Source organism: Centroberyx affinis, unplaced genomic scaffold (genome assembly GCF_046629955.1).
Source record: "Centroberyx affinis isolate AG114_WGS23_722 - 3 ecotype Tasmania unplaced genomic scaffold, CSIRO-AGI_Caff_v1 ptg000755l_1, whole genome shotgun sequence".
Classification (NCBI taxonomy): Eukaryota; Metazoa; Chordata; class Actinopteri; order Beryciformes; family Berycidae; genus Centroberyx; species Centroberyx affinis.
The window spans coordinates 430537-502625 of NW_027279367.1; the positions used below are offsets into that span (position 1 = coordinate 430537).

At 43.2% G+C, this 72089-nt stretch overlaps 2 protein-coding genes across 2 annotated transcripts; one reads left to right on the plus strand and one right to left on the minus strand.

Annotated features, from left to right (window-relative positions):
- Nucleotides 1-3806: 3806 nt before the first annotated feature.
- On the plus strand, nt 3807-25891 carry hgfb (hepatocyte growth factor b). The gene is made up of 18 exons (XM_071519978.1): nt 3807-3935; nt 5650-5809; nt 6084-6196; nt 6821-6935; nt 11578-11726; nt 13363-13483; nt 14634-14752; nt 16515-16680; nt 16813-16946; nt 18022-18115; nt 19548-19678; nt 20316-20345; nt 21050-21155; nt 22284-22358; nt 22633-22782; nt 22941-23047; nt 23475-23617; nt 24164-25891. The coding sequence occupies exons 1-18, from the start codon at nt 3887-3889 to the stop codon at nt 24341-24343; spliced, it is 2142 nt and encodes a 713-aa protein (XP_071376079.1). The 5' UTR covers nt 3807-3886; the 3' UTR covers nt 24344-25891.
- A 32417-nt stretch (nt 25892-58308) lies between these two features.
- On the minus strand, nt 58309-60318 carry lrrc4.2 (leucine rich repeat containing 4.2). Its single transcript, XM_071519991.1, has one exon. It carries the CDS (start codon nt 60316-60318, stop codon nt 58309-58311), a length of 2010 nt encoding a protein of 669 aa, XP_071376092.1.
- Nucleotides 60319-72089: the final 11771 nt, after the last annotated feature.

Below are 72089 nucleotides of genomic sequence, written 5' to 3' on the forward strand. Positions count from 1 at the left end.
AACAATTAAAAACACGTCAAAGAGCCATGCCGTTGCTCTGGGCAACATATTTCATCATCGTGATGCACCGGGCCAGCCGACTTATTCCTCAAACAACTTAATAAGCCAGCTATAAACACGTCTGCGATCTCAGGAAAGTAGTTCCGTAGCACCGAAAATAGTCCCCAGCGTAATGAAGAATTTGTTCCCATTTGAGTATGATTTGGTAATAACTACAACAGCCTGACTTTTAATGGTAACAGTTAGCGATTTTTAAAATTGAAACTATGTCTTTGTGAGCTGTATTTCAAAGTTTTTAGCTTACAGTTGGAGCCAATAACTTTCGGGTTGACGGCTAAAAACGGTACGTGGGATGTCAGAAATTAACGGGAGTAGAGCAAACGCATTGTTGATTTTGTTATTTTCATAGGATTTGTTGACAGTAAGCAATGCATTAAAAAACACCAGCCTCATCCTTTAAATAGTCGGTGTGTGTAAGTCTTAAAGAATTAAAGGTGAATTACACTTCTCAACATAATTCTTCTATGTTAATATTTGTGTATGAAAAGAATCTCTCAAAGCTCGATAGTGGAAACTAAAATGTAAAACCTTCAGCTGCTACATTACGATCTAACAAGAAACTGACTGTAGACCTGTAATGTCTTCCAGTAACTTTTACATCCAAAAGCTTTATTTGATAACGGTGCCATCAGTGTTGCAACAAACCACATTTCCGTATCCCATGAAATCCATGTGGAGGGTGGATTTTCCCAACTTTGTCCATTGATTTTAAATGGTTCATGGCATCACAGATTAAGTGATGAAAGAAACTCTGCTCTCCACTTTCTGTATCCAGTACAGTAAGTTTCAGTTAGACAGTAATTGACAGTGACAGTAAGCAATGTTCCCTATAAGAAGCTGAACTATCCTACAGCAAATCAATAGCATAGTGGTTGATATCAGTTATGGTCCTCTGGTCCTCTTTAAAGCTATTTTTGGGGAATGTTTTGGTGGCTTAATCTGCTAATGTGCATGTTAATGAATGGATAAAATTCCAGTTTTGCATCTCTCTCTGCCCACGTACTCTCTAGCCTTTTTTCATTGTCACAATCTGAAACTGTAATAAAAATGTCTGAGCGAAGCAGACTGTGCTTTTGACGTTGACGCTATTTGAATTTGTGAACAACTGTCATTCACAGTGACACCAGCACCAGATACATAAAGGAAAACTATTCTTTTTTTTTTTTTTTTTTTCACAAGTGTTGGCAGACAAGCCATGTTTTAAAAGCCTTTGTGGGGACTGGCTGGGTCTGCATGTAGTTTATTTGTGTTACCCCCTAACTGTCAGCAGATCTTAATTACGAGCAGCGACTACACTCGCACGCACTGACAACAGGAAGTGTGTGTTTGTTTAAAGGAGGATCTCTTGACACAGTATCTGTGTTTACAGCATCTAGACCTACCACTGTCATCACTAACCCCAACAAACACACACACACACACACACACACACACACACACATATACACACACAGACTCACAACCTAAATGTTTTTCTTTCCTCATTACAATCAAATACCTGCGCCACCTCTCCTCTGCACTCCCGTACTCTCCAATCTTAGCCCTTTTCCAATTTCCTTATCTCTCCCTCTCACCCAAACCATCACATCATTCCCTCTTCCCTCCATCCATATCGCTCCCTTCTTTCCTTTTTCCATTCCACTCCATCTCTTGAACATATGGTCATGTGGTTGAAATGCGGTGGAGGAGAGAGGGTGGGACGATTAGGGGTCACTATGAGGTCCAACTAATTTGCTGCAGATGAAAACTTGCCTGTATGGACACACACATACATACACACACATGCACAGAAATGTTTATATAACATAACATAACATAACATAACATATGACTCACAAATGACATGTAAAATGCACACTTCTTAACAAATCTGCTTAGAAAATTAATTAATACTATGCACTGCCCCCTCCACACACTTGCACGCACACACACACCACACACACACACTAGCCTCCACTGTACTGCAACCACTCCTGGGTCTGTATTGTACCGCCACACTCTCACCAGTCTCTCTCACACTGCTCTTCTCCCAGTTGACACTTTCTCAATATCAGCTCCTCAGTATTTCTTCATTTTCCATATCATCTCCATCATCTCCCACTGAACTTCCTCCCCTCCATTGCCAGCTGCATGAAGATATAAGTTTCTGGCATTAACCAGCCACAGATGTAAGAAGAAGTCCTGAATGGTGACGGCACTCATAAGAGCGAACAGTGGGCTACCGAGTCTCTCTACTTTCCATCTCATATCAGAACGCTGGCTCTCAGATGCAGTGAAAACACCCACTGGATTCTTGCTAGGAGAGTCAGTAATGAGATTGCGGTGATGAGTTTTTTTTTTTTTGTTTTTTTTGTCGCAACCTAAAACTGGTGAGTGTTATCCAGTCATCTGCTGCTCGTTATGTATGAGCATGTGTGTGTGTGTGTGTGTGTGTGTGTGTGTGTGATGTGAGCATATGCGTGTGCATGTGTCTGAGTGTATGTGTGAGAGAGAGAGAGGAAGTTTGTATGCCTGTGAGAGACAGTGTGTGTGTGTGTCGTGAGTACATGTGAAAGAAGAGAGAGACATAGAGAGAGAAAAAGACAGAGAGACTTGCACGCTGCTGTAGTGAAAGTATCTGACTCATGGCTGGTTGTTTATTATTGCGAATGACTCTGTGGTTCTCAGGAAGCCACAGGAGTATTACTCACTGAAAAAAAAAAGAGAAGACAGAGCTGGAGTCTGTCTCCTTTGACATATACAGTATATCTATACATCTATCTCTCTATTTTGGTGTGTGCATATGTGTGTGAGAGATTTAAACATAGTGGGAATGGTACAGTCACTGTCAATCTACACAGCGGTTATCTGCTGTGATTTCTGTGTAGCCCATCACAGCCTTAGTGGAGGAGCGGAGCGTGGACTAGATAAGTTGAGAAAGAAAATGCTGAGGCCAGCTTTGACTAACAAGTGTCACTTCTCCTATCACATGCTGTCATCGCTGGAAATAGAGATGACACTCAGGAGATGGATTGGGATGTCTTACCCCCCCCACCCCCCTCCCCCCTCTCCTCCACCCCCTGTAACTTCACCTCTTATCTGACACTAGGGGAAGAAGAAAAGTAGCATAACAAACCCCCCCCCACACACACACATACACACACACACACACCCCATCTCTCTGACCTCCCCACCGGGTTTCCCCTTGCTGACAAGTGCCTGCCAATATCTGTTTCATTTCTGACCCTGGTGCGCTGCCAAGTTATGCTGGTTGGTGATCTTAAAAAAAATGAAAGAGGATTGAGTGGGACGCTGCTGAGAGAGACAGGGAGAGAAAGACAGAGAGAGAGAGGGAGAGAGAGAACCTGACTAAAAAATACTATTAGGCTATAGTCATGTAATTTTCCTACAGGGACTTATGTGTCTGTGTCTGTAGTATTCTATAGTGAATCTATAGTAACCTTATTGCACTTTATGGTTATCTATTTATTTCTTTTTTTTTATCTTCTATGGTACCACAATAACATTCCTATAATATTCCTATAGGGACTTATAGTTTTGCTGTGATATTTATGAGAGAGAGAGAGAGAGAGTGAGAGAGAGACAGAGAGAGAGAGAGAGAGAGAGAAAGGGGGAGGGAGAGAGGGACAGAAAGGGCGAGAGAGAGAGAAGTAGAGAGGGAGAGAGAGAGAGAGAGAGAGAGAGCGAGAGAGAGGCGAGAAAGTACTTAGAGAGGAGACGCATCATCTGTGCAGTGGTGGAAGCAACATCTCCGGGTTGCAGCCCGACAGCAGAACAAGCAGCATCTCAGTTGTTTCTGAAACTGTTGTTCTCCGACACAGCGGCGATGTGGATTTACAAGATCATTGTCGGACTTTTCGTCATTTCTTGTTCCGGTGAGTTTGTGGGAAACAGTTTACAACTATTTGTTTTGCTCCCTATCGACATTTAGGCTACCGGGCTGGTGGTGTCCCATCGCGTTGGTTTGCGCTCCGTTGACAAAACAGACCATCATCCCATGAGTTACTGTAATAGTGGCCTCATCTTACTTTGTGGAGATCATGTGGTATCACTATAATGTTTTTACAATATCCATATAGGATTTTACAGTGTTTACAGTTTATTGTTATATTTGTATGTCCTTCTAGGACATGATTAATAGGCTATACTTCTTTTTAAAGCTCGTTATAAGAAGACATGTCCTTTAGTGGTTTCTTTCATTTATTCAGTACTACTGGGTGATTTTTTCACATTATAAATTAAAAAAAAAAAAAAAAAAAAATCTTTATGATAAGATCATTGCTGCCGATCCAGCGGGAGGTTTTTCATCTCAACTCTTGCTGTAGTAGATTGTTGCAACATCTCTGCGCGAGAACGCATCACACCGCATAGGGACGCATTAACGTAATGTTTGACTGGAGGATCACATGAGATAAATTCGATGATAAAGTGAATAGATATAGCCCATTGTCCTCTAAATGGGACGTATTAAAAATCTAATTAGCGATTGAGTCATCCTGTAATCATAATAGAGGGCGATTTCGCGCCTCGTTGCTCCTCGGCACTCAGGCAGGGAAACTGCCGAGCCGGTGAACTGAAGTTGAGGAGCGCGCAGTGAACATGAACCTTCTGACCCTCAGTTTGCTTACCGCATCTCCAAACCACCAAATGCTGCATCTGAAACAGTTTCACATTCTCCGGTGTTTTCATGATCACTGCTCATCCTACAGCTTACGAGGCAAACCTTCCAACAGAAACATCAGGCTACCATTTTAGATCCCTTTGGTGAAGTTTTGCTGTGTTGATTTTTCTCCTACAGTCAGACCGGACTGTACGGGCAGAGAGTTTCTGCTCAAATGGGTAGGAGGAGAAGGAGGAGGAGAGAGCTCTCTCTCTCTGAATGTCTAACAGGCTCTCTGATTTTGCAGAGATGCAGAGAGAACCTGCCAACAACAGAGGCAATATACAGACACAGCACTGGGGCCCAGCGTGTGTGCGTGCCTGTGTGTGTGTGTGTGTGTGTGTGTGTGTGTGTGTGTGTGGTCAGTCTTGGTCTCATTGGGCAAGTTGCTAAGGGGACAGTGATAAATGACTGCGCATCCCATTAGGTCCTGTAGATTAATAGCAGTTAAAGCAGGCTAATTCACACATTGTAATGCTGTTGCCCAGCCCTTCCTCAGTCTAGCTGGGCTCATTAGCAGACTAGCTAGAATGTGCCTCCAATACCACAGAGACATAACACACTCATGCCTGTCAGTGTGTGTGTGTGTGTGTGTGTGTGCATGCATGTTTTTTTTTTGGTGTGTATATATGTGTAGATTAATATGCACATGTGCTAAACAGGTCCTTCGGTGTATTAGAGATGATTGGATGATACACGTGTTTATCACGGTAGCCACTAGCCTCATTACAGCAGGCCTCATGTTGAGTAGATGGTTAAAGAGAAGTTTGACCCCAGCAACAGTCCTGTTGCTCGGTCCTTGAGAAATACACTGAAAGCATGCATCACTAATTGTAAATAACTCTGTATAAGAGTGTCAACTAAATGCCTAAAATGTAGAATGTAAATGTTGCTGAACGGTGATGAACATGTATGTAATTGTGTATCAGAGAGCAGAAGAAATGCGCTCCAGGACTACCAGAGGACTGATGGCATACGATTGGTCGTCCGCTCTCCTGACCCCTCCCACCTGACCAAAAGCAGGAAGTTGAGCATGGCCAAGTGTGCCAAAGCCTGCAGCCGCAGCAAGCGGCTCCCCTTCCCCTGCAGGTATGTCTGACCTTACAGCATTAACCTTTCAGCTCTTGAAGAATATGGATGTCACCCTTTAATAATGTTCTTGACAGGTATTTACCCTTCTGTCAGGCGTCTTAACTGCTTTTTACATAGTTATGTAACACATGACCATAAGCTGTGTTGATTGTCCTGGGTTAACTTTGACAAATGGTTTTGCTTGAAGACGTTTAGGAAAACTAGCCATCATGCACTTCACTCTTCTCCTGGCTCTCTCTCTGCCTCTTTTTCTCTCCCTCTCTTTCTCCAGAGCGTTCCTCTATGATCATAAAAACAGGAAATGCCAGTGGCTGTCCTTCGACAGGAACTCACCAGGAGCCCAGAGCCAGCAGGACTTCAACTACCAACTCTATCAGAAGAAAGGTGCCCTGTGCCGTTCTGCCCTTTCTTTCCATCAGCAGATACTGAAGTGGTGTTTCCCTTATCACCTCATCTTTCCGTCAGAATAACTTTTCTTGCTCTGTCTCACTTAATTAGATCAGAGCTACAGTTTCATACTCTTTAGTAGAACAGGAGCTGCCTCAGAATATATGGAGAACTTAATGATTGTAATGTGCTAAATAATGATTTTCAGAGCCATTGTGCTTCATAATGATGGCACCTCTTAAAAAGAAGACGAGGAGGGGCAAGGGGTGATGTGGTGTTTATCGTGTTGTAGTAGCCTACATTATGGTCATTAACTTGGTGTTTGTGTAAACAATGGAAACTCACCCCCCCCTCCCCTTGACTCCACCAGCCCACAATAGTGAACATGCAAGCTGTGGAGACTATTTTTACTGGTTCCAAATGTTTTGCAGAAGATTAGGAAAACAGATTTGGATTTTGGCTTTGTCACGTCCTTGTTAAGCTAAGTATTATAACCGAACATCTCCTTCTGTCTGCTTTCTTCATCATCTCTACTGGCTCTGTATACACAACACTGTGCTCACATTGTTGGCTCATGTCACCAACTCTCTCTCTCTCTCTCTCTCTCTCTTTCTCTTCCAGACTACGTGAGGGAGTGCATTGTGGGTACAGGTCAGAGCTACAGGGGGCGGAGGTCGGTGACAGTGAGTGGAATCCTGTGCCAAGCCTGGGCCTCTCCTATTCCTCACGAACACAAGTAAGACTCTGATGTGGTTTTTCTTTTCACTACTACTGTGTGGAAAAATACTCTGAATTTTGACAATCTGAAAGTCGTTTATGAATTGACTCATGTCCGTTCTCAGAAACAGGAACTAATAATGTTAGAGCTGTCAGGTTCACCGATGGTTCTTTCTTACCGTAAGCATGGGGCAATGTGTTAGTGATGCAATTAGCTGGAAGCTAGAGGCTAGTGTGTGTGTATGTGTGTGTGTGTGTGTGTGTGTGTGTATGTGTTTGTGATATATTAGAGGTTGATTAGGGTCTTGGGAGTAGTCATTCATCAGAACTGATACGCTCTGACCTCATTGTAACGCTACAGAGTCACAGATCATTTCCTGCTGTGGCCTTACTGTTTATCTTTGTGTGTGTGTGTGTGTGTGTGAGCGCGTTTTAGGGGGATTAGGATCATATCTAATATGCAGCCTTTGGTTAAACTCTAGGTGTGTCGAATAGGGAGCCTTTTAGGACTGTTTCGGGTGTTGATTCACTATAATGTTCGCCTTGGGGTGTCGGTCAGAACACACAGGACACTTGGATATAGTTAGCTCTTCTTTACTTGAATTGTTCTCTTAGCACAACAGCACAGTATTGCAACCAATTGGGTTTACAGGTGTGGAGAATGGTGTGGTCTACAATAAGAACAGACACAAGAGATATTAAGAACAAAGCAACCAAATATGAATGACTCAAATTGCTAGGCTATACTCTAGGCCTACATAATGATAACATCACTGCCAATACTACACATATAAACAAGGCTGATACTCAAGTTCCACAAGTTCCAAATTCTCATAATTAACCAACAAATGAAATAGCTGCTTAATCTAATGTAAACTATGTAAACAGACTTCCAACATATTGCCATGATTACTAAAATTTCAACAATGTATAATGCCAACATCATTAGGAGATAGGAACAGTGAAATAGAGTTGTTAGCATAGTCTAACCACATTTAGCTTTAAGTTAGCATAGTCCACTTGTAGGAAGCTAACACTATCTGCTAAATAACCAACATCATAAAAGGTACAATTCCACCTCCGACAGTAATAGAATTACTTACAGTTCGTCAGAGACGCACACAACTCTCACACACCACTCGGACGCGGCAAGATTCGGTCCGGAGCAGCGAGATATGACCACGTCTCTCTGCTTTCTTGTCTCTTAATAACTGCGCAGCTCCATGCAGAAGCACCCAGCTGCAGCCTGCAGAACGGGGCGGGGCTACAGATAGGGGCGGGGCTACAGATCGGGGCGGGGTACAGGTTGGCCGCTAAACCAATGAAATCGTCCGCTAAAACAATGAAGTCGACCGCTAAACCAATGAAATCATCAATGAGCGGGATTACAGGTTCGATCTGTAGCTAACGTTAGCAGCTAGCGATCTGCAGCTAACGTTAGCAGCTAGCGATCTGTAGCCTAGCTAACATTAGCAGCTAGGGAGCCAGTAATGATAGCATTGATGTTAACTATGCTTGTCGGTTGTGCATTGTGATGATTTGGATAGTGAGTACTGTAGTGAGTGAAAAGTAATGTCCTCTCTCTCTCTCTGAAAAAAAATTGAAAAGGTAATAAATATATTTCACCATAAAAACATTTTATTTTAATTGCTGGTGTTATTGACTTTTCTTACATGCAACAGGGTGTTTGCGAATATATGTACGGTACGAAACTAAATTGAATAACTACTGCTATGTAAACAAACCACTACTTCCCTCGTTTCCAACCATAGTGGATTCTCAGTTTAGATTACAGGCGATCTGTAGTCCCACCCTGTTTTGACCTCTAAACCAATGAAATCATCAATGGGCGGGATTACAGGTTCGATCTGTAGCCCCGCCCCGTTCCGCAGCGAGTATACTTAGCTCCATGTGCTCAACAAAGCAGGTGCGCAGTTTCACCACTAGGGGGCACCTACATACCAGCCAACAGCCTTTCCAACAAGGCGCATCCCCCAGATAACACACATTTTTCAATATGTAGTCATACGCAAAGCCTTTTTGGTAAAATATATGCTTCCAACAGAAAACAGAGCCAGTTAAGTGGAGTTATAAAACCTAAAATCTGTAGGATAATGAAAGTGGAATGACCACTGATCGTAGTCTGTGCCTGCTAAGCTTAATGTCCAGCCTTTAGTCTTATATTCAGTCTTAAAATATTGTTTTTTCTTACATCAAGTGAAAAATTGTTCCACTTGTTTCCAAAGCAGTTTCACTTTTTAGAGGAATTTTCTACAAGTGTCAGTGTCAGTGTTGAAATAAGGCAGAATGGTCAGATCACTGTATTAGTATCAAGTAAATGTCAACAAGGTGATTCCAAGGAGTTGATTTGCCAAAAAAAGGCGAATCCAAGGCACTCTTCGTATGATTAAAAAGCTTTAATCAAAGGCTAGTTCATGGTCGAACAAATAAAATCAAGCCAACATGTTTCGGCCACACACGGCCTTCGTCAGGGCATAGCAATGAAAGCAGTTCACCTCACATACCATATATAACATAGGTTGACATTAGTCTAATGACAGTCAGCTGGTGAGGTAGTAAGACAATTACTGGTACCAGGTAAGGCCATCAATATTGACCTATCACCACCAGAGGTCAGTGTATACATCTATCTATTAACAAACATACATGTCATGTCAACACATACATACACAATATATAAATCAGATAAGTCTATAGAAAAGAAACCATGTCAATAGAGTCATTCAGACCAGGAAACACCATAGCCTAGAGCTTATGGATCCAGAGGATCTCTTTTTGGTTGAGTGTTCTCTGTCTATCCCATCTTCTAGAGGTTAAAGGGACATGATCTATACCAATAGCTGTAAAAAAAGACAGAGTGGCCATTGTGAAGGACCTTAAAATGTTTAGCAATAGCATAATCACAATTACCAGTTTTGACAGCATATTTATGTTCAGCCAATCGGTCCTGTAGACGTCGTTTAGTGCGTCCCACATAAAAAGCATCACAAAAGAACAGGAAAGTAAGTAGATAACATATGTAGTCTTACAGTTAAAAAAATGCCTAGTGGTATATAACTGTTGTGTTATTGGGTGAGTAAACCCTTTTGATTTGACTACTATGTCACATTGTTTACAATGGCCACACTTACAGGTACCACTGGGCACTCTAGGTAGCCATGTAACTTGTTCCTTGACAGATAGGTGACTGTGCACCAGTCTGTCACCGAGGGTAGGAGGAGGAAAAGAAAATACTGGGGGGTCTAGAAAAACCTCACGTAATCCATCACACTGGATGAGACCCCAATTCCTTTTGATGATGTTACTTATAGTGTAAGCCTCGGTACTATAACGGGTAGAGAAAAAAACTCAATCACTTTTTACAGTCATGGGTTTCCTCCTTAAAAGGGAATGACGTTCAAGAGAGCTAGCCTTAGAGAGAGCTGTATCTAGAACACTGGGAGAATACCTGAAACGACTATACATCTCACCACTCTTTTCCTTAAAGTCACTATCATTATCGCAAATTCTGCGCAGCCTTTGGAATTGTCCAAAGGGAATGTTCTTAATCAATGTATCCGGATGAAAACTCTTAGCTTGGAGTATGGTATTTTTATGTATCCTTAGAAGTTGATTTGCTTTGGAAACAAATACGATTATTTTTCCCCATTGGCAGATTTTTTTCACTTGATTAAAGAAAAAATAATACACATGTACACACAGAGGCACAGCTCACCCTACACCTTTACACTCTTTGTCTCTCATGCCAGAGATGACTTTGAAAGGCTTTGCAGTGAGTCGTCGCTGTAGCGCAATAATCAAAGAGGGCAGCTTACGTTTGTACCCTCCAGTGAACCTGCTTTATCAGACGGCTGTGAATGTCTCTGTAGGTCAGGTAATTAAAGCCAGGCGGTTGGTATGTTTTATCAGTCGGCTCACAGGCATGGGAAACTTGGAGACAAAATTACAAGATACACACACATACCCATACACCCATGCACACACACAATAACAAATTGCATCTTTATCAGTGAAAGCTTTCTCCTTTTTTGTGATTGCCGAGCAAAGGCCTTCTCATTTCTAATTTACTTGTCATTACCCATTTGACTGAAAGGCTACTTCTGAACTTTGTCTTTTCATCTTCATTTGGAAAAACACAACTTGACTGGAAGACTACACTCGTATTTCTGTCCCAGTCAGGACCGTGTCCGTCATCACAACTAGTGACCACAACCATATGTTTGCCTGATGTAGGAAAGATATGAGTCACACAGAGATTTATCACTGTGTTTACACTACATGCAGAGCCGGCCTCATGGAAAACTAATGATGCTCGTACATATTGATCCTTTTGAAAATAGAGAATAGTTCTCTCTCCGTCAAAAACTCTTTATCTTCCAAGGTTCAATCCTTTGGAGTCTCCATAGTGACTGTGGTTAATTTTCGCTGACCGAGGCAGGTTACAGCCACCAGAGGTTGGCAGCAGCTCTTTCAAACATGAGTACAGGATTATGGATTCTGTCAATGATAAAAGAGCCAACAGAAACTGTGGCCTTGGGCATTTTTGAAAGAGTGGTTGCTACGCATGCTAGCTAGAATATTTGGTAGCCAGGCTTTGTACATGTGTCTGTTTGCATAACTGTGGCTCTGCCTCCTGACAGATTCATGTCTAAGAGGTACAGGAAGAAGGACCTTCGGGAAAACTACTGTCGGAACCCTGACAACTCCACCGCTGGACCGTGGTGCTTCACCACTGACCCCCGCCCACACCTCAGACACCAGGAGTGTGGCATACCACAGTGCTCACAGGGTAGGCTGCTGACACACACACACACAAAACATACATTTGTCACATGCACAGACACACAAAATGTACATATGTGAGCGGACATTCATCTTGAAATAATGCCCATTCCACATTGCAAATTGCCTCACCAATTGAGGCTTGATAGTCTGGAATGAGCTGCAGCAAATTAGGCAATCACACAGTACCTTGCACTAAGCGATGTTGGCTCTAGCTGTGCAGCGCTGTGTGCGTGCGTATGTGTGTGCACACAGGTTTTCTCTTTTCGCCGAGGCCAGCTGCAGCCGTTTCCAGGTGTGAGGTTCAGTTTATGTTGTCCTCTCTCATTCCATCATGCTCCAGCTCTGTAAATGGTTTGAACCCAAAGAGGCTGGTGTTAGGGCATTTGGAGTGATTAATCCCCCTGTCCTCTCCTATAGATAAAATGTTAGCTGTTTTACATAGCTATCCCAGTGGCACAGATACACAGTGCCTATTGGTTGGAGTTATAGGCCTATATACATACAACGTTTATATTTATCCTGTCAGGATGAGAGAAAAGCACTTTCCCACCACTGTCTCAGCCTCTATGTTATATCACACAATATTACTGTCAGACACTGATCTCTCCCTGTAGAAGGGGATGATAATGACCTCTGTTATCTAATCCCTGATGATTCATGCTGTCAGAGGGGATGTTCCCTCTGTGTGTATGACACTGGATCATGTTAATGAGAGACCAGGCTGTGGTTTGATAGCGCAGGATGGGAATCTATGTTGCTCTCCAACTCACATATTGGATCCCACCGGGCTACCACGAGCTATAAAACTGAGTTAACAACCTTTTCTTTTTATTTTGATAGAAAGCGTGCATTTGTTCAGAAGAAAAATGGCTGGGAGGGTTTATTCAGAAATTAGTTGGAGTTAATGGGAAACATACACACAGACACACACACACACACACACACACACACACACACACATACACATTGTGCAGTGGCGTAAAATGTGCTCTGTCATGGGAATGGTGGACTCATAAACATCTGTTTCTAATCTAGATGTTTTCTGTTGTTTACACTAGACAATGTGTGCTACCCACCATGCTAAACAACTAATGGTACCTTCTGTACATCAAAGAGATCCTTACCTTCATTAGTCAGACACACACTATGTGTTTCCATACATTATATATATAGTATAACGTCTATACTTCAGTATATATGAAGAGTTTAATTCCAAAATGTTATATAACCATTTTTTGGGGGGAAATCATGACCTGAAATTCATCATTTAATATCTGTAAAACATAGAAGATCCAATATGTGAAAGTGTTATGGCTTTGTCGACCAAGAACTTACTTACTGTCATGATTTACTTTAATTCTGTGCTATCGATCATTTTGTTAGAATTGTTGTGATGTGTGGTGTTTTTAAAGTGCCAAATGTCTCATTTTGAAAGAACACCCTTCATGTTTCCTTTTGATTTATTCAAATCACAAATGTTGGTTGTGATGCATCACAGATATAACAAAGAGAAGACTGAATTTCACTTGAAATTCTCTATGTTGATTTTTTAAATTCTTACTCTGAGCTGTGTTTGTTTTTCTTTTTGTGTGTGTGTGTGTGTGTGTGTGTGTTTGTCCGTGCGCATGTGTGCTGCATAGTGGAGTGTATGAGCTGTAATGGGGAAGATTACAGAGGACCAATGGACCACACAGAGAGTGGAAGGGAATGCCAGCGCTGGGACCTAGATGATCCACACAAACACCTGTACCACCCCAAGAGGTAACACACACACACACACACACACACACACACACACTTGCATGGCCAATCACACTGCAGTCTGCATGCTCAATCACACATAATCCCTCACATACAAGGTCATATATAAAACTATGGAAATTGCATGGCAATACCTTATGTAGTAATGAGATCATAGAAAAATGTAATATGGTTATGGGGCACTAACTCTTATTTTGTATATTTGTGGAGTCCACATTGCTCTTTTACTGGAGATGGAGTGATTTGGAATCAGCCAGCGTGCCTTCCCTGGAGGAATGTTATCAGACTGCAGTGTAATTGTGTGTTTTTAGCTGTGCTACACTGAAAAACACTTCATTTTGGCTTAATGGGCCTAAATTCCTCTAAGCTCTCAGTAGATTATAAAGCAGACCAGTCCAGCCTGGAGATAAGTTTACACCTATTTTAAGTAGGCCACATATTCCAGTAATGTATTATTATTCCTTACATGATCTGTGCATGTGTGTGTGTGTGTGTGTGTCTGTGTGTATGTGTGTGTGTGTGTCTGTGTCCGTGTCAAGCGTGTGTTCCAGCTAGTCAGAAGGCAGGTGGTCTGGATTAGTGTGGACTCGTTAACACGTCCTTAATCATCCCAGTGTTTGTGTAAACGAGGTCCCAGGCTGCACATAGCACTAATGTAATGAGGGGGTCCCACGGCCCGACACTGTGGGCCTGCTGGAGACTAGAGTCCTGCAGGGATGGGGGCTTTGGGAGGACTTAGAACACCTGTAGTGGTGCAGCCTGTTATTATCTTCCACGCTCCCTCGAGCTCTGTGCAGATTCACAGATGTAGCTGTTGTAGTATCCCAGTTACTAATGCCTGAACTGCATGCAACGGTGAATCGCTTCTTGCTCTGTCCCCATCATTTGGAAAATCGAAATTTTATTCTCTTTTCAGGTTTCAGAGGGCTTAAGGAATGAGGAATGTGGCAATTAGTGTTTTGTTTTGTGTCAGTTCTGCTGAACTTCAAGCCATAAAAATGTGCTGTGTGCTGTATGATTGATGGATGATATATGCAGCATAAGGGTTTTTACCACTGTATGTAATGTACTCAGTTCTGCTATGCTTTTCGCTCTTTTTATAGGTTTTTTTCTGGCTCTGAGCTTGTTATTTGTATGTGTTTTGTATTAGGTATCCTGACAAGGGCTTGGACGATAACTACTGTAGGAACCCAGACGGACGCCACAGACCCTGGTGCTTCACCACGGACCCACACACACCCTGGGAGTACTGCAACATCAAAGTCTGCGGTAAGCGCGCATGCATGTGTGTTTGTTTGTGTATGTGTTTTCATGAGTTTGCTATGAGTTTGTTATGCATGTTAAGTGAAAAGCCAATGTGTACGTGTGTGGGTGTGTTTGTGTATGTAGCAGAAAAAGAAGTGCACAGTGTGACCAGAATTTATAACGTCCTGTACCTTTCATTTTGTCACTCCTCTCCCTCTGATTGGCTGATGCTATGGGATATATACACACAGACACACGCACACACAGAAACACACGTACACACTCCTCCTCTTCGGTTTGGTTCTCTGTTATGTCTTCTCTAATAGCCAGAATGTTTATTTTCCTCCTGCACCACTGGCTTGCTGTTTATTGTTCTATGCCAGCTCCTACGTGTGGTGGTCAATCTGCAGAGGGCTCAGTTACTGCTCTACATAAACCTCCTGTTACACACACAGACACAACACCAGGGTCACACACACACTACAAGCAGATTGCTTACATTACACTTCACACACATAGCGAGTGAGTGAGCAGTGTGAGTGATGTGTAAGAGGGGTGTGTGTGTGTGTGTCTGCTGGCAGTGTACAAATGTGTCCAATATGCTCATGTAGTGTTTTCTGTGTCTACACTCTTAGACAGAGTAAACTGTCAGCCAGATATGCCCTAGTTGACCCTATCATTGATATGAAGTCATTGAGGTGAGACAGCTACTGCGGTCTTCAGGAACATAAAGCAGAGAGAATACTAGTGTTGTTGTTGGGCTCAGCTCCTCTCTCCTGACTCTGCGACTGGCCTGCTTGCCTGCTAGAATCATCAGCAGTCCTGGCACCGTGTTTACTAGATGGCATTCCTCCATGTGGACCCAGTGATTCACTGTTCCCCCTGCTTTTCCCTTTAAAAATCCTCTCCCACCCCCTACTCACTCTCTCTCTCTCTCTCTCTCTCTCTCTCTCTCTCTCTCTCTCCCTCTCTCTCTGTGTTTGTGTCCCTGTCTCTCTGTCTTCCTCTCTCTCTCTCTCTCTCTCTCTCTGTCTCTCTGTGTGTGTGTGTGTGTGTGTCTCTCTTTCTCTCTCTCTCTCTGTGTGTGTGTGTGTGTGTGTTTGTGTGTGTGTGTGTGTGTGTGTCTCTCTCTCTCTCTCTTTCTCTCTCTCTCTCTCTCTCTCTCTCGCTCTCGCTCTCTCTCCCTCTGATATGGGGGTTTGTTGGGAACAGACCAAGTTTACGACCCAGTTAGTCTTAATCAAAACAAGGCAGAGAGGGGAGAGCGAGAGACAGAGAGACTGAGTGTTCTTTTGTCAAAGGCCGGCTCCTTTGTTTACCGTCATAACCAGTGCAAATCTATTTTTAGACAAGCTGTATGGACAGAAACTGTCTGTTTAGAGACTGGAGGATCTGATGTTGTGTATAGTTATGCATAACGTTCAGGCTAATGAACTCATGGATAATGAACTAGTGCTTGCACGTTGCTTTCGATGACTGTAGCAGCCATGACTAGGATGATCCGAGATGCAGAAAAGTAGACCAGATAGGATTTCCTGTCTTGTTTTTTTTTTTAAATCTTGGCCATAGTAGCATAATAATAGATCTTCTGAACCCCTAGAGGGAGCTGTTCTGTTATTATCAGGTGGCCCAAAGACTGAGGCTGTTTGGCCAAAGTCAACATATCAAAGGCACGTTCACATACTGTAGAACATTTACTTTAATCTATGTCATTTATCCCTATTTATTCTTTAAATGGTCTTTTAAATTTCCTTTGACACCCCCAATATTCCTCACTCCTCCACAGACACAGTCGTTAAAAGTAATGTGGAGGAAACAACGGAGTGTTACCATGGAAGAGGACGGGGCTACAGGGGGACAGTCGACGTGACGCCCACTGGACTCACCTGCCAACGCTGGGACTCTCAGTATCCCCATAACCACACATTCACACCTCAGGCTTACCGCTGCAAGTGAGTCACACACGCATATAGACAGCCATCCACTCACACACACCCACACACATACACACCCACACACACACAGAAACACACACACATACACATGCACACAGATTACAGAATGACTAACTCTATGCTTTCCAGAGACCTGAGAGAAAACTACTGTCGGAACCCAGACGGCCAAGATTACCCATGGTGCTTCACCACCGACCCCAGATTCCGCACAATGTCCTGTACCAACATCCCTCAGTGTGGCGCCCAGAACATGCAGGTCAATGGTGAGAGACAAGCGACAAGCCAATGCCATTGCTAGAAAGACTTGTAGATCAGAAATAAACATAATTCTTCACAGTCATACTTTTATGTATTACATCGTATCGTGGCTTTATCTAATCATGAACCCCATATCGCGTATCAAATCATATCATGAGATAAGCATATCATCCCATCCCTAATTATGGTTTCATTTCACAGTCAAAACAGCATGGGGAGAGCAGATTTACTCTACATCTGAAGCAGTGAAATATTCAGCATGTTCATGTTCTGTGGACCCTGGAGTTCACATGAGACCTTGTAGTTAGATCTGCTGAACTACTAATAGAGTAACCACACGTGTTGGTTTGAGACCATGTTTTCTCCTTCCCTATGGAGAACTGTAGCCCTATCGGACTGTGGGAAGGACTGACCACCACGCGTCACATAAACCATCTCTGACAGCGGCTCAGGATCGTCAGGTCTCACTGGACAATGAAAGATGGGGTGGAAGGATTAGTGCTGGTTTGAAATTTTTCTGGGGCAGCAAGAGATTTATTTGCAAGTAAAAGATGTGGATCCATGGCTGAATACACAAATTCAAATTTCTCAAGGGATTTTTGGGATATTTCGTAGAGGCTGTTTGGGCTTGCAGTGGGATTTATAAGTCCTTCTCTGAGGTTGTGTTGTGGTCTACTCTTGAGGTTTGAGTATGTTCCCACATGTAGATGAAAAGCAGGGTGACAGACAGTTTTAAGAACATATTTATGACCTATGTTTTCTTAGGCACCATTGTGGGCTTATATGTGCTCCCAGCTAGGCATATTACAGATCCAATGAGAACCATAATAGCTTGGAATCTAGGGGTTTCTTTAGCTTTCTCTGCTTATAATTCACAAGTCCTCTGATTTTTCTTTACATGATTTACAGTACAACAAATACTGTATGGTACAGAATATACAAAGACTATTGTTGTGGTGGTACAAGTTTATGGAAGCTTGGCAAACTTGACGCCTGTTATCCGTGTTTGTTGTTCATAGCTATTGTGTGTTTGTTCAGACATATGTGTATAGAATGACTGCTTTTTTTTTTTTATTGCAGACTGCTATGACGGCTTTGGAGAGACTTACCGAGGAGAACAGTCAAGGACTAGATCAAACCTGCCCTGTGATCCCTGGAGAGACCACCATTACAGGTCAGCCCACTGGATCCGCACCACTTGCTAACTTAATCACTTTCTCAAACCCCATCATGATGCACAAAACAGGACTGTGCTATCAATAACTTTCCTTGTATTTCAGTATACACTAACCAAGCACATCTCCCTAAAATATGGATCAGAATGTCACAGAGCTCTTGTACCAGCAGTAGCCTCGAGTACAGAAGTCTTTTAAGAGGCTGGGATCAATGCAAACTATTGATAATGCCCAGAAAATATCCAAATTAACTGGATGCCGATGGGAAAATGAACGCCAGAAAAATACTCTTTTTGCGATGTAAAGTTTCTGCAGGACGGTGCTGGTATGCAGGAGAATGTGTGCCTGTGTTTTCCAGAACCATGTGTGTGAACCTGAGAGGTGAGGGTGGTGGTCGGTAAGGGGGGGGCGACCTGTTATTGACCTGTAGTTAAGTCATATTGTTGTTAGCGGATCAAGGCAAGCCCTGGGGTTTCTCAGAGGAGAAAAGGCTCCTGCGGGTGCCGTGACTAGCCTCTCCAGCTTCTCCTAAATGGCTAGAGAAGTGTTTCCCTGAAGATGACCTAACTCAGCAGGAATGACTCCCAGTGATAACTTGGCTGGGGGACGTACACTTCACACCTCACCTCTGACCCCCAGCCCCTCCCTGCGAGGAACACTTCAAAGCCAATCAGCCCCCTTGCTTGGCTCCCGCCCAGGGGGTCAAAGGTCAGGGCCAGCGAGTCACAGCTGGCTGTTTATGCTAGCTGCCAGAGACACAACACACACACACACAAATATGTGAAACCTGGGCATGTACACATTTGTAGCTTCACATGCACACTCAACCCCAACACATTCTCGCTCATTCACACACACACTCTGTCTGTCTTGCTCTGTTGCTCTCACGCAGTCTCCCTCTCACACATACACACACACATACACACACACACACAATTCCTCCGTCTTATCGCCCCAGGCATTCAGTCTGGGAAAAAATTCTGTGGTTTTTAAATTCTTATGAGAATATCCCCATGTGTGGGATATGTCTGCATGTGCATGTATTAGATATGTGTGTGTAGGTGGGTGCATACTGTCTCGGTGAGTAATACCTCTGTAGATCACCTTATCTCCTCCTGAGGGAGAGAGCATACACAGCTGTGTGTGTTGACTGTCCAGATACGATCTGGCTAAATTGGTTCAGCTTTAGTAATACTAATAGTTGTAAATCACGGGAAAACTTTTTCTGCTTTCATCGAAGAAACAGTGGAACTGTCTGTGTAAATGGAAAAAATCCCTTTAGTTTCTCAAATTGTCTTCAGATCGGATCACTAAATGGTGATGAATAGTTATTGGATCGCTTTGGTAATGCTGTTATCGTTATTGTGTATTGTGTGTGTGTATGTGTGTGTGTGTGTGTGTGTGTGTGTGTGTGTGTGTGTATGTGTCCAGTGGAGAGAGGGGCATGCTGATGCCTGGCCTGGACGGAAGCTACTGCAGAAACCCTGATAAAGACAAACATGGTCCCTGGTGTTACACCAACAACACAGCTATATACTGGGACTACTGCAATGTCAAACCATGTGAGTGACATGCACATGTGTACTTACAGTGTACACACACACACACACGCACACACACACAGATGCACGCACATTTAAAGGAGATGATAGACTGTGTGAAGTCGACCGTTTGTCTGACCTCCTGTGAATTGTAAATAAGACAGAGCTTGTGTCGATCTGTCTGCACCCTCTGTCTCTGTCTCTCTCTCTCTCTCTCACATACACACACACACACACACACACACACACACACACACACACACACACACACACACTTTACTTACTTTATTGGCTGTGTGTAGATCTGTCTACACTCGCAGGTCAGTGTGTCAGAGGAGATTCACAACTCATCAGGAAGACAGGGGGGGTCTGTCTAACCATTCCCACATGGAGCAAGAGCCAAAGGCACCATGACTGCGTGTGTGTGTGTGTGTGTGTCTGTGTCTGTGTGTCTGTGTCCTTGGCTGTGTCTGTTTTAGTGAGGTTTCTGCTGCTTTGTAAATATGTACAGTATGTATGCATGAATTTTGTGCTTCAGTGCATATACATATACATACAGAGGAGATGCCAGTGGACCTAATGATAGTGTGTGGTTTCTTCTTATCTTGTATCAGTTAATACCCACTCATCCCTCATTTGTCTCCTCTCCTCTGTGTAGGTGAAGCTTCACAGAACACCATTCCACAGGGTGAGTGTCTCTGTCTGTCAGCTTGTCCCTCTGTCTGTTTTTTTTCAAGTGGCTCAGCTGCTGTGCCTCTGTATTTGATAGCCTCCAAGGCAAGTAGCAAGTAGCACAATTGTGTTTTATGTCCCACCACTGCGGTGCCATGGTGCAGGAGGTTATGTCGTCATGGTGGCATCTGTCTGTCTGTGTGCAGACACATTCTTGTGCACACAATAACTCAAAAACAATACATGATAGAAACTTCATACTTACACAATATATTCCCCCTATAGAGGAGATGATCTGATAAGATTTTGGAGTTTGCTGCATAAATTTGCATATTATGAGGAAAAAGTGCTTTTCTGAAACTCTAAGAGACAGTACGGATTTCAAATTAACACAGCCCAGGTGTTATGTGAAGACAAGTATGTTGATACAGACATACTTGCTAATTAACACATTTAGTGTAATTAATGACCTCATTAGCATAGCCGGTTATGTTTAATATATCATGGTGATACATTAGGCAGCTCAAGTGCCTCTTGTTTGTATTGTGATCCATATACTTTTGTAAACAATATGTCACCATTGAATATGGCCGTGCCTGTAAATGCATATTTATTTCTTAACTTTGATGGTAATTGCTACATGACATGAAATATATGAAATATTTTGACCAGGTGTTTGTGTGTGTGTGTGTGTGTGTGTGTGTCTGTCTGCTTTTCCAGGTGAGCCGTCCTCTGTGGGGTGTATTATCCATAAGAGACCCAGGATAGTGGGGGGAGGTCCAGTGAGCATATCAGAGGGCAGCTGGATGGTCAGCATACAGAGAGGGTACGGCAATACATCCACATATGACACTCTACACACTTTAATCTACCATTGAAGAAAAAGGGCAGGCCACCCTGCCCTTTAAAGAATTTCATTAGTATTTTTTTTTCCAATGGAGAGTTCAAATACTGCTGCAGATGCTTTTCCATCCTGCCCAGAAACACTGAAGACAGAAACACTGCTACATGCATGCAAACATTCAGAGCAAATGTGTTTCTCCTTATAGTTTTAATCTACAGTGGAACCCTTGATAAAAGCCCCCCAAAACCATGCATTTATCCCCCATCAGTAGCCTCCAACAATTTAAGTGAAACTGATTAGGCATAATTGTAACACAAAACAAATGTCTCATAATTAGCTGGTCGCCAGATTATTCTTTGTGCTTTTTGACAGCTGAAAAATAGAAAAAAAAAAAGAAATTTCCAGCCATTTTTACTCAGGGACAGAGCAATAGTGCAGCAGTAATTCACTGCAGTACACGCAGGGCAATTTTGAGTCCTGCAAAGCCCACATCTACAGTATACATTCTAGTTAGTTATAGGCTCTCTCTGTACAGATGCTTATGCTGCGTTTGAGAGATGTCAGAAAGTCGGAAATTCTGAGTTGCTATTAGGAACAAAGCAATGAAACGGCCCTTCAAGTTGGAATTCCAAGTAGGACACTCAAGCAAGATTTCTCAACCTTGAGTTTTCTGAATTATCTGATGTCACGTCACCATGGCAACATACACAACATTACTTTTAACATCCTTATCCTTCAAAATGGACTTGCATTTTCAGCACTGCATTATCTTAAATCCATCAAACCGCCTGTGTGGTATATGGTTACACTTACACACATACATTTGAAATGTAAAGTTGAACTTAAAGTTGCTAACATTCTCAGCAAATATAATTGACATAACATTAGCTGTTGCATGGGGAACACTGTTTTACATTGGGGAAATTAAATCTCGTGGCCGTCTCTGAGCTGGACCACTGGAACGCACGGAGGTTGTAAGTACGACCTAGCAACTGAGAATTTCCGACTTACGACTTGTAAGTGGAATGCTGCATCAGTGCCTGTATCCCGCAGTTGTTGGTGACTTAGACCAGTCCATGATGAGTCATGTCCACTCTCTGCTCTTTCCAGGTCAATGCACTGGTGTGGAGGTTCGCTCGTACGAGAGGAGTGGGTACTGACTGACAGACAGTGCTTCTCCTCTTGGTAACTTCATTACTAGCTCCCTCTCTCTTTATGTCACATTTCTTTCCTGCTTGCGTCCCCTTGCACTGCCACTGCATTTTTATTTTATACAGTCAGTGTATTAAATGTAGTACTTGTGTCTCTGTTTATATGTATCACTGTATGTTCAAGTGTAAGCACCTAAATGACTGAATCAATTTTCATCTCTAATGTTAATCAGTCTGAGCTCCATTGCTCCATAATAAATATTTAGTATTATTTGATAATATATTAACCCTGTCCAATGCCTCTCCAGTGTTCCAGAGCTGAGCGAGTATCGGGTGTGGCTGGGAGTCTCTGATCTCAGAGAGGGAGCTCCTGACTGGTCCAACAGGCAGGAACTCAGCATAGCTCATGTGATATGTGGCCCTGAGGGCTCCAACCTGGCCCTCATAAGACTGTCTAAGTGAGTGCCTGGAAAAAATAATCTCAATGATATATTGATGTAACTGTGTGTGTGTGTGTGTGTGTGTGTGTGTGTGTGTGTGTGTGTGTGTGTGTGTGTGTGTGTATGCTTCATTTGAGGCAAAAAGCAAATCATGGTTTGTGTTTTCTCTGCTCCAGGCCTGCCTTTCCTGCAGAGAGTGTCCGCACAATTCAGCTGCCTGTGGCTGGGTGCTCCATCCCAGAAGGAACAATGTGTAAAATGTATGGATGGGGAGAAACCAAAGGTACTGCTATTCTATTCTCTACAGCTATTGTGTGTATATATACAGCTACTCTTATACCTACCACCTGTATCCATAGACATAGGGATGTTGTGCAGATGTAGCAATCATAGAAGTCTTCCATCTTGCATCTATCTTGCATTTACCCTGCAGTAATATTGGATTATTCTGCTTATTCTTTCTAAAAATTATGTAAGATGGAGCTGAATAGGCATTTTGTAACACAATCCTTTCTTAATCAATTGGTCACCACATTCCTTGTGATTTGTGATGGCTGAAAGAAGAACAAAATTAGAAATTTAATATATATAGCAATTATATGTTGAATGCACTGGATACTGTAAAAAGTAGGACTCCTACAATTGCTGCATCTCTGTGTGCTAAAACAGAACAGAATCAATGAACGGCTCCGGATTTTCCTGTTTTTCAGGTAGCGGCCATGATGATGTGCTGAAAGTGGTCGACCTGCCTATAGTCAGTAATGAGAAGTGTAGAGAGCAGCACAGAGGAAGCCTCCACATCACCGACAATAAGATCTGTGCAGGAGGCAAGAGGAACGAGGGAGTGTGTGAGGTAAACTGTTACTGTTATCTCTTCCTTTTCTCTCTCAGGTGTTTTACCATCCAAGTATGAGGCCAAATACCATTTTCACGGTTCAAAAGGGAAACTCCACCTTAGAATTCACATAGTATTTTTATAATGTTTTATAGTTTAGTCTCTACTTGTAAACAAACCTTTACTTCTTGGATAAAGTGATAGTTCCTAGATTTTATGACAATATTTGCTTTTTGGTTCAACACAGCACCTTTAAAGCTCAGGTTGCTCTAAATCTCGAACAAATGTTCTTTGAGTCCGCAAGCTTAGCATCCGATCCATTGTAAATAGAGCAGCTTCAGATTTCTGCCCTAAATAACATCACAGATCAGAGCCTTGGTTGTCTGGTTTCTAGCTTTGGAAGAGAGCTGTCCATGTTCACAAATACCGATGGAGCTGTCAATCACTAGGAACATAGAACTATGTTTTGCTTTAATTCAACCATCTCAAAAATGTAAACACTGATGATAGCCGTTTCTCAACCACTGCCTTATAAAAATATGCTGTTTATTTCGTGTTTTGCAGAGGGATTATGGCGGCCCCCTGGTGTGTCGGGACGGGGAGGTCAGGGTTATCTTAGGAGTGAGTGTCCACGGTAGAGGCTGCGCTCGGGCCAACCAGCCCGGCATCTTCATCAACGTGCCCTTCTACACACAGTGGATCCACAAGGTCTTCAGATACTACCCTAACCTCGAGAGTTTGTAGAGACTCACCACAGACTGAAACATAAGCAGTGGACTAAAGCAAACGTACTTCTCTAATTCCAGCAGTGCTGTCCGAATGACTTCTGTATTGTCCATATGTAACCCAGAGATCCATTAGAAACTGATCTGGGGATGGATGGGGAACTACCATGTACTTAGAATTACACACAACATTAACAGATACCATGCCGCTTGTGAATCATTGATGGTAATTATGAAGGATAAAAGGTAACACTGTTCAGATCCTGGATGGAGGAAATGAACAGCTGAAGCAACTGACTGTAAAAGATGGGACCTGATACAACTAGAATGCTACCAAGGATGTGTTTGAATGAGTTGTGAGCAGACCTAGTGAGATCAGACAGGCAAACATTTGGTTTTCATTCATCGTTTGTGGTTTTCATTTAGTAGCAAATCCACCGGAGTGGTATGTGTGCGTGTGAATACTCTCTTTATTCCTGGCATTACTTGAATGTTTTGGACACCAAAGTGCAGTGGTTCAGTGGCTCCCTCTGTAGAGTGCATCAATGGGCCACTTAGAAAACTATTCAGTGGTAGGGCACTGTTAAGGGCGCTCTAACCAAGCTCTCTGCATCACTACGGGCTTAGATAAAGTGGTCCTAACTGTATATAGTATTTTAATGAGTGTATTTGTGACACTCTAAAGGTGATTTGGGTCTTATAGATCTGTGACGAGAGAAAGTGAATGCGGTGGTAGGTAGATAAATGATGTACAATGTGATCTAAATTCTAAAGTTTCTCATAATCATGTCAACTGTACTGAAACACCAAACCTAACTCCAATATTCTAATGTTACCGCAAAGCCACCAACTGTATATATGAATCAACACGCTCTTTCCGTTCTGTATAGATAAAAAGGAATGTATGGCAGGTTAGCCTTGATATGATAAAAAAAAAGTATGTGTCCACACAAGCTCTCTCTTTACTATACCTGTTCTGTTCCTAACACCTTTCTCATTTCATAATGTGCACGTCTATCTGCGTTTGTCTGTTTGCGTGCATCAGTGTGTGTGTGTGTGTGTGCAGGAGAGACAGCAGAGAGAGAGAGTGAGCGTGCATGAGAGTTTGTGCATGTTTGAACCTGAGCTGAATGAATTATCCTCTCCCCACACTCAGACCTTGGCAGACCTCCAGTCCCAATGCACTCTGGATATTAGCTTGACAAAGTCTGTCGCTTCAAACTTTGTCTGGAAAGAGGAGATGCTCTTCATAACTCCATTGTCTGTTATGAGTGCTTCACTGGATTGACTGAATGGCCCTTCAAACAAATTAACACACCTCTTTTACCAGTGTAAATGACTGAGATAGCTTCATTTTATAACTACATTATGTCTGTGCGGGAAAGTGTGAGTGTGTGTGTGTGCACTGAAAGTTGCTGCAAGCTGCTATATTCTACAGGTTGTACAGTACTGTGTTATGTCCTCTGTATGATGTACGTTCACTATAAATTTCATAACATATTAACCAGTATGCTGAATGTTACGCTCAATCTCAGTAAGCAAATCATTGAATTAAGTGTTTCATTTGTGTGCTTTATGATGTTTGTCAATATATTAAAATGAGTTTTTTTAATCTAAGACATGCTTTTTGATTTCAAATGATTATAAATGTCTCTTATGCATATGCATGTCCTATATGTGTAATGAATGCAAATGTTGGGAGTGTAAGTGCGTATCTCTCATAATTAAGTCAATGCTGTTACCTTTGCCTACCAGTAGATGGCACTACAGTAGCATAAAGAACGTAAAGATGTCATTGGTAATCTAACTGTACTCTCTCTCTCTCTCGCTTTCTCTCTCTCTCTCTCTCTCTCTCTCTCTCTCTCTCTCTCTCTCTCTCATGCACGCTCCCACGGCTATACCCACACTCACGTCCACCCACGTGCACGCGTACGCCCATACACACACAAATAGAAACACAAATGTTGGCTTGTGCACACATACACAAACGCGCACACACGACCCCTCTCAGCCTCTGAGCTGTTTGTGATCAAATACTGTAACAGAATGGCAGTATTCTGTCTTTGCTCTATTTAAAGTCAGAGCTCAGAGACGGGGCGAAAGAGAAAGATATAAGGGGCATGAGAGGTGGGGGTAGTGCGGTGGGGGTGGAGTGGTGGTATAGAGGAAGGGGTGGCTGAGGTGTGAAGCGAAGGTGAAGGAGCAGAGCAGGGACTGAGGACTGAGAGCTGGAGATTAAACGCTGAATCCATTGATGTTGTATTAGGGAACTTATGGAGCAAGCAGAAAATACACAGGGATAGACATTTTCTGTTGCTATGCACAGTGTGGGCACTATGCGCTGACGCTGACACACGCAGCACACATACTCACACGCAGATATGCACACACACAGCACTCTCTGATAATACTCAGATACTGTAGAGGCATCAAAGAGAGATGAAGTGTAAGAAGTTCGCTTTCATCTGCAGGTCAGACAAATGGACAGAAACACGTATAGGTAGAGGCAGAGAGACACAAGAAAAAGCACAAGTACACACACACACACACAGACTGACTGAGTGGCTGACTTGACCCTGGCTCAGTGCACCATGAGATCTACAGCATACATGTGGCTAATGATCCATAGAACATGGTTTGTGTCAGGGCTGTTCATGCTGCCGTGAAAGCACTATGTGTGTGTGTGTGTGTGTGTTAAAAAGAGAGAACAAGCTGAGAAATGTACATTTACTTATGATGGAGGACACAGGTACACACCGCCACTGGATACTTTGACGTGTTACCCGTAAAATATGTACTGTAGGCTTTTTCATCTTTTACACAGTAGATTCAGACTGATTTAGTATAATGGATAAGTGTGGTATTTCCTGATAAATGTTAAGCTAAATCTCTGGCTGGTTGGCCATTGAAATTCAAACGCTGTAGCACGGCGCTCTCACATGCCGCCGCAGTTGGTTGATGATTGCATGCGGAGATGTAAGTGCTAGAGGTGGCGCCTCAGTCCCTCTGTGTGTGTGCATGTGTGTGTGTGTGTGTGTGTGTGTGTGTGTGTGAGAAACAGAGAGAGGGAGACTGATTATTCCCGGGAAAAGCTCTTATAAGCCACAGGATTCCCATTACAGTCCATTGAGTTTCAGACTAAGTTAAGAACATCTTTCATAATCTAATTGGGCTGTCTTTGTAATGGCATTTACCCTCTCATTTCAGGCACTTTCTGGACTCTCTGTGGTCTTTTCATTGGTAGCTCTCATTGGTAGTGGTTTGTGTGTGTGTGTGTGTTTGTGTGTGTACATATTTTCATGTTCTATGTCTATGAATACTACACTTGAGGCTGAGAAGAGAATAGTGTGCGTGATAAAGTTAAAGCTCTTAAACTCATTCTGCCTCTTCTCAGTATTTCATGCTGTAACTTGACGCACCACTCTATCTTCACACTTAGTTTACCATCAAGGTTATTCTCAGTTTTCATAGCACAGCTCAATACAATGAAAGGATAAAAAAAAACCTAGACGGTCAAATATATTTTGAGGAGAGATATCTTTTGTTAAAGATATGTGTAACTCTAATATGATGTGAACAATAACATCAATATCATCTACTTCAGCGATTCAGACTTTATCTCTGGGGACTCACAGATTTAAAAGGATTTTTTGTCACAATTTAAACTGTTCAGAGACTGTTGTGCAGACTCATTTAACAAAATTTGCTAGTTGTTAGGCTTCAAAACAACTTACCAACAGTAATTTAGCTTATCGTAATTTGCAGGAACTGGGGAAAGCTAAGGCAATATATATGCACACGATACAGCAGGTAGCTTCATGAAATTAATTGCCCAAACCAACTGTTCAATCCATCTATTTTTTTTATTTTCATTTGGAAGCCCATTTTAATGTTATCACAGCTCAACTTTGGATACCAATGCTTTGGAAACCACTGAATTACATGACTAATCATTAGCGAGCGATGGCGGATGAAATCTGGCATTTACCTAATGGTTTGAAAAGCTAACTTGTGACCAGAAGGTCTCTGCTTCAAATCCCTGGACTGACTGAGAAAATATGGCAGAAGGAAGTGTGCATAAATGCTCTCCTATGCTCAGCAACTATTCTGCAAACGCCCTGGAGAGAAGCACTTAATCTCCAACTGTTCAAATGGAGCTGCTCATTGGCCAACAATATGACACTATTGTGGCACTGGGCAGCACAAAGGTGTAAATATGTTTGAAGCCATCCACCCCACCATTTTATATTATTCTTAGCATGCTTGGTTAAATAAACATTTTGATGACTAACACCCTCAACTGGGAATGAAACATTTTCTGTCGCACAGTATTTTCACCAATGCCTGGAAACATTGAGTGTTGTGGTGTCAAATCCAGACGATTTAGCCCCACAAAACCTTGCCTGCAGTACAATGTGTGTCTTTTTTTCATGACATCTCAAAGTCTGGATCGATGTGCGCAGTAAATCAGTCGCTGTGGCAGTGGCAGTGTTGATATTGATCATTAGTTATTCAATCAGGCCCCAGGAGCCAGCAAGACAGACTGAGAGACAGACAGGCACGCAGGCAGGCATAGGCACACAGCAGGGTGAATCATCAGAGGGGGGGAAAAGGCTGGGGGACATTAAACAGCCGAGTCTGGGAGCCCACAAAGTCTCAAAGTGATAACCAACTTCCAAGTTTATGCCCAGAAGTCTTTTCACACCAGAGATTACTTTCTGTATAGAAAACTCTATGCATTCTTGATTTGATGCTGATTTGATTCTCCGTGACGGCTGCACGCTGATGGGAAACTGGCCGGAACTTCTATGTGGTGGGAAAATACATACATGAAAAACAGCTTTCATTGTATTGGACTGAAGCAGCTTTAAAACCTCACATTACACACCTCCATGTGCCTCAGAGGGAAGGCTTTCCTTTACAAATTACCATAGGCAAAGGGAAATTGTTTGAAATTGAGACTGTACAGCTGCATCAATTTTTTAACACCGCAATGGCTGGGGGTTTGATTTCTGCTGGGGCATCACACTGCAAATGTATTCACTGACTGTCATGTACTGTAAGTAACTTTCATTAAAAGCATTTGCCAAATGATAAATTCTGCATATCCCATCCATTATGCCGTATCATGCATTCCTAAAAGGGAGAGATCAACTTCTATTCCGGCAATCTTTTGTCTGTCAATCTGTCTGACAGTCTTTCTGCCTCTCTCCCTTTCACCTTGCCACTATCTGTCTGAGTCTTTCTATCAGAGACGCAGGGGATGTTTTATCTGGGTAAAGTACACCACAGTGCAGTAATATCTCCCGAGACAGCCAGGGAGCTGATAGGTATCACTCTACAAACAGGCTGTTCCTCACAGGACTCTACACAGAGATAATATGCTGCTTTCTCTTCCTCCTATTTTCCCTTCTGTCTGTCTCTGTGTTGGTCTCTGTCTCGGCCCGTGTTTTCTCTTTTTTTTCCCTCTGTCTGTCTGTGTCTCTTTCTGCCTCTCCCCGTGTGTATCTGTCTCCCCGTCTTTCTCTCTCTATCTATCTCCCTCTGTCAGGATGATCTCATGGGGATAGAGGTGTGTTACCTCTCTCGGTTGGAGATGCTGCAGATATTAGCCTTCTGTGTTCTCTGTAACCCAGGATGGAATTAGAAACGCCTCCCCCTGTGTGAGCGAGACGCTGGTGCTGTATCCAGGTACAGGTGGCATTGCATGGGTGCGGGTAAAGGTGCGTTTGCGTTTGTGTGTATCTGTGTAAATGCCCGGTGCCAGCTGTCTTGCGGTGCGTGTGTGTGTACAGTGCGTCACCCTGCTTTCTCTGTCCCAGGTTCCTGGTGGTGTCGGGCATATGGTAACCATGGGATATGGGCTACAGATAACGCGATGTATGCCACCAACCACTCACCTTTGACGTCATAGACCTCCTCTCCTCTCCTCTCCTCCTCCTCCTCTCCTCCCTTCTTTGCGCTCCTGACTTTTCCTCATAAACCATTGTTCTTGAAGGTTTTTTATTCAGGCCTTTTGCATCTTTTAATCATTTGCTACCTTGACTAGTTTAATGGATGTGATCCTTGATTACAAACATGTTGTCAAGACAGGCACGTTCATTAGCTTTCATCTAGTATACATAAAACATAATGCATTTCAATTACATCTAATGTGAAGCTGAATAATATTAGTCAAATTGGTGTGCATGTATGTAAGTGTGTGCGTGCACGTTTGTGAGTGTGTGCACGTGTTCATCACTGGACACATTTTGAACTCTCCTTGTCACTCGTTCCTTTTAGATAAGGTCAAAGTGCTGGCCCAGCACTGACCTTTGAATTGGCCCAAGGCAACACACTTACAGTAATTTGTGTTCTGCTCATTTATTGAACGGTGGCACAGATACGACATCCTCTCTGTCCTTTTCTTCCCTCTGTCCGTCTTTCTCTCTGTATCTCGCCCGCTTTCGCTCGGATTGAGCCCTCAGGCACCATGAATAATGTTAGCTGGTGACCTTTGAACTTAAGTGGAGAGAAGAGCGCTATGTGACGACTGTCTCCCTTATGTCTCCATTATACTGTATATAAGTCCCACTCCTCTAAGGGTGACAGAGCACATTGACTGGGATGAGTCTGCAGCAGATTGCTGGGCTGAAATAATTTTTATAGAAAAGCACAATATTACATGGCCTTGTGGTTACAACATACCTTCATGTCCAGCTGAAGCTAAGGGAGGGACAAGCCGTATGGATCCAGCTGCTCTATGCCATTATGCGCATTGTCTATCCCAACAGCCTCAGCAAAAATGAGCTGAATGATTTTAGCTGTTAATATGGTAATCAATTATACATGTGTCAGAACTAATGGCCTCAGCCAACACAAAAGGACATCAATGTTGAATTGAAAGACCAAAGGAATTATTAGAGAAAGTATTATTTCCCTTGGATACAAGAGAGGATTAAACTGCAGGGCTTGTGGGAGAGTGGAATTGTTTTTCGTCTCCCTGGGGTTATCTCAGGTAACAACTATTCAAGTGTTATTAAAGAGCTAAAAATGGCCCATGTCGTTATAGCAACCTGAATGCAGGTGCCAAGGAGTATTTGTATGTGTGTGTGTGTGTGTCCCATGAGTGTGCGTGTGCGTGTGTATGTTTGTGTGAGCGTGCCCTTGCAGGCGTCTGTTTGTGTGTGTGTGTGTGTGTGTGTGTGTGACGGTGTGTGTGCTGACTGTGGCAGTGGGATGCTGGGATATGTGTCTAAGAAGCAAGCAGGGTGAGAAGACCTCCTTAAATGTGCACAGCTCTGCAGAAAACAACTTTGGCATTTGTGCTGGAGCACTGCAAATAAGCACCCGATAAGTAGGTCTATTTTGTCACTGCAAACACCGCACATATTCCACTGTGTCGAGCAGTATTTTTTCAATGATATTTTGTTTGTTGTGCATTCAGAACCAGCACTCTGCTTCAAATGTGGTTTGTGTCTGTCACAGCACATACTATCATGTCAACTCTTTTTTTTTCTCTCTCTGTGCAGTTCCTCCACAAATCTTATTATTGCACTTCTTTTCTTTTAAAATGTGGGAGTCGGCGCTAACAGGCATGTACATGGATACACAGGCACATAGACACTCAAGAAAGAAAACACACACGCACACGCATACACCTACACACACAAACACAAAGTGAAAGTTTCAACAGTACTTCACTACAGGGCATGTACGTCCAGAATGCATCACTTCATGTGGATTGACCTCTTTCATTTCCTCTCTGCTCCACTCTCTCTTTTGCCAGCCTCCACTTTCATCCAGCCATTCGCTCTTTCATTACTGCGTTCACTGTGCTCTCTGTAAATGTAAACAAGTTTTAATGCCTCTTTATGCATGTTCGTGTGTGGTTGTACTGGGAGGCAGAGTGCTCTGGACATGGTGAAAACCAGGTCAATCACCAATACTGCTCATTATCCTCTGCTTTAATGGCAGACATCCACAGACATGGATGACATTTATTGCTGCTCTGATGATAGTTAGCGCAGCAGCTGTGTGTGTGCCTGCGTTTCGGTGTGCCTGTGGATCCTGTCTGATCTATGAATGTGTCTCTTCACATGGAGGACTGTTGCCTTGTGTGTATACAGTAAATGTGTTTGCATGTGCTGCAGCATTTATGTGCATTTGTGTGTCCTTTGTGTGTGTTTGTGTGTTTGTTTGAGTGTGCATGTATGTGTATGTGCATGCACCCTTACAAGCATGCATATGTGTGTGCATGCATTTGCATGTGTATGCCTATGTCCATCTCCCCCTTCAGGCTAGACTGTCCGTAATCTCCTCCCCACTGATCTGATGCGGGTTGACTGCTGGTGACCTTGTGGAGTCTCAGTCAGAGGACTGTGGTGCCTACTGCCAAACATGCTGCTGGCTGGACTCTGATCCCAGCCACATTCACACTGCTGGCCGCTAACTCCTCAGGTCTGCTCCATGTCTTCCACCCACGGCATCAGTATTGGGAAGAAACTACAGCATATGCTGTGTGCCAGTGTTTCCCCACCACTGGATGCAGGAGCTTCCCCTCTGCGCTAAATATCAGTATTTGTGTTGGTTTCAATGGAAACTTAAAGTTTATATACTGTTTCAGAAACCTTTCCATTTAATCAAGAAGAAAAATCTGGCAAATTGCTGTTGTGTTTGTTACTACTGACTCTTATCACTGAAAACAAAAGTAATACATCACTGCTGATTTGATGATATGACTCACTGATTTGAGTCGGCTATTTGGTGCACAGAAGTTACCTTTTTTGTGGTCTGTTTTCTGCAGTAGGAGGTAGACCAGGACACGCGTGTCCCACTGAGTGCGGACTTCATGTGACTTAAGTTGATGTGAGTATTACTAGACAGCTCCACAGCTACCTGTGTTCTGTCCCCCTTTCCCTGGCCTGTCCCCAGGCGGGAGCCGCTGGGTTCACCTGAAGTTCGTCGCACTCTGTGAAATCTCATCTGTTGGCGTTTGTGTTGCGATTAGCCTGCCAGGCTGCAGAAAGACGCAAGCCCTTGAGTGCTTGACTGCATTCCAAATCAGTCTCCCTCTGTGTTCCTTTCTACCTCCCTCCGCTACTCTACTTCCTCTCATAATGTTAGTTCTGGTCTTTTCTTGGTGTGTTTGTTTGTGAGAAGGTCTCTTCTTTCCCCCATGGAGACTGTCAGCTTGGATCAGAGAATGTGCCCAGTTATTTATCTCTCTTAGCAAATGGGTGGGGAGAAGGAAAGACAATACAGGTAAACACTGTTTAGACCTGCTGATTTCCATGCAGATCAGATCTGTGTGGATTTTATCTCTGAAAAGGAAATAAATGACTGCCTCTATTTATTCAGGATCAGTTGTTCAGGGTGGTTTTGAGTGCCAATGCTATTTAGAATTTATGAGGTAGCCAGTGAATATATCACATGCCATTTCTTGTCACATAATTTGTAACACACATAATCTGCTTATATTTTTTGAAATGTTCCCACTCTAATCTTTACAGCTATTGTGAGGCATTAGCTTTACCTGGGACCAGGTCCTGTGTCAATAACCAGACCCACACCACACCCTCACCATGCCCCCAACTACAAAAGATACAATTACACTTGTCATTTCAACACAACCTTTATCATCCAATCACACCACACCAGCATGCATTAAGTGGACAGAAAAAAAATGATTTTGCTCAAATAGCTATTGGATGTTGAAAACCGGATATGGTTTTGGTTTTGTAGTCTGTGAATATATAAATACACTGCACTTACAAGCAATGTAAAACGATGGAGAATGAGAGCGGGATAAAGTAATGCAGACACAGATCTAAAAAAAAAAAAAAAAGGAGACGCATATCAGGTCATTTTCAGGCCAAGTGTGGAGATACATTGATGTGATCTTATTAGATACAACTTTTAGAATCAGATCTAAAACATCACAAGAAGTTTAACCATAGCCATATACAGTACATACTGTATATTAAAATTTTAGGAATCTGCCCACCACACCCTTGCCACCCTTTCTGTTTATTCAGACTGTAGATACAGGCCTCAACTAAACAGCTAATATGTAAATATGATAGATCTGCTACTCCGATAGAAGATTGTATCATCATTCACACCTACTGTATGTTGTGTAGTTGCATCCTTCTGATATGCTTTGATCTACCTGTAACCTTCCTGAGGGCTTCTATGCGATTTTAAAGGCAGCTGTGCCTTCTACTTGTCCTTTGAGTCACTCCTTCACAATGGCCTCTTTATCTGTGTGTGCGTATATGCGGGAGTGTGTGTGTCTGTGTGCGTGTGTGTGTGTGCGCGTCTGTTGTCTATTGATTGGGATCAGGCAGTTCTCCCAGCTTGTGTTTATCATACTGCTGCTGGAGGACTCACATTGGCCCACTTCTCTCCTCTGTCCAGCCTGCACCCTGTTGGCCATTTGCCTCAGATCTTTCATGTTGTGTATGTGTCTGCCTCTGCCACTCTCTCAAAATACCCAGCGCACTAGCCCAGCATGCACACACATTACAATATAATGTAATATTTCTGCTGTTAACAAATATCACACACAATTACATCTGACCTTCAAAAAATGTGAGAAAGAGAGGGAGATGAAGACGGGGGGAGATGGAAAGAGCGAGATAGAGAGAGAAAGAGAGGAAGAGAGAGAGAGAGAGATCTATTTGGCCAATCCCTAGCGCTTTAAAGCCAACAATTAACATTTCAGAAGTGTTAAAATAAGATACAAGAGTGTGTTATGTCCCTGCAGTGGCACACACAACTGTTCGGGGGGCAAACATCCAACGGCAATCACAGCAATAGTTCAGAGACTCATCACATCTCCCTTCTCAGCCCAGAAATACAGAGGCAACAGGGCTGTTCAGATAGAAAGGGCTACCTACTGTGTGCATGTGAAGGTTCAAAAGAAAAAAAGATCCTTTTATTGTAGCCTTTGGAGATTCATTAATTTCTTCAGATTTAAAATATGCAGAGATTAGAGGTGAGACTCAAGATTGTTTTTTTTACAGAGTTGGGAAGAAAGCGATACATACATACATGCCTACAGGCCGCATACATACAGCCCCCCCACACACACACACCTCCAACGCACACAGACACACACACACACACCAATACTGTCATCTGTGTCAGGCCTGGGGGCAGTGTGATTGGGATGGGCATGGGGATGGCTGCAGCGGTTGCCTAGTAACGATGTGGTTGATCCAGGGCGTGTGTGTGTGTGTGTGTGTGAGCTCATTGGGGGGGTTTGAAATCACACAGTATTGAGGGTCAGGTCGTCGAGATAATGAGTGTGCTCAATAGTCTTTATTGTATCGGGTCAGTCAATTCTTGTCAATTACCTCCTATCTGTGCTTCAGCACTGAGTAATGTAACGTTTTATTGAATCACCGAGATATGATTGAAAATGCTTGGAAGTGAAATTGAGTTTTTTTTAACTCACATCACTGAAGGAAATGAACTCTTTCTTACTGAACATCACAAACATTTCCTTCGACACACAACACATGCTTGCTCTAACAAAAAAAAACCCTCTATTCATTTGATTTATTGAATTCCTTCCATAGAACTGCGGTAAAATAAACTTAAGAATATGGCGAATTGTCAGTTTTATTGATGTCCCTCATATTCAATCAACTTCCAACAAAAGTCAATACATCACCCCTGTGTTTCTAAACAATCTGTACTATATCCTTCATCACTGAGGACATGTGTGATCCTGTGCAGATCAATGGGTAGAGCATGCCACTCACACTGTCAGAGGTAGTGATTTCATTCCCCCTGGGGCCACCCATACTAAAAATGGAAGGTGCTTGGCATAAAAAAACATCCTCCGAATGGTTTATATCTATTATATAAATCATCAAATCAGTTCTCACCTTCCCTTGTTTGTGAGGAAACACACAAAGGAGTGTTTGTTTCCTGTGATCAAACAGATTATTCTTTAACAAGTGACAAAATTTCTTCAGATTTGAAGAAGAAAGTCTCCAGCAGTGATTCAAAGCAGCAATTTGTAAAGCAGAGTCTGAGATGCTGAAAAGCCATCAGGATCAGTGTGACTACACTCAGTGCTTGTTTGTACTTGGAATCTTGGTTCTTAGCTGAATCCATACGTCCTTCACTCTGTCTGGTCTCATGTGTATGTGTGTGTGTGTGCATGCGTGCATGTGCATAGGAGTGTTTGACAGGGAGTGTGTCTCAGCACCCACTCGAAAGCTAATTGAGTTGGAGCTGCTGCAAACACTGTCTGTGTCCTTCACTGTGTGTTTATGGATGAGGTGGCGGTTGTGTTTGAGGTAGTGAGAGGTGTATGTGTGCTGTCTGTTCCTGTGTGTATGTGTGTATGTGTGTATGTGTCATTGGCAGAGGTCATGTCAGAGTGGTGATCTTTATCTGCGTGTGTGTGTATGCGTGTGTGTACCTGTTTGTGTCCACTAGTCTCTGTGTCACAACTCCAGACAGAGCATGTCTGATACTTGGCTAAGAAAGACAATGGGGCTCAGGCTGCATTTCTAGATGGGAGAACAGAAGACAGGTTAACAGATTTATCAAGATTTCATAAAATGTGTGTAAGCCAGTGTTTAACCTCTACTTATCTCTGACACGACAAAACCGAAGTCTAGGGCAGGAGAAGCAGTTTAGAGATAACGGTTCAGACAGTATATCACAACAATAAAGCTACTGTCAGATTGAAGAGTTGTTTCAGACACACACACACACACACACACACATACAACACAACCCCACAGACAACAACGATCTCTCATCCGGTCGGAGGTGTGTCTGTGTGTGTCTCTGCAGCAGGATTTCCCCTGTCCTCGTTAGCGGTAATGAAGAGATATGAGTGTGTCAGTGGCAGTAATGACTAGAAACATGGATGAGCTATTAGGCCACCAAATGACCAAGTGTAATATGAATACAAATACAGCCATCAGCCCCTTGTTGGTACAATGTTATCATATTAACCGTATTACTAGTGCATTAAAGAGACGGCAAGCTGCCCCGTCTTCATCAACATGATCCAGTGAGTATAGCGGAGAACTCATCATTATTCATAAGAGGAGAGGTCAGCTCGGGCAACCAAACACTATTGAGAAATAGGTGTGCGTGTGTGTGTGGGGTGTGGGGGGCAGAGAGAGAGAGAGAGAGAGAGAGAGAGAGAGAGAGAGAGAGAGAGAGAGAGAGAGAGAATGTTTTGAATGAAACAGAAAAGCTAAATTACAGCTGAGCCTTAGAGCCTGGTGAGTCATACATCTAGACAAATACGGCAGGAGAGAAGAGAGAGAGAGAGAGAGAGAGAGAGAGAGAGAGAGAGAGAGAGAGAGAGATGGGGACCCTTTAGACTTTTAGAAATAAAGGTATAGCCTGCTCCCTTGGGCAGCATTCTCTTTTTATAGACCCATAGAAAAGTGGAAAACAGACAAACAAACAAACAAACAAAATAAAAAAAATAACAATGTAGTGGGGTACACATATATAGATTCCTATCCAACCCAAATTTAACCTAAACCAAATCTTATCTAATTTCTGTAGTTGTTGCTAGCCATGTCAGCTTTTGCATATTTGGATGTCTTCACTGTCAGCAGACTGCAAAATGGTAAAAATTAATAACTTTACAATGCTAACAGGCATGAGAAGAGACAAATGACCCTTGGGTATCTATTAAGTAAGTATCCTATAATCCTATAAAGGCATATTCATTGTACCCTCATAGTACAGTAATTTATTTATACTTTTTCAACTAAAAAAAAAAAGTACATTAGTGCATAAAAGAGAAGCACAGAATTTCAACTTACGCCCAAAGCCCGAAACAAGAGATTTTTTTGTTTTGTTTCGTAATGTCACACTGAAGAAAGGATGGGAAAAAAATAAAATAAAGTTTACTGTGTGAGTGGTTTTCTGGGCACAAGGGCTTATTTTCCAGCTTACTATAATAGAGCCGGCTAGTCACATGGTAACGTGGTTGAACGTGTGATTTTTCCGATGTTAGCCACCTGTCCAACTTCACTCTATTGTTGATTACAGGCGATCTGTATCAAGTGGGCTTATTATCTTCCACAGGGTGAAGCTCCATTATGTGATTGTGATTATATTACTGTGAATGTTTCAACTTCTGTGTAGAAAATATGCATTTTTATCAGCAGATACCCATAAGAATACCCATAAGCCTTGTCAACTTCCGACCAATCAGCAACAGAGCAGCTCTTACGTAGATATCCCGCTCGTTCCACTGTCACTCTCTCCTCAGTGCAGAGCGCAGAAAAGTATTAGCAGAGGGGAAAATCAGAGTGGTGGTTACAATCCGGCACAAAACACCATTTTTATCACAGAGACCCGGCCAGTCGATCGGAAACAGCGTTGTAGTGTAAAGCACCATGGAAATTATCCATTATTACCATGGAAGTTATCCATTACTCTTGCACAGTAAATTCTCTGATTGATTGAATGAGTGGAACCATACGGAACCCAGCTATTTTGAAATCTGGGTGCTATAAATGAACGGCCAAAACACCTCTGGAACCTTGATGATGTCGGGATTACCATGTGACAAGTTTCATCAAATAGTCAGTTCATTTACATCCTAATAAACATTGTTTGAGTCCAGAAAGTCAATCCAGGTACAGTTCCAGGCTGTTTATCAGAATGGGTTGTATTTCCATTAAGAAACATTTATAAATATATATAAATATCGTTCTAAAATAAGTTTATGCAGTGAGTGAAAAGTTGACGTCCAGCTTACTGTGTTGGCGAAGAAAGTTCTAGAGAAACAGACTGTGTGTGTGTATGTATATGTGTGCATTTGTGTGTGTGTGTGTGTGTGTGTGTGCATGTGTGTGCGTGCGTGCGTGTGTGTGTGTGTGTGTGTGTGTGTGTGTGTGTGTGTGTGTGTATGTATTTGGTATAGGGAAGGTTTGGCCACCTGGTTGGCCAAATAACAATTTATGTGCCACCCAGATATATAAGTGATATATAGGTATGAGTTACTTCATGCCCCCCCATCTTTCTCTCTCTCTCTCTCTCTCTCTCTCTCTCTCCTAGTGATCGTGACTGCACTGACAAAAGCTCTCATCTGGGGAAGTTGCTCTCCATGTGCAGACACCCTGGTTGCCGGGGAAACCAGTCTAAAGTTGCGAGCAAGAGGCGGCGCAGGCCTCTGCAGTGCAGCAGAAAAACAGCAGCACAAGCCTCAACTTGGAGTGATGGCATACACAGCGGCGCTCGTCACAACACACACAGGCACACGGGGCGAGCAACAGAGTTCTCCAAACTCTCTGCTCCACTGTCCCTCTCTCTCTCTCTCTCTCACCTGAAGAAATAAAACACACACTTGACAACTCCATTTGGTGCGGGGGCAGGTTTCACTGTGGCTTGGGTGCTTTGCTGGTTACCATCAACAAGTCAGCCGGAAAGAAAACCGAGAGGAAATCCTAGCGTTAAAGCTTGATGTTCAGTCTTCAGTGTGTGGCTGGAGGAAAAAGCTTTGCTGTTACACAAGAGCTAAGCCAAACAAAACCTGACAATGATACAGGAGACCACATAAATGTATTTATCCAGGGAAAGTTGAGCAGCTCCACTGGAGCAATTAGGTGCTAAGTGCTTTGCTCAAAAGGCTCCTCGATGGTAGTTGCTCCACAACCACATTTTTCCAGCCACTGTGAACTCAAACTGCTGACATTCACAAGCCTGCTCCTCTAATCTCTAGGCCACTCTTGCCCCTAAATGTGTGCTAAATTTTCAGAAGGCTAGTTAATGTTGTACATGTGTATCAGATGCAACAAGCTTTTGTGTGGGTATTTATCTCAATTTAAAATGCTGCCATATTCTCTGTGTCAATTTCCTGCCTGTCGATCACCCGCTTGATTCTCAACTTACTTACTGTGTAATTATTCCATGTACCATTACCTTTGTCCTGTTGCTCTGGTTGGCTGCAAACAGGTTCGCCGTTTTTACCGTGCCAAGTGTGTGGAAAGAGTGTTTATTCTTGGATAAAAAAATCTCTGAAACACCTAAACATGTTCAGTTCTTTTGGTCTATATCAAAACATATTTATTGGTGTTTGATAGGACAAATTGTATACAGTTTGCAAACCTTATCAGTCTGTGTTTGCTGTAACAGTCCCTCTAATAATGTCATCTTTATTCACATGTGGAGATGTTCATAATAGTGAGCGTATAAGCATATTTCATTTGGTGCTATGGACAGTCTAAGGTATGTGAAAAAAAGTGGAATCTGACTATGTACCTCTATATACATGAAATGATTTATAACATTGGTATTAATACATTTGAGATTAAGTCAATCAGATAATTCTTGTGATACTGTGCAGTCGTGGAGAATTTAAATATTCTATTTAGTATTTTGAAGGTTTCCAGGTTAATGTTGTAGCTTCCTGGAAGGCAATTTACTCCAATTCATTAATTATGTTGTTGTAAGGAATATCCCCATGGAGAAAAATACTATTAGTTTTTAATTGCTTAATGCATTGGCTCTCACCACTGGCTTAATGTAATGTAATACACACCTAGTGTTGCATTTGACTCAAATGTATTTCATAGTGCTTGTTGCATGGTGAAATTTCACCTCATGTCACTCTCCTCTGCTTGTGACACCAGCCAATCACCACAACAATCTACTGTCAGATTCATAACCGCCTTGTGTCAAACCTCCTGACATTACGGTCTGCCATGTGCAGGAAAATGAAAATAATTCACCGGAAGAGTCATCATCTGTCCTGTACTGTCAGCAGGGCGTCCGTGGTGACGTTCAAGTCCCCATAATGAACCAGAGAATCGAAATATATTTCGGTTACAGTGGCTTAGAGACATGGTATCAGTTTAGGACTCACCCCCCTCTCCTCTCCTCTCCTCCCCTCCTCTTTCCTCTCCTCTCCTCTCCTCTTCTCCTCCGCTCCTCTTTCCTCAACTCTCCTTTCCTCTCCTCCCCGCCTCTTTCCTCTCCTCTCCTCTTTTCCTCCGCTCCTCTTTCCTCAACTCTCCTCCTCTCCTCTCCTCTGCTCTGCTCTGGTTTTCTATGCCATCTTTGCCTCTCAGCTACCTTTCCCTCTGTTCTTATTTCTCCTCCCTGCCTCTGTGTGTGTTGGTGTGCGTGTGTGTGAGTGCGTGCGTGTGTCTGTGTGTGTGCGTGTGTGTGTATGTGTGTGTGGTATGGGGCTGTATAATGCTGACGGGCAGAATGAGAGCAGAGGGAAGCTCAGAAAATGAGAGAGAAGGAGAGAGAGAAAGGAAGAGAGGGGGAGAGGATGCAGGGAGGTTGGGTCGCCTGTCAGTCAGAGCCTAAACCTTATCATTAGAGAGAGAGGAAAAGAAAGAGAGAGAGAGAGAGAGAGAGAGAGAGAGAGAGAAGCAGCAGTGGCGGTGTGTCTATGTAGGGGGGCGAGGGGAAAATGAATAATATTAAAATAGAGTTATATCTAAATTAAGTCTTTATTTGTCACCAAATGCCAGTCGTAGTGAATGGCCCTGTGTTGTTATCGTTAGGAACATTGCCTTGCATATTTTAGCTGAGATTGATGCTGTTGGTGGTGATGAAGATGCATTGGCCTCGTTAGCAAGGATGTCTACACGTGGAGGTTTGCCTCCCTCTCTCTTCTTCTATCTGTTTACATGATCATTCAACCCAGACAATGAGGAATATCAGTACGAACGGAAGAGAATCAAAGAAAGAGAGAGGGGAAGAAAATGCAGGGATGATAGAGAAGAGCTGCTCTAAGCTGGCTTTAATAAGTCGGATGTGTGCTTTGATTAATGGATCAGGGAACTCCAACATGTATCAGCACTTTCCCTTAAAGAGGCAGCGCTCTATGCACAGACACTTAGCAGCCGCTGTTTACACCAGCTGAAACACGGATGATTTCCGCACTTCTCGGTGACGGTGACTGGTCATTCATGCGTCTGCCGACCTTTTCTTTTTGTACCTGAACCTTGCGTAACCTTTATAGAGCCTGTCTACTGTTAGCCGCTATCTTCCCTCTGCTTAATGTGGTTTGTGGCCTAAGCAGGACATGAGTGGCTTGTCCTTGACCTTTTCTTGCCTGTTAACATCCTCTCCTCCTCCCATTAAGGACAGGGGGAACGAGATGGAAGAAAGGCCAGCTCGGGGGAAGAGAGAGAGGTGGAGGTGTGTGTGGGTGTGAAATGGGAGAGAGAATGGCAGTGTGTGTGTGTGTGCGTCCTGCTGATCAGCAGTGTCTGCTCACTCTGTAGGGGTCCAAAGTGAACAGCGTTCCTTTCAGCAGCAGAGTAATATATTCAGCTGATGAGCTCTGCTGTGCGCTCTAAAGCGTTCCCCTCCAACGTGCTCTTGCTAGCTCTCCCAGGGCGCCACATGAATAAACACTCTCAGGGCTCCCATGACTCTTCCTGCGAGAAGCTGAATATTTTATACAGTACTTTTTTGGTAAAATGCTAATCTGATCAGCTGCAGTTTTAGAACAATAAATATTGAACATAGTAACTCATTCAGAATGAGTGGGTGAATCTGTACTGTATTGTAGCTGTATGAATGTGTGCGTGTATGAGAGAGAGAGAGAGAGAGAGAGAGAGAGAGAGACAGAGTGAGGGAGAAAGACAGACAGAGAGAGGCTGGTACAAAGGGCTGGCTGTGTTTCATGGGCTGGTCCTTATTTCCTGAATGTGGCAAGCAGCAACTTGGAATATCAATGATGCTTGATTCCCCACAGCAAAGACAGCAAAGTGTGTGTGTTTGTGTGTGTGCGCGTGTCTATTTGTGTGCACATCAGCACGTGAGTGTGTGTGCATTCACGTGTGTGTGTGTGTATTTATGTGTGTGTTTGTGTGTGCCCCTGGCATACTGTACATTATTCAGTTCTAGCCGGCAGTCTCTGCCCAGCTGCAGCCATAGGCCAAACACCAGTTTACAGTTTATAAACACAATTTCACACATACACACACTTGCTTGGGGCCAGCTCTTAAATTGGATTGGGCTTACAAACTGATCAAGGCAGTTTGCAGCACGCTTGATGCTACCGGGAGTCCTAACGTGCTTATGAGGAAGCCCCCCCCCCCCCCCCCCCCCCCCCCACACACACACACACACACACACACACACACACACACACACACACACACACACACACACCGCCTTTTATGCAGACTTTTTTTCTAGAATGTTCTTTTCAGGACAGTGTCTATGTGTGACTCATACACTGTTTGAGCAAAGACTCATGCGGCTAAACAGAGAGGGGGTGAGAGTGTGTTTGTGTGTGTGTGTGTGTGTGTGTGTGTGTGTGTGTGTGTGTGTGTGTGTGTGTGTGTGTGTGTGTGTACGCACACCAATGCAAATGAATCATACTCAAATCAAGCAAGCTGCTATCTGACCACTTGCATGTGTGTGTAGGATTTTGAGTGCATATATTGGTATGCATGTATTTGTGACAGATTTTGTTTACATCTATTGGGCTGAGACTTATCTAATGAGGTCGTCGGCTTTAATCAAACTGTCATCATTTACATTTGCTGTTGCTGCTGGAATTATATATATTGAAAACTAAATTAAAATCAGCCTCTGGCATAAATATCATCTTGATTTATACCACCCCACACACATCCACACACAGGTACACGCACACCACACACACACACATAATCTCTCTTTTGTTCATTAAAAATACACCATCACCCAAGCAATATTGCCATGGAGATGGTGAGTCTTATCTGTGTCTGCCCACCCAGACAGCTGTTTTCATCTCTGCCGTCATCACGTAATAAGTTGCTATGAGAGCTATTCTGGTGAAAATACCTTAAGCCCACATACAGTATAAACCCTGACACAGAACGCCAGATATATATTTTTGTAACAGTCTCTGAAGTGGTGCCATTGGCCTGATTTCCTGCCCAATCCTCACAGGCCTAAGCCAGCTCTTCCCTAGAGAAACGCGGCCTGATCAGCGGTGGTAGCATGAGCGACAGAGTTAGCCTCTGTGGCATGTGATTCACTGCTAAAGGTGCTAAGGCTCCAGCTGAGCTACAGAGGCTTAGGAATAGTACCAGTGAGGGGAATGGTTTATAGGATCTCTCTCTTTCTCCCTCTCTCTCTCTCTCTCTCTCTCTCCCTTCAGAAAAAAACTGTAATCTGCAGCAGACTGTGAGTGACTGACAACTACTGATAAATTTATGCCAAATTTAAAAGACCTTTCTCGTTTCTATCTGTTTTTTTATTTCTTTTTCCCCCTTTTAGTCTTTTTACCCAACCTCTCCTTATCGATTTAAGACATTCTTTCAAAGAATGCCTGATCCCTGACTGAGCATGGAAGTAAACACACAAACACACACACACACACACACAAACACACACAAAGACAAGTGTGCACGCCAGAGCTGATGCTGATGATGCCGGACATGGCATCAATAAGAAGGAAAGCAGTCAGTAAGTGCAGTATTGTGCATTCCTCCAGTGATGTGTATGGTTAATGTGATTTACACAGCATCTACCACCCAGAGACACTTGGTCTACATCTGATTCTGCGGCTTAGCCCACAGCATGCTAACACACTAGGGATGTAACGGTATACCGTTTTAAGGTACTGCACTGTAAGCCTTTCCCTGTAATACCGTGCCCACGGTATAAATTTATGTTGCACAATGCACATATGCACGGCGCCACACGCCACTACAAAAAATGAAACATCACACTTCAAGTTGCTAGCAATATTGAATTGCAACAGTGGACTTTGTAATTTAATATAAATTATTAAACTACACTAGATTACAAGATTGTTGTGTGTATTTTCCGTCTTTAATGCAAAATAAACTATCCGATGTTGCACTGCAGGGCGCTAGAACATTAACGTTATCTAATGCAGCAGTCAATAAAAAACGATTCATTCAAGTAGACTGAAGACCTTTCCCCACATTTAGTCACTAAAACGGCAGAAACAATTGGAGTTTTACAAAAAAAAAAAAAAAAATGTCATTGCAAACGTAATACAACGTCTTGTTTAGGTGGATAGTTAGATAGTGGATAGATCAGTGGTGGATAGATCAGTTCAATAAAGCAATATTTTTCTTCAAAGCAAAATACTTGTTTGGTTGTTTTTTCGATGGGCCATAGAACATTTAATTAAAAGGGGGAAAAAAATGAATATCGTGAAATACCATATACCGTGGTATTTTGGTAGATACCGTCCCGTACTGTGAAATTTCATACCGTTACATCCCTATAACACACTATAGCACACACTGTGCCACCTTCCCCTCCATATAAAGGCCAATTGACTGATTTAATGTCATTCAGGTGATTTGTGTCCAAAAAGTTACAATTTGGGGAAAGTTTCATGTCTGGACTGTCAAAGAAACTCAAGAATACTGAGAATGTTCTGTCAATTTAACCCAATGCCCAGCCAGCCACACACCCACACACACACACACACACACACACACACTCCCTAATTCTCAGTCTCTCCCTGCTCTGTGTTAGACAGATGCGTCAGTGGGACAATAATGGAGTGCAGAGGCATATGAGTGAGTCCTGAGATGACAGAGCGCCTGGCGTCCCCAAATCCCCCTCTACTGCACCATGGCTCTTTGTCACGGTATAATCCACCCTCACTCACTGAGAGGCAAAGGAGGAGATTCACAGAGAGAAGCGAGAAGGAGACGAAGAAGAAAAAGAAGAAGAAATAATCCTGTGTAGCAGATAAATAGCAAGATAGCTGGAGAACAAATGGCAAAGGTGGTAAAAGGAAGAATAGGAGGGACAGGAGAGGGGATATGTTGAGAGGGAGCAGCTAAAAGAAAAGAGCTTGAAGAAAGGGTATGACTCAGCTGTATAGGCAATTAGGACAAGGTGCAATTCTTAGACAGAATCCAAATTAGAGGAGGGCATTTACAACTGTGTGTGTGTGTGTGTGTGTTGTGTGTGTGTGTGTGTGTGTGTGTGTGTGTGTGTGTGTGTGAGAGAGAGAGAGAGAGAGAGAGAGAGAGAGAGAGAGAGAGAGAGAGAGAGAGAGAGAGAGAGAGAGAGAGAGAGAGAGGCCAGTGTGTGAAGGTATAGGGGGAAAACAAGAGTGAAAGTGAGAGTGAGTGAGCCAAAATGAGAATAAGAAAGAGTGGAAAGACTAAGGCAATTAGCTCATTTGAATTTATAGAGCCGAACCAGAGTGTTTGGGAGTGATAAGGTAGTGAATGTGAGCACAGGCAGAAGGGGAAAGAATTGCATCTCCTCAGCCCCCTATTAATACCACTGACACGCCATTGAACACTCTTGTTTCCAACTAAGTCATTTCTAAGTAAATACCCTCACACACACACACACACATGCACACACACACACGCACACACACACACACAGACACACACTGGCCTGGAGCACATCACTAGTGCTAATGGTCTGCCTAATTCAAACACAACAGGATTAGTGTTGGAATAAAAACACATTTATGGCCCCCGTGTTTACCAGCAGTTTATTTCCAAGCCGATAGTTTGGATTTGTGAGAGTGATTTGGAGGGTAATCTTCTGTGTATTAAAAGGAGTACTTGTCCCACAAACGCATAATTATACACCATACAGTATGAAACCTGCTCTAAGACCTGGAACCTCTCATTCATATCCTCCTATCATGTTCAATAGTTGGTCATTTGGTTTTCTATGCTGTGAACAAATTGGTCTTCAGTGCATGCCGTCCTGGAGTCGGTAACATAATGTGTATAATTGCCATTCATTATGCCTTCAGCCTCTGACAGACTATCAGACTATGGGCCCTATCTTACACCCGGCGCAAAGCGGCGCAAAGGGCAGCGCAAGTGTCACTGCTAGTTTCCGACCGACGCAGTTGGCATTTTCACGCCCAGCGCCCACGTTGTTTAAATAGCAAATGTACTTGTGCCCATCTTTGCGCCCATGGGCGTGTTGGTCTTAAAATGAGGTGTGGTCAGGCGCATTGTTGGCGCATTGCTATCTTGAGGCCGTGGAAAGCGATTGACCAACAAAAACCTGGTCTAAAGTCTGGCATTTTCCTGCTATTTAAAGGGCGCATTATTCAGATAGTAAGATGCGTCTCTCTCTCTCAAACACACACACACACAACGTTACCATGCAAAATAGAAAAATAGGATCATCTACTATGAAAATTTGCACTTTACTTCGTTCCTGACATGTATTTTGTTGCCAAATTGCCATATGCTTTCACCATTACGCAGTGCCAAATGCGCAACGTGCATGTCCCATTAACCATCATCACACATTGCCAATTGCTAAATACGCAACCTACAACCAAGAACAACAACACAGTAAATATGTAAAAAGCACAGCCCAGCTAAAAGTCATGAAAATAAACTGCAAAGGCATCTTACCTTCACCCGACCTGACACACACATCGCCATCGCACACGAGCAGATCCATTTCCTCAGCAGAAAACAGTTTGTTTCTCCAACTTGCCGAATCCGCCATTTAAATAGCAATGTGCCAAGGTGCAAGCGCACCTGGCTCTTAAAGGGAATGGGAGATGACACTCTGATTGATTGAGTTCATGTTACGCCCAAAACACACCTATGATTAATTAAGGGACTTAGTACAACCCCTTTGTGCCTTGCGCCTTACTTTGCGCCCACATTGTGTGTCGTTTAACTAGCAATTTGGATTTGGACACGCCCTAAATGTACATGGTCTAAAGTGCCATGCGCCATGGATCGTTTAAATAGGGCCCTATGTGATTGAGTGTCTTATTTGCTCACTGAAGAACTGACACACACACACACACACACACACACACAGACATGTGTGCGCACCACAACTTGTATATATGCACTTGGTCTGTTGCCATACCTACTGTACAGGCTCTAGAGTTTACAGTGGGGAGTGTGTGCTGTGTGTATGCGATGTGAAAAACTGGTTGAGAACAAAAGATGAGACCAACCTTGGGCTGAACACAGAGACAAACAGTCACCTTACAAAAGCATTCTCAACCTCATGCACACAGAGCATCACACTGGAGAATATACCTTCAACTCACCATTATCCAGAGAAAATGGCTTTGGCAAATAGCAGCTAAGACTTCTTAGTGACACTCATAGAATGCAATGGCATTGGAATTCAAACAGAATTTACTGTGTTTCTTGCGGGCGATGTCATGGGTCTCTACGGCCAGAGGAAAATGTAAGTAAGGCCCAGGAAAATGCTTTTAAAAGGAGAGTGTTTCATTCTGTAGTTGACCCTTCCCATCAAGAAGCCTTCACTCACAACCTCTTCAGAGAACAGCCGCACTGTTGCTTCTGACAACAATAGGATTGGATGTGATGCGCCATATGGTGTCATCTTTTGATCGCAACACGCCATTCAGGTCATGTGGCAAAACAAACCAATAGAGACATACTGTAATGTTATTTTTCTTTTCCATGTTGATATCATAGTGATGAGTACGATGGCAAACATGTTTGACTAAAACTTCCGGTGGCTCATTTCTCAGGTTTTTAGCTACTTGTCAGCACTGTTCCTACTCAATTAAAAGAATGTTAATCTGCCCTGCTGCTGATTTGTTTACTGTTTGGTGCTTTGCCATTCTATCCCATGGAAACCATCTCATAGCTCCACCATGATCTTATTTTTGTTGCTTTTGACATGCATAGACACTTGTCAACAACTCCTAGCCAGATACGGTATTAGCTGCAAAGGATACATGCAGGTTTGAGAAAATGACTAAGAGAGAGAGCAGCATCTCATGTCTATCTTACTTTGATTGTTACTTGAGTGAAAATTAAGCAATACCACACTCGAGGTCGTGCTGTTGTACTGTATATCAGCACAGCTGTGATTCGGCTGCAGGACGAAGATAATCACAGCCGTGCTGATATAAGTACAACAGCACGACCTCGAGTGTGATATTGCTTTTATACAACAGTTGTATAAACAAAGCTATTCATCAAGTAATGGTAATTTGAGACAACCGATGATTTTTGTCTGTTATTTGCACAACACTGTATTGTCTGCTAGAAGTGCTAACCAGCTGGTTAGCTTGCCAGCTACTCAGCTAACGTCAGATGACATTGTCATGATCCGCTTTTTATTTCTCCTCACAAGTGCTCCAGGCAGCACTTTTTCCACACAAAAAAACGCTATGTGTGAACGCAGCCTAATAAAGGTTACATTAGAACACCTGTGAAGCGGCATGATACATACAGTACAGCGTCCCAGTGCTGTTATACTGTATAGTCCAAATCAGAATGTTTGTAAACTAACAGATTGGCTATACTTCCGGGTGGATAACGCACACCTGTCGGCAGTGGAAATCGTTTGTTTTAAGCAGCGGCAAATACGAGTCAACTAAACAAAACATTAGCGATTATGCCGAAATCGGGTTGTGTTTGGGGCTGTAATGCCAAATATAGCTTGGTACATAATGATACATAGGTTTAGGCTTTTTCCATTTTAAAGCAACCTAACGGAATCAGTGGATACAGATAATAGTTTACAGGCCATCTGCATCTACAGAACTGGGGATAGGCTGGCAGCAACTACTCAGGACTGGGTTTTGCGGCAGGCCTTTTCTTACAGGTCAGTAATAAAAATTATAAACGTCACTGTTGGGTAGCATAATGTGCAAGCTTGCTAGAGTGACAGTAATACAGTCTCGGTTTTGCTAGTCTCGTTTGGGTCTTGCACAGCTGTAGCTCCGTTGTGACTGGCACTGCACTGCCAGTCCCAAGGCAGTCTGTTCGGGTAAAATCTTTCACTTCATGTAGGTAAGGTTTCCTGACCAAAATTTTGCCAACATGATAAGCTTTCTGAAATCCTTGAGCCCTTTTCTGTTACACGAGTAAAACATATTGTCAAAGTGCTACAAATGTTTTATCCGCACGGTTTTTAATGGGCCGCGGTTCTAGCACAGCACAAGTAGCACAACACACGCAGTGGTTTGTGATCTGGCTTTGCTATCATACCCTGCTTTACAGTCAAGATGCTTTACAGTCGAGTCTGAAAGTAAATAACGAACAGTCCACAGTTTCTACTATAAAGCAAAACACTAAAGAATGACTGGTTTGAGGTTGCTTTGTTAGATCAGCACTTCTGCTCCCTGAATCACACTAACATAGCCTACTTTGTGTCGCTGGCTGTCACTGTTTGGCTATATAGCATAATATAAAATAAAAACAGAAAGTTATGGTTAATTTGTATAAGACAGTGGCCAAGACAGAACTTTTAAGCATTTCTAAACATTTTGGTAAAATATAGTAGTTTGTGGACACATGCTTAAATAGGCTATATATTTAGGTTATGTTAGGTTATACACTAACAAATATCAACAGCAGCGACATCAGTAACGTCTCGTTTTCGGTGGACTGCCAGAACTACATAATGTCTGTGTATTTCTAATCACAAGAGCTTAAAACGGGGTCTTACTTTGGTTAAATAACACGAAAAATACTGTAGCGCAGATGCAGCACTACCGACGTTATCCACTCGGAAGTAAGTTCTTTGTTGTTGTGACTGATATGGCCTCTTGTCCAATCAAATTGCTCGACCGGAACTAACTGTTGTATAACAATTATGATAATAATAATAATAATAATAATAATAATAATAATAATAATAATAATAATATATACCTTTTTTTTTCATTCTGATACTAAAATAAAAATGCAAGTTTAGGGAAACTATTAAACTTACTGGTGCCTGTTTTTCAAGTTTTGTTGGGTTGCAGGCCCTGAAGGGCACAACACTGTCTGAATTCAAAACAAATTGCAAGGCAGTAATTAGGGGTTCAATTTAGTGCCACCATCAGGCCAACCTTGCAACAGCAACTATTTTTTAAATTTTCCTTGACAAAGTTGCCTTAAATGCCTCCAGGTTTTACACACAGCATATTTCAACTGCCTACATCATCTTTGTATCACAGGATTTTGATACTTGTAACCATTTGGTCTTGACATATTTCCTAATTGCTTCATGCTAGACCATGCAAACTTCATTTAGGCCTACCTGTTTGCAAGGGGCCCCAAAGAATAGCACCACCATGGGGACAAACTGCGATTTTTCAAACGGCAATATGTCAGGGAACATTTCACCTGCAGTTGCGGGACTGTTACACAATGTTATATTGTTGTGATGTAGAACCTTTCCATAATGACGAATCAAGCTTTTATTCTCACTGTCAAATCATTTGCGCCACAGGCTTAAGAAAGATACAACACCATACAAACAAAATCATTCCAGGAATACAAAGTAAATCGCTAATAGCTGTTTTTTTAACAGCGTTTTGGGTGGAGTTTCCCTTTAAATACTATTATTAAGTCATTAAACATAAATTGCTCCCTTGAAATTACCCTCATGTAACAATGCAGTGTCAGTACAACTTTGCTTTGTGTGACTTGTGAGGCTATATAATTGATTTCTTTTACCTCCTTATTTTTTTTTTCTCTTTACCATCACTCTCCTCCATCTGCCTCAGCATCAGCTCAACACATACCAGCCAGTGAATAAGTCCATTGAGCTCTGTTTGGAGTACCAAGGTCCTCAAAGTAAATATGAATACAGTACATTCTGTCAGGGTCACAGTAAGCTCCCTATTCACGCAGCCCCATGTCTACCACAATTTCCTCAACAGCCAATCACCATTGCACTGGAATCCAGGGAAACCATGGCAACCCTAAGGCCTTGGATGTTATTGGCAGGGTCAATGGAATGAAAGAGAAAGGAGATGGAAGTCAAGTTTAAAGAAAAACAACTGAATCTCAGCAACTGCCAAAACTGCCGCTGTGCTGTGGGGAGATTTGACAGTGAGTCTGTTGATGAACCTACTATGAGCTCAGACAGACACTGTTTTAATGGCTCATTGGCTTGATTCAGCTCACAAAGTCCCTATGTACTGTTTAAATTTTCACAGAGTTATTTTGTGGTTGTGCTCTCGCTCTCTGTCTCTCTCTCTCTTTCCCTCCTTCTCTCTCTGCCTGTGAGAATCTTTCTTTCCCTCTCTCCCCCTCTCTCTCTCTGTCTGGGTTGGTTGGTGGTGAGTCACCCATCTTGCCCAAATTGGGGCCAGGTAGGTGAAGGATGGATTGTGATGTTTTTGTGATTTGGTTTGCAGAGCTGCAGACAAAATCTGCTGTATTTGCTTCAAATGTGAATATGTAGCCTAAACGCTAGCTTCTGTGGTTTTAGATTCAGAAAATGTTGCCTTCTCTGAGAGAGACATGGTATAAATTAAGGTCCATGGTTTAACTTGAAACAATGATGGAACCTGCAATCAATCAATAGTTGAAAAAGTACATAGGTTAAATTATTTAAAAAAGCATATTATATATATATATATATATAGTTGCATATAGCCTACTGTAAGTGCTAAATGCAGGATACAGCATGCAGTGTCTACTGTGTGCCTGTTTGCTGTATGTGTTTCTTTTTGTGTCTCAGCGTGTGCACACGAGTGTGTTCTGCTTTAACCTCCCCAGCAGTGAGTGAGAGAGGTTAAAATAACGGAACAGTGGCTGTCACTGCCACAGAGAAGACCACACACACACACACACACACACACAGACAGAGACAGAGAGAGAGAGAGAGAGAGAGAGAGAGAGAGAGAGAGAGAGAGAGAGAGAGAGAGAGACAAACAGACAGAGAGACAGATTGACTGAGAGACCTCCAGCAACAACCTCCAGCTGCCACCTCCTATCCAGAGCTGTCCTGGTATAAAGAGAGCACACTGGCCTACATTACAATGACACTGACATATATGATAGAGGATACCAATAGCTTGTCTGTCTGCTTTACAGAGCAGCATAATGTCAGTGACACGGTTTGCAACACAAGCAATAACCATTATAGTAAAATACATAATGTAATATATACAGTATAAACACATATGGTGAGAGCTGGACATCAGTGAACTAGGGCAGAGGTGAGCGGTTCAGATTGGATAACCTTCTCCAGTGTAGGAAAGAAACTACGCATCAGGAATAGCTGTGCCTGTGTTCTCAAAGGGATGGTAGTTTAACAGCATCATTTATATGACAAGAGGGTCACTCACCTGGTGCACAGAGGCATGTTGAAGAAATTAGGAACCAGCAAACGCCCGTCCCATATCTAGGCAGTGACTATAAAGCCTATCCGTTATTCTTTCCATTTTAATCTGCACATGTTGTGCTGATTAAAATGGAATGAATTTACAATGTTTGCAAAAAATTAATGTGCATCCCATATGTCTTCATCATGTAAAGGGAGTTTTAAAGGAATTGCATCAATAGAAAAACTAGTTGGGATTTGTAATTATTTATATTTCTGTAAACTCATTCTCACTCATTCTGTTCATGCATGTGTGCCTGCGTGTGTGTGTGTGTGTGTGCGTGTGTGTATGTGTATTCATGTAGCTGTGTGTGTATATACTGTATGTCCCTCTGTGTGTGTGTGAGTGCACGTGCATTTCTGAAACTAGTCCAGCAGTTACCTTTTCTCTCCCATTAATCTTGTATCTCACCGTTGTTGTCTTGCATTGCCTTGACCCAAAACAAAGGACAGGCCTAATGGAAACACACACAGCACCTGAATTGTTTTGAGGCTTTGATCCAGACTGATTAATCTCTTTGAAAAACATGACTATCCAGGTTGTTTATCTGCCCGTTGTTCTCATGAAAAATATATATGCTTTTTAGCTTATTTTGTTTTATTTTTTATGAATGTCTGTTTGAAATTCAGGGGGCATATATTATAACATGGCTAGCACTGCAGAGAATGAAAATGTGTTCTTTTTTATTTATTTATTTTTTTCCTGAAAAGAAAATGATTTTGTTTTGCACGCTAAGACATTTAAGATCAGGGAGTGAGAAAGCAGGCTCAGGCCAGGCCAAAGTATAAGTGAGCATAGCGGTATGGTAAAAGAGTGCAGTCAGGTGTAGGCTGACTAATCAAGCGTTGAGAGAGGGATGAGAGTTGAGTCGGGGCCATTTCTCACTTCTAAGAGGACCATGGATCATTTCTTACAATCCCTTTGTGGGCACAAAAAGGCTGCAGTCAGTGGGGAAACTGTGACAGGAGAATAGCTGCGGCCCTCCACCTGACCAACACCTCTTACTACTCGAGACTTCATTAACAGATATGGATCTTGAGGCTCAAGGACTTGTTCCTAACAAACCCTTAACCCCTACCCCCCTAGACAGCTAGCCATAGAGCCTTATCCCAGCCCCGTTCCCGTTGTCTCTCCGCAGATCCTATCAAGCTAGACTGAGACAAACTATATAGTGGCAAATCAGCCATTCCTTTCACCTCCTCCATCCCCTTCCAATATGGATAGCATGAGCCTCTGACACACTGCTCACTTCAAAAAGATGCATCACGTCTTTGGCTGAAGCTCTATCAGTTGCCCATTGGCTGAAAATCAATAGAAAAAGAAAAAAAAACAGGTGGGCATTAGTGAGCATGCTCCAAAAGCCTATGCAAATCTGTCACAGTTGCTGTGCCAAAACGATAACAGGAGAGAGAGAGGGAGAGAGAGAGAGAGGCAGCCTTATAACACAATTTATCTGTGCAATGGGGGGGGGGTCAGTCAATGATTTTAAGTCAATTAGCTGGAGATAAAGGGGAGGGGACAGAGTGAGGGAGATGGCAGCAGTTATGACAAGACATCTTCACAGCTCATTTGCAACAAGGCAACATACAGCCGAATTCAAAGCATATGACTGACTCAGCTGCGGGAGATAAGACAGCAGCCACCCTGGAGAAAAGATTCATATTAACCCTACTGATGTTGTCAGGGGAGGACTATTGTCTGGGCCCTTGTGTTCGGCAGTAAACACAATCCCAATTCCAGACCTCAGCCTCTTCACCCTAGACACTTACGCAGCAAACCTGAATGGACTGAATGGTTGGTAGTATTATGTTAATTGTAGCTCCACCTCACCTTTCGCTGTTTACATTGAAGAGGAGGAGGAAGAAAAAAAGAAGAAAGGAAGGAGTTGTCCGTTTTTCTGTGTGTGGCTGGTTATCAGGCACATTAAAGGCTTCACACACAGCTAATGGCCTCTTATAAAGCTGCTAGCAGGGCCAGAGCCACGCTCCGCTGGGGAAATAATAAAAGAGCCTTCTCTTTTCCAACCCACACATACTGTAACAACCCAGAACATCCTGTTTTGTCAAGCAAAGAACACCCATCACATTGTGGAGGTGATTGAATATTCAGCAGTGTATTACGTTCATATTTTCCTGGAGAAACTGAAGAAACACTTGACCCAGTCATGGGAGTTCCATCTGCTCCTTGAGGCCCACCTGTACTCACACACTGTCAGCTGTGCTGGCAAAAAAACCCTACCGCCTCTCCATTAGTCCATATTCAGAGCTGAGGAAACCACATATTGCATAATGAAAAATGTCATAAAAGACATCTGCTTGATGCCCGCAATATATTGGATTTCTGACAAGCTTGATCTGTGCAGTCATATTTCCCACTATGTTTCTGTACACATGAAGCCATTATTTAAACAATACTTACATTTCAAAAATCAAAACAGAAAACTGACTCCCAGTCAACCTGAAATTCTAGATTGTTACATAATTGCTGTCCCTGTTTTGCTTAACTATCAGGCTGCCCTTCAAACAGTGGGCTATCTATTGTAACAAAATCATCTCAAATGTGATTGTATTCTGTTAATGAAGTTATAATAACACCTATGTTTATATATACAATATATACAGTATATACCGTATATTATATATGTATATAGTATGTATGTATATACGTATATATACTGTATGTATATATATGTATCTGGAGCAATATCTGGGGGGGGGGGGTGTTTGGTGACATATTGCTAATCAGCGCCTGCAGCGAATGATTAACCCTGCCTAAATGGTACAGGAAGTCCAGCCTGGAGGCTTTAAATACAGCCTTGGTGTTCCTGTCAACTCACCATGCAGGCCAATGCTCCGTAATTATCACAAGGGTCATACTGTAATTTCCTCTTTATCCCAAAATAGCCACAGAAGCGTCACTATTGTATAGCTACATAAACCTTTCAAATGACCTGTATCCCGCAGGGTTTGAACGGCATTTGTTGGAATGTCTACAGCAGGAGGAGAAGTGGTGACTGGTTATCTGAAGGGCCACAGTATAAGGTCATACTGAAGGCTTTTCTAGGCACGCTTATTTATGGTAGCTGGCCTTTCAACTGCCTGACGTCAAAATGATTCAGTTCGTTCAGAAATACACGGACACATATAGCATCATTCCATCTACAAAAAAATAAAACATAACAAAAAAATCAGGTCGCTTTCCTATTGATAGTTGATATATTTATATTGCATTCTGGCAGGAGCTGCTTTGTTGATGTAGGCTTGCGTTGTACCTACAGGTAACATCATAATGAAATCCTGTTTTCTTCTCATTAAGCACACAATACAGTCTATGAGTTTTGTTTTGTTTTTTTCTCAATAAATGGCTAATTCATATATTAGAACCTGCAGATAAGTATGTAAGGAAAAGAAGCCCACAAACTGTATAACTGTGGGATACATGTATCTTTTCCCCTTCACAGTCACTGTGAAATCGATGTTAAGAACTGAGCTGAGGCATCAAAGACCAGCAGCCTATCTGACCTGCATAGAGCCCCACTGTGGGGTATAATGCAGCATTGTACACCAGTTACTTAAAGACCCATTCATGCAGACACTAAGTAAATGCATAGGACCGTAAGATGCTGGTTTTGGGGTAGGATACGATTTACAATACTGCCTCCAGTCTTTACGACATAACAGCTAACACACAAATGGAAATATATTCAGTGAGAAGAAAAAACGTCAGATCAAAGTGTCTCTGATTAGAGAAATACAAACCAAAGGTTTTTATTTTTTATAGCCTCCTTTGTCTCCCCATAAAAATAGTGTTGCTCAAAATAAACTGTGAAAAGGAAAAGAAAAACAAATTCATGTTTCAATGTAGTCCATGGAAAAGCCCCAATATCAGACATTCATTTTGTTTCATTTCAATCCTCTCTTTTTTTTTTTCTCCAAAAGCAGAACGGTCAGCAAAGCCCTGTATCACTGCACCACATGTCTGCTCTTTTGAAAAATTAGCATTGGAATGAGCCCTTGCAGAGACAAGTCAGGCAACTGCTGTAATGCATTACTAAATTAGCCCTAAACACTACACAAGCCATTAAGAAGCATGTCAAAACCAAAGGGAAAAGAAATACTACAGAATGCAACCAATAACAGAACAAAGTAATTGCAACAACTGTTATTAGCCTGCACTTCATCTTTGCCAGTTGAACCAGTGGGGATTCATGTGCACACTTAATAAACAGGTTTAGATACGCTACAACTAAGAAGCACTGGCGTTGTCAAAGAAACGCAGCTTAGCTCCAGCAAACAGAGGGTTAAACCTTAGCTGCAGAAATTCACTGCAGTCCAAAAGCATTTGGCTGATAGCTACTGAACAGCACATTCTATCTGTGCCATTACGCTGCTACCCTTGGACAAATGTTTCTATCTATCTAGATTTTGCTTGTGTTTTTTGTGTTCCTTAATCTGGAAATACCCTTTATTGCATATAATGTTTGGCACAGTATAAATTGGAGCTTAAATCGGGGGCTGTGTTTAGAAACTGGTGTCTGTATAAAGGGTTTTTTTACTGCATCCTAAATAGCATGGTCCAAAAACAAACAAAATGTCTCTTTACCTAGACAGGACAACCTTCTATTATCAATCACAAAAGCAATTCAATGTCTTTCTCTTTTTAAATAGAAGTCACCAGTTATTAGAAAATAGTTTCAAATTACTTTCTTTTCTAATATAATCTGCATCTCTTACCACTGCTTGACGGTAGATTCATTTATATATATTTGTATTTTTTCATATTTATATACTTATGTATAGGCATGTACAAGAAACAAAAAACTGTCTCTGTTTTGCACTTCTGTACAAAAGAAAGTTACCGTTTTGTTCTTTGTGCATTCTATTGCATGGACTGGTGAGCAGAGAGGTGGAGAGGAGAGGTTGGGGCAGAGTCAGAGATAGATCCATAGTGAGCATTACTCAGATTTGGGTCTCTTGAACCTTCTCCTTGGTGTGAGTAGTCTTAATGACGTAGGGCTCAGCAATGGTGCTGATGTGGCTGTGGTGCTGTCTGACGGAGCGATGGAGAGAGTTGCCTAGGTTGTTCTGGGTCCAGTGGGCTCCGTAGGCCCCTCGGCGGGATGAGGAGGAGGAGGACACATACCCAGGCTTAAAGGTGTTGCTGTTGTGTTCCACTAACGTAGGCAGCACCAGCCCTGTGTCATCAGAGCCACTAGATCCGGAGGTGGGTGGTGGAACTGGATGACCCTCCTCCTCCACCTGTATGATTTCTATGGTCCTGGCTGCTGCCACCGTGCTCCTCTGTTGATGCCGCTTACGCAACTTATAGAATGCTATCAACATGGCTGCTGCCAGCAAGGTAACAGCAACAAAACAGCCGATGATGATCTTGGTGGTCTTCATCACCTCATCCAGGCTGGCGGCTGGCCCACTAGGGACTCTGGCGGTGGGGATCGACACCTGTCTTGGAGTCTGAGTGTTTTGGAGCAGCACAGTGGGTGTAGAGATGAAGACTGGCTGAAAGACGGAGGGCGAGGCAGGGACAGTAGGCTTGGGTTTAGGGGTCTCCTCCACCGCGGGCTCAAAGACCTCCACTGTTACTGTGGTGAAGTAGGACTGGATGGAGGTGTTGAGTTCGGCGTTGCTGACATTCAGGTAGGCCGAGGCGTTGGAGTTTCCTGCCATGTTGGTCACCATGCAGGTGTAGACCCCTGTGTCTGATGGGAGAACATTGGAGAAGTTGAGTGTCCCGTCGTTAAGGACAGATATCCGCGGATGAGCCGACCCATGGGTCAGTACTGTCCCATTAGGGAGAAGCCATCGGACTGAGCTCATGGCAGCTGTGCGACACTTCAGTTCTGCCACCCTCTCTGCTGAAATGTTCAGGTCTCTAGGAGCGTCCAGTATGAATGGTGCTGAACACTGAAAAGTGGTCTGATCCACCTCCACCAGGTATCGTCCTCTCATGTGGGCTGGGGTGTGGCACCGTCCGCAGCAGGTGGAATTAGTGGGAATGTATTCTCTGAGCCACCAGGACAGCCACACCACATCACAGTCACAGCGCCAAGGGTTGTGGTGCAGGTGCAGCTCCACCAGATACTGTAGAGGGGTGAAGAGGTCATGGGGGAGGGACGACAGGTTATTATGGGCTAAATTCAGCTCCACCAAGGCTGTGATGTCATCAAATGCATTCCTCTCAATGGTAGTGATGGCAGAGTTCATAATCCACAGTTTACGTAAGGACTTGAGCCCCCGGAAGGCTCCAGGCTTCAGCTCAGGGAAAACATTCTCTGATATCTCTAGCTCCTCCAAGCCTATCAGTGGTGACAGATAAGGAAACTCCCTCAGGTTACACATCCCCAAGTTGAGGTACTTGAGGTTTTGAAGACCCTCAAAGGCCCCATCGGAGATGTACTCCAACTTCCTCAGTTCTCCCAGGTCCAGTCTCATGAGGGAAGGGACACGGTTGAAGGCATAAGAGGGGATGCTCTCAATGGGGTTGTTCCTAAGCCACAACTCTCTCAACTTTGAGAGGTACTCGAAAGCTCCGCTGGGTATGACCGTCAGTCTGTTGTCAAACAGCTCCAGGGTGTTGAGGCTGGTCAGGCCATTAAAGGCTCCCACCTCAATCTGCCTGATGGCATTCCTGCCCAACTGCAGCACCTCCAGGTGATGCAGGTGCCTGAAGGTGTCTGCCTGGATGGTCTCTATGCTGTTCTCCATCAGGTTCAGGTACCTGGTGTTGGGTGGGATGTTTGGAGGTACCCTAACCAGGCCTCGGCGGGTACACACCACCTTGCTGAGCTGGTTAGTGCAGGAGCACACACCTGGACAGTTCTGCGGGTTGGCCGAGCCCGACGCAGGGCCTGCGGCCTGGCACACACTAAGGGCTGGCACCATGAGGGAGAGCACGGCGAGCAGGGCTGCGTTCCAGGTAGGCTGCAGAGTAACCCGGCCCAGAGGACTCATGGTGTGGAGGGCTCATTATTCTGCATGGTGGGGGGAGACGGCACACACCGGAGGACGGACCACCCTAGCCTGGCTGGAGCAAGGCAAGGCTCCCAACTTCCATCGACAGTGCAGGGAGATACTATGCCGAAACAGAGGCAAGAGAAAGAAGGACAGGGAAAAAGAGGGAGAGTAAAAGAGAGAGGGATACAGAGTGAGAGAGATTAATGCAAGAGAAGCAGCAGAGGAAAAGGAATGCAGCAATAAAAAAGAAGGGCTGAATAACAGTATCAATCACCTACCTCATTAGTTTGAAAGTGGTCCTTTTTGCCTCTTTCCGAATGTTACAAATAGTAATCATGTATCAGGTTCATTTATAATTCCATTCCCTGGAGACACATGTGAAATAAATGTTTTGTTGTTTTTTTTCCCTTTCTGGAAAAGTGAGGTGGCCCTCTATTAACCAAGGGTACAAAATGGCTCCTGGTATTAGAGACTGAGAGCAGCATGGAAAGCACTCAGAGGCAGAGGTAAGGCCAGGCAGGCTTGGCAGGTGCCTGGATCCCTTCTGCCCCCACTAACTGCCCCCCTACCAGGCTGCAGACTCCAAAACACACCTCCACCGTGGATAAATCACAAGGATCCATAATGCAGTTAAGCAAGACAGAGGAGGAGAGAAGAACAAGAAGTGACCGACTGAAATGAATAAAAATCCCCAGTTCTGTCGGGTCCTGATACATGTGTTGGCTCGTCGGCTGGTCGCCTGTTCGGCGGAGAGACCTCCCTCTCTGTGACTTTGCCAAGGGCTAGTCGGTCGCTGATTAGCCCCGTTCTGACGGAGACTGAGAGACAGGAAAAGGCTAAAGGACTCCCGGCACAGTCATCCCCCTCTCCTCTCCTCCTCTGTGTTCCTCTCGCTTCCTCCCTGCGTTGGGCTGGCCCTGGTCAGAGCAGCTGCAGGCTGCCGTGTGCACAGTTAGCAGTAATCCGTCTATTCCTCCTGGGGGGAGGGGGGTTGGGGGGTGGTGGGAGAGATGGTGGCACTGGCAAAGAGGGGGGTGGAGAAGGGGAAGCGCTGCACTGCTGGAGCTTCGCAAAAGGCTGTCGGAGGAGAGAGAGCGCTCTTGTCCTCTTCTGTAATGAGAGAAAAGAGAGAGGATGGTGCTGGGAGGATGTGTGTGGAAGTGGGCTCCGTATCTGTATCCATAAACACAGGCAGGTATTGAGGATCCCTCTGTCGGCTTGCTGTCTGTCCCCTGGGCCGTCTCCTGCAGTATTCTTCTGTTTGCTTATTTGTTAGTTTTTCTCCAGGGCTGAGGTAGTAAGTTGTGGCAGTTAGCCATGTGTGTGGCTGTCAGACTTGCGGCTGGCTGGTGGGCTACTGCAGTAGCCGGTGTAGAACAGAGAGAGAGAGAGAGGGAGAGAGAGACAGAAAGAGAGAGATTGAGAGGGAAGGAGAGAGAGAAAGATCAAGAGCAAAGGAGAGATAGAGAGCGCAAGCGAAAGAGAGAGAGAGTGTGTGTGTGTGTGTGAGAGAGAGATGGAGAAGAGGAGGCACGCGAGCACTCAAACAGGCAGCCCACCGTCACAGCAGCATCAGGAGCAGCATTCCAATCCCTCTCTCCTCTTCTTGTTTATTCTCCAATCTCTCTCTTTTTCTCTATTCCCCCCTCCGCGATGTGTGTCGGTGTTGCAGGCAGCTAAGACGCTCTCTCTGCCCCCTCCCTTTGTCCTTCAGTGGGAACGTGAATGTACTGCTGACGCACTCCTCTCAGCTGCTCAGCCAGCCTCAGAGCAGTGCATTGGTTTGATGCAGTGTTCCTGTGTATTAACACATTCAACCTCCCCTCCTCCCCTATCCCTCCTTCTCCCTCCCCTCACTGTAACTCTCTTCTTCCCTCTCTCTCTCTCTCTTTCTGTGTCTCTCACTATATCTCACGTGTTCTATCCCTCGCTCTCTTTCTTCACTCTCACTCTCTTGATCACTTTCCCTAGGCTGATCCTCCCCTCTGTCTTGCTGTCTGTCTCCATCCCTCCCTCCCTCCCACACCCTATGGTCAAAATTAAAAGCCTCTACTTCCAATGTATCATAGAGAGACAGGAGGTCAGATTTTCTACTCCAACTCCACAGAGTGTTTCTGTGTTCTCTCTCTCGTGAGCGCAGCAGTGTGCCAGTGTTTTCCAGTGGAGATTGCGGCTTGCTGCTATTCCTCACCCCTTGTTCTGGTGAGTGTTTCCCTCATGCATTATTACCATAAGGGATAGATGGAAAGTGTGGTTTGTTGTATTTGTTTTTCTTATGTTGTCAGTTGTAGGATGTAGAGTGTGTGTGTGTGTGTGTGTGTGTGTGTGTGTGGGTGGGGGTTGGGGTAGGGGGGTGGGGGGGGGGGGGGGGGGGGGGGGGTCCGTGACATCATAGGGGGCTGAAATGCTGACTCTGCTTCTCTGTGTCTGTTGGGCAGTCTTCTCTTCAGGGAGGAAAAAGATGAAAGAGCTTGCACACAGTTATCTCTGAGAGAGACGAGAGAGAAAGAAAGAGAGATAGAGAGGAATAGAGAGAGAGAGAGAGAGAAAGAGAGAGAGAGAGAGAGAGAGAGAGAGAGAGAGAGATGGGGCCGAGTAGGAGGAGATATATCCACGTCCTTGGTGAAATAGGGGAAAGGAACCTATAGAAGGAAGAGAGAAATGAGATAAATGGGGATAGAGGGGAAGAATGAGGGAGACAGATGAGGAAAGGTAATGCATAGTAGCCTCCTGAATGAAAAGGCACAGAAAGGCAAAAGAAAAGAGGGATGAGGATTGGGGATGAGGAGGAGGAGGGAGGGGAGGAGTGTTGATAGTGTTGGATTAAGCATCATTTGAATGCAGGAGAAGGAGTCTCCCTCTCTGCCTTTGGTTAATGACCACATTCTCCCCCTCTCTCTTCTCCTTCCTCTCTCCTGTCATATATATTTGCTCTTGGGCTTGGGGGTGTAGTAAAAAAGAAAAGCACTCATTTCACAGCAGACAACCGGTCCTTCATTTTAGCATACAATGCATACAGACAATAATAAACATGCCGCTGTCAGTTTCAATTTGAATTCCAATTTATGAAATGAAATGGACATGATTGGAATTGAAAATTCCATGATGTAAAGAGGGTATTGAAAAATTCATGCCAGATGTCCAAATTGAACCATATAAAATGTATGAAGAATTACTAAAGTTAATTTGAATGGATGCAAGGTGCAGTTTGCAGAAGCAGAGCAAGAGCTAATGCATGTGTGATACTGTACGTGATCCCTTGTTTGTGTTCACATATATGAATATGAATAAAATATCGTACTAAATAAATCATCATGCTCAGTATTATCAAATGGATGTATCAAGGGATAGTGGGATAGAATGTTACCCTTGTCTGCGCATTTTACTGCCAACACATTTATTTTAATCCTGCCACACATTTCATGTCACCATTAAAACATTTAACTCTTCCTTGTCAGAAATATGAAGCAACATGGACATGATGTACTATGTTTTCTGTTTTACTGACTTACAAACTGACAGAATGCGTTCCGACCCTAATTTGCTTTGCTTGATTGAATTGTGTAAGGTTAAAAGCAAAGCCCTGTTTCTAGCGTTTTGGGTTATTTCCTTTATTTCATATTATATTATTTATATTTATTGTATATAGGCCATGCATTATGTCTCATGTCATTACATGGCTTTGCTCGGTCACAGTAATGTTCATAGTAATGGAATGTCCTAGAAGAAGAAGACGATGATGATGACTATAATTATTTGAAATTAACTGATTGATTTTTTATTGATGTCATAGGTCAGCGGAAAATAATGATGGGAGCTTTGATACAAACATGATTTGTCCAGGCACTTGATGCTAATGTCAAAACCACAGCTCGAAACAAAGAAGAAATAAATAATTTTGCTACACATATGGCATGTATGTGAAAGACTGGACCATGCCTTTGTATTAAAAAATCTGTCCCTGGTATATTTCACTTGTAGTTTCCAAATAAATGGCATTCTATGAGGGACAGACCGTAATGCTACTCTTAATACCTCACATTATCATTTATGCATCAAATAGTATATATGTAGGGTCAAATTAACAGCTGAATGACAAAGATAAACAATAAACACACTAACATTAGTGTCTGGTGAGGTAACCTGCCAGATAAACTGGAAAAGCATTAGAAAAACATGCCAAGTCCAGCTCATGTAGCTATTCTTCTCCCATTAGACATGGTGCTTTAGTGTGAAGAGTGGGGGAGAGCAAGAAAGAGTGCGAGAGGTAGAGCATAGCAGGGAAGATGAGGGAAGCGAGAGGGGGGGGGATAACTATTAGTTAAGGTAGTGCAGGCAGGCTTGGCCATCTAATTGATGGCCATGGTTGTAGCTGCTGTGTTAATGCTATTACAGGGGGCATGAGCATGGAAAGGTCAGTTAGCACACTGAATATATGACGTTTGCTCCTTCTGTCTTTATGGTTCTCTCTCTGCCTCTCTCTCTTTTTCTGTCCTCTCTCTCTCTACAATAGCTTCGTAGTTGGGCTGGTGAGCTATGTGGGTATCAGGGTGAGGAATATCAGCCATAGCCGGCTGCTACATGCCTCTGGTCCTTTTGAATAAATGAAATGCTTAGGAAAAGGCTTAGGAAGAGGATTTATTGCCACCTGAGACTTAATATAGTGTGTGGTATATCATATGGAGTTATAATCTGTAGTATGATATAGCCTCTTATGGTACAGTGTGTCAATTCCACAACAGAGATAGCAGAATTTTCTCCAAGTTTTCTCAAAGGTTTCTTAGGGTAATGTACGCATGATAAATATGATTAATACATTTAAAAAAATCTGATATTGTCATTCGAAACTTCATATACTGTATTATGAAGTCGGTTGTCTGGTGTTGGTGGGCTATGTGTTGAACTATCATATGCGTTTGGGTCCTTTGATTTCTCCACCTGATAATGGGGTTTTAGTAGGCCAACAGTTTGCCTAATGTAAATATGCAGAGAAAGGAAATTAGAACTTTGTCTCTGCTGATAGTGGAAAATATAACTTTTTTTTTTAATTCAGAAAACAAACGCTGAAACGAACACTAATGAATGTACTCATGAATGGCATTAAGTGATGCTGCAGCCCGTTTACTTTAGCTTGTTCATTTCATTATGGCAAATAAATTAAATTGAAGCCAAGTGTTGTTTGAATATGAAAACATAGCCTTATAGGTAGGTTATGATTAAGCTTTTAAGCTGAACGGCCCCACCATTGGCCGATGCTCAAATGAATAAGAAATGGATGAACAGACTAAACTGTTTAATTGCCTTTTCAGGGACCTAGGTCTGGAATCAAATTTATGAAGGAGCTGTGTATCAAAACTGCTAATATAATAATGTAAACTACATAACAGTTTGAATCTGCAACCAATTTCAAACGATTATCCAAATGAATAGAGCCAAATGAAAGATCTCCACATTCTTCACATGGTCTGTATGAAGCTTATACCTGATGTTGGCTATGACCTGTTAATATGGTAGATATATGTCACATACTGTATTACAAGCACATCCTTTCCAATAAATTAACTATTCATTCCTGAAGAACAAGGGTCCTGCAGGTATAAAACAGACTGCAGCAAAACACATGTTAAGTGCATGGGGTTGGCAAGTTGGGCAAGAGATAGAGGCTGACCATCAACAGAGGAATGGCAATGTAATACTATCAAACTTTGATGAAAGAAGAAAGAAAAGTGTTAGTGTACACTACCTGCAATCTTTTAATGTGGCAAATGGTTGTACTACTAATCTTAAAATTTGTACTAATCTTCAAATCAATGTTTTACAACAATCAGAAGGCGACATGTCATTCTACTGTGGAAAAATCAAAGGAAAAATGTAATTTCCAAACACATAGTAGCTGAACAGATAATCCACAAACACCTATATGCCCAGTGAAAGGACACAATCATTGATAAGCCCACTAGCAGTCACCCATCATCAAAATGGGATTGTTTAGCAAAATTTAAACTGACATAATTTCAATTGTGGCCTATCAGAGCAATAGTCACAGGAACTGTCAGCAACATGCTCTATCCATCTGAGCCAGTCAACCGGCAGCTTCGTTGCGTGCAGTGTATGGTTGAATAGAGTGAATCAGAGCAGATGTGCTCCTGTCTCCTGCCCTGTCCGCTCTCACAGCTGGACATATAGATTCAGAGAGTGGGCTAGACCATCGGTGCCATGCCATTGTTCTGACGGCCCATTATTCCGAAACCCCAATAGTCCAAAAACTCCATGCCTGGCTCCAACCACAACCGTGGCTTCTGACAGCCTTGACCGTAAGCTTGCTCTAACCCTAACCTCAGTGACCCCATGCCTCAACCCAACCACCTCCGGGATAACGGGCTGTCGGACAAATGGGTTTCGGTCCAATGGGTGGACATTTTTCGGACTATTGGGGTTTCGGAATAATGGGCCGTTGGGGCAATGGGCAGTCCCCAGACCCTCTGCCCCACTGCAACACCTTGTTCTGGCCTCCGCCTCAGTAACACAGGGGCCCTGCTCACTTTGCAGGAGGGGCGGAAATTTTTGGGTCATCAATTGCTGGCTAGTCGTGTTTAGCGGTATTGAGCTTGTGTCAGAGTGTTTGGGTTATCAGGTCATGGCATTGAAGTCGGGGCACACGCCTTACCGTACAAGCATGGCCCCAAAGAGGTAGAAATGACAAGTTAGTCTGAGTGCTGTGGAGAGAGTAACAATTAGAGGGAGTGTGGTCACAATCTTCTGAGGGGTGTGGGTCAGTGCCACATCAGGGTGGAGGGGGCGAGTGGTGGAGGTTTGTAGGCCAAAAGCAGTATGGTGTAGGAAAGAGTGAGACTGCAGTGGGTCAGGTCAATACTGAGCGTGTGACATCCTGCCCTACACAGCTGCGTCAGGGTTAGAGGGGAAATTGGATGTTGCAGGAAGTGGAATGTGGATGGTGATGAACTATGTGAGTGAGTGTGTATGTCCATGTCTGTGTATGTGTGTCTGTGTGTGACCCAGTTAGTCTGTGTGGACTGTGAGCGTCACTGAGGGTGCAAGCTACGAGGCTAGATGGCTCTGGGGCAGCAGCCAGCCATCTACAGTGATGCTATCGCTTCATAGATCTACTGCTGCTAGATGGCCAATAATTTACACATCCTACTACTTCTGCCGTTGCTGAAACTGGTCGCCATTACTGCTGACTGCTGTGGTTTCAAACAACTGGGCGACGGGTAGCAGCCGCTCCTCTTGAAGTGAGTGAGGGGTAACAGCTGGAGACAAGCTTTGCTAGCCGACCCTGTGGTCATGGGCCAAACACACATCCTATTGAGCCGTAAAGGTCAAGACTCCCGTAGATTGAGGCTGATAATGCTCCTGCTGATGCTAGCACTACCACTGTGACATTACCATCACCCACCCCTGCTAATGCTAATAGTGCTCATGCTGCTGCTCAGCTGCAGGGCAGGTAAAACAACATTTATTGCTTAGTTACTGGTAGTGGCTGTTTCACCGAAGCAGCTTCTCCTTGTTCTGTAGTTAGGACTGACGGATCTAATTAGCTGCTAGCATTAGCTATTACCTTTCGTTAGCTACTGCTCGATGTCTCCTGGCCCCTGCGGACTCCCTCGACACTCAGCCTGTGCTTAGTGTGGCAGGTCAGCAAAGTGCTGGAGCAGCATTTGGCCTGAGAAGAGACGAGTGGATGGTGTAAGAGCTAGGAGACCAGTGGTGGAGGCAGATCGATGTGGCCTGTATTCATTAACCCTCGCTCACGGCTCCCTTCCCTCCCCAATCACAACCCCGCCATTTTAGGACGGCAGGAGGTGATTTATTAGCTGTCCTGGCTCAGTCAGCACCATCGACCCACAGTCTGAGGAGAGTTGACTCACACCAGGATGTACCGATTCCCTCACTGTGGGCTGAACTGACTCAGTGAGCCAACACCATTCAAAGAGGAACCATGCTGGAGCAAGCAGCATCGTCAACATATATTTATTCCTATTTGTAGACTGTGTCAGAGGGGAGGAAAATTAAATACAGGCCAAAGATGGGATGTTATCTTTATCAAACCTGTGTCATCATTAGGACAAATTGCATGCTACACTAGACATTAATCCTCATGTGATATTTAAGATTGGTACATGCAGTTTGGAAGAATGCAAATTTATTGCAACACATCACACCCCATCTAAGCCTTTCCGTTGGGGCATGGTTTTCAAAAGTACCTAGCATAGACTATCCTTCTGCATGTGTGCCTTAATTAGACAAATAAGCACATTTTACTGTATGGTAAGTATTTCCCTTTTTAATGGATTAAGGCACACAGGGAGAATTTCACAGCTTAACACTGGTGGGCAGATATTTTGCGCTTTTAATCATTATCTATTTTGAGGTGTGCTAGTTGTAAGAGGCAGAAATGAAAGGATTTCCATCATGTGAGAAAAGCCAGAAGGTATTATTTTGTTTTTCATTATATAACTTCTAGAGAAAGCATATCTTAATTTCTCAACCTGCACCAAAGTAGCATGTTGTTGTTTGCTGCATGCTCTTTCCATGAAATACTGTCCAGGTGAATACAGGTAAATTGATCTCTTAATAATGAGTTCACATTGAAAATCCACTTCATGAAGAGGAAATGTAAAGGTAGATGTTAAAGATAATTATTAGATCATTATTTTAAGCCATGGGACAATCGAGATGTGGTTTGTGCAAAAGGATGATCCTAATATTTTGTGCACTCAATGCATATTCCAAAAAATTATCATTTTTAACTGTTTATGCATGTGATGCAGAGTGTCTGCAACAAATACTTTTGAAAATAAAACCTCTCAAAAACATTGTGTCAGTTTGTGGTCTTGTAGGCTTTCTTTAATATCTCATCATTGCATCAATTAGCTCACTAAGGTATTTTGAAGATGAGGATTGACATACACTTTCTGTTGGACATCTGTGACAGACCTTATGCAAAGAGTGGAGTGTGCAGCAGAGCACAACTAGGGCGTAATGGAAAATTTGGCATTCTGGATGAGTGCATCTGTCAATTAACGCCCACATTGTGCTTTCATGTTGTTTTGATAATCTACCTTATACACTCTAACAGAGGACCATTCTGTCCCATAAATCCATCATCCACAAGTCACAACTTGTCTGACTAACAGCTCTTAATAGAAACAATGCAGCTCAATGGCTTTTATTGACTTCGCTCAACAGTGAACACAGAAGCCATTTGGCAGTGGGGACACAAACTGACAGTGAATGGGGGTCAGATTCTAATCCTATTCTGCTCACACAGGAGGAATCTGCACGCTCGGGTAAAAAACAGACACAGATGAATGAGACGGCTGGCAGTCAGTGTTCGAATTTTTGGAAAAATCACTCGTCACTGCATGCTTGTCACAGAACAATTGCTGTCCCTTTGATGATAAATTACATGCATCCTGGTGGCAGGGTTATGGAAATTGTGCTGCAACTCCTTATCAATACACAATTGTTTTATTGCTTTCAATAAATACCATCTATAATATAGACTATAATGGATCTTGAATGGGACTCTTTGTTTAAAAAAAGCTTTTGGTTATGTTTGGGATGTGAGGAACTCTGATAACAGTGATTATGACAGTAAACACTATTAATCAGTGCTACACATTTCTGTGGAAAATAAATAAATAAAATAACCCAGGAAATTAGCCATCAACAGGTTGCAGTATTTATCTATTTTTGTTTTCACGTCTGGATGCTCAAACCCAGTTAATTATATTTGTGTTTCCTATTAGCGCTGTGATTGATTTTGTGTGTCTGAAATAAAACGTGCCCATCCTTACTTCCCATGTGCAAGGGGTGCTATTCTGAACAGAGCTCTCATTGTTTGTAGACTAATGACCTTCATCACATTTGTGTGTGTGTGTGTGTGTGTGTGTGTGCGTGCGTGCGTGAGTGCATTTCAGTGTGTCTGTGCTGCCCAGTCTTATGCAGAAGATAAAGTCTCTGAGTTAAACTACAGCTTGATTATAGTTACTACATATTATCTTGGTCATTAGCTGCAGCACCATTTGATTTTTCCCCCCCAACAAACAGAGGGAAGGATGAGGAAAGTGTTGCTCATTCGGATTTTAAAAGTCTGGTGAGCCAGGTTGTTTGAAACACTTAAATAAAGACTTGGATTAAAGACTTGCACACTTTAGCCACGACCCTGAACCCAAAGCTTTTGTTCACCATGCAGTCACTAGAACAGAGCAGTTGAATTAATTCACCCTAACAGAGCTGACAGTCCTGTGTATTTCATTGGAAATGATTGTGCTGAATAGAGGAAAGTGAAGTTGGCCCTCATCTATAGTATGTCACTGGCCAAAAGAAAGAGTACTTTTCTGAATGAGTCACACTGCAAATTTTTGCCAACACCCCTTTGTGACACCCAAATGTATATGCGTGCACACAGATACACATCCCACTATCCTGGGGATGTATGAGGGCAGTGTGTTGGATGGACTCCTTCACCTCTCATATGCAAATGATCTTCCCCCATGCAGCTCTGCGATTGGCTTACTGTTATTAATATTCCGCCAGCGTGCAACTTCATTAGCTCAGTGTTACTGTGCCAACAGGCAGCACTAAAAAGGGACTTTGTCAATGTTTGATGTCTCGTGAAGTGATGCTGTGTGTGTGTGTGTGTGTGTGTGTGTGTGTGAGTGTGTGTGCGTGTGTGTTGTGAGTCACTGTGTTTTCTAAGGAGATTCAAATTTGGCCAGTGGGAGACCTTATTCCCCACTGACATCTGATTGAGGAGGAAGTGGCTCTCTGCTTCTGAATATGATGGTAATAAATGCCTATGTATGAGCACTCAGTCTGGTTATCTCTGAATAGGTACAAAGTAGACTACATCCCCTCTCTTGACTTGTAAGGTGCACATACACGTTTGTTCCGTGGTGTCAAGAGGCGATCTCAACCTATTCTCTTTCATCCATTAAACTTTGGACCAGTGCCCAGTTTGTCAAACTACACTGCAGGATGCACCTTCAAACAACAAACATTGTAGGTTGAATCATACAAGCAAAGGTAAAGCATGTGTAGGGCTGTGATGTGAAGCCTAAACTAGCTGTGACATATTTGCCTGTGGCCAGGCTTCAGTCACCCGTCGCCACACTAAGTCACTCTGTCACTGCCGTATTTCCACAGTGACAGCATGAGCAGTGTGTTTTCAACACAGATCACAAGGTTTGTCAGACAAGTTTAGTGAGGCCCCTCTGCTCTAGGTGTGTGTGTGTGGTGTGTGTACATGTGTGTGTGGGGGGGGTCGTCTACAGTAAATCCCATAAACTGGGGAGGGTGACCCTCAGTAATACATTTCCTGTGGCAGAGCAGTTCTGGATTTCCCCTAGGTGCCCCAGGGTTTCGTAGAGAGAAAAGTGTAGTGCAGCATTTTCTAAATTGAAGTCAATACCAATCGGCCATTTATCTACAAGCAACCTGACGCTAAGGGCGCATGTGTGCATGCACTTGCACACAGACGCACACAAACACATACATACAGCTGAGTTTTCACTACATACCAGAAGCAGAACAAATTACTTACAGCCAACAATAACCAAATGAAACTCATTTTCTTAATCCTAACTCATTCATGCCTATTCTCTAAAAGATTCATATTGTATGTGAGCTTGTTTGTATCAAGCTCCCAGGGCCAGGTTTCTTTGGAAACAAGAGGATTTAACAATACAGAAACTAATTACTCCTCTTCACCCTTGAATTGCACAGACTATTGGAAGTACAGC

Bases quoted from the DNA above. Each gene is read 5' to 3' on its own strand.
- hgfb (XM_071519978.1), top strand. From the start codon at position 3,887: ATGTGGATTTACAAGATCATTGTCGGACTTTTCGTCATTTCTTGTTCC. The intron at 13,484-14,633 runs GTAACACACACA...GTTTTGTATTAG, and splicing joins CACCTGTACCACCCCAAGAG to GTATCCTGACAAGGGCTTGG. The intron at 21,156-22,283 runs GTACGGCAATAC...TGCTCTTTCCAG, and splicing joins ATGGTCAGCATACAGAGAGG to GTCAATGCACTGGTGTGGAG.
- lrrc4.2 (XM_071519991.1), bottom strand. From the start codon at position 60,318: ATGAGTCCTCTGGGCCGGGTTACTCTGCAGCCTACCTGGAACGCAGCC.